The following is a 72,089-nucleotide window of genomic DNA, read 5'->3' on the forward strand; positions in this document are numbered from 1 at the left end:
TTTTATAAAAATAATATAGATTGGTTGAGAGCATGATGCAAGTGTACAAGGAGGCCATTGATAGAATCTCACTTGGCAGCAATATTAATTTAGTTATCATCAAGTTGTTACCCAAAGAAGGTGATAAATCTCTTATAAAAAATTGGAGACCCATCACCTTGCTTAATGTATCATAAAAAATCATTTCTAAGATTTTACCTAGACACTAGTGAGTATAGTTTGCTCCTTTATTAGTAGCACACAAATTGGATTTGTAGAAGGTAAACTTGTGCTTTAGAGAACCTCCCAACTAGTTGGGGGCTATGGAATGGGCAACACATACGACTCAAAACTCAAGCATGCTCCTAGACTTTGAAAAAGTGTATGATAGAGTGGAATTGTCTTTTCTCAAGATGAACCTTGAGGCCTTCGTGTAGCATCATAAAATTGCACCCTTTGCAATTTTGACCACATTTGGGGCCCTCATCTTAGTGCTTCTCATCCCTATGCCTAACTGGGACCCATTTAGACTTGCACCATGCAATAATGGTCATATTTTCATATTTCACCTTGTTGGGACCCTTAATCCTAACTCAAAATAGGGTAGGACCAGGGAGCAGCGCCTTGGTCCTCACTGGGACTAAGGTGCCACTCCTTGGTCCTCTCTAATGGGGCCCCAATTTGAACACTCTGCCCTGTCCAAATTTTGAGTGAGAAACCTTGCGTCATGTTAGCCTATGTTGGAAAATTAACATAATTGATTACAGGAAAGTATATAAGGAGGTCTTCCCCTCTCAATTTTCATATGGGAGAATATACAAGACACTCATATAGGTGGACATTCAAGAAATCAAGCATTCAAGCATTGAAGTATTCATCATCAAGTGCTTCTAGAGGTCTTCAAGGTTGCACATTCTTCATCTATCAATTGTGGAACAAATTTACATATCCATTTGCAAGCATGTGTGTGTGATTAGGGTTTTGTCATATTCATGCCATTTTCATACAACACATGTGATTGCATTCAAGAAGCAAAGCATCATTATCATTCATTGCAGATCTGAGGTATAGATTTCCATCATTTATTTCAAGTATTTGCAATATTTCATTCAAGGTTGATTCTTAAACCGGGGTTTGACTTAAGAAAACCCCTATTCCCAACCTATTTCCCCTTCTTTCTATGTACAAGAAACAAGTACGGAGTTGCGATCTTCAGAATAAGCATTATTTGCAGAGACGAATCAACCCTTTTTGGTGTGCGAAAAAGTAGGAGGACCAAGGTGCCCACCTCCTCAATCCTGACATTTTTGGAGCTTTTTCGGGGATCAAGTATGAATCTGCATATATTGCTCAAATCCAGGTGCGTGCGAAAATCTCGCGTCCGTAGCTCACTGTTTTCTCGGTTTTTCCTTCAATTTTCAATATTTTACCTTAATTCAACATTTCAATTTACAAAAGAGGAAATCAAAATTAATTCAATCCATTTAGTATTCAGCCCTTATCCGATTTGTGATTGAATCTAGTGGATTCCCTTCCTCTTTTGAATGTAATGGTCCTAAGTGAAAATATTTAGTGGTTTTCATCCCTCCAATGGTGAAAACCCTAAATCAATTATCCACATTACATTTCAATTTCCTTGATAGGTTTTGTGAAATTGTGAACACTCTTTTGAAAAATGCAGTTGCCCAAGTTGATGTTAATGGCCCATTTCCAGAGCAATTCTCACTAGAGAGATCAATAAGATAGGGATACCCTCTTTCCCTTGTCCTATTTGTAATTACACCAAATGTTATCTTTTATATATTAAGAGACACATCATTCAATCCTAAGATAAGGCATCTATCCCTTCTTAAAAAAGATAATATCTTAACCATTTAATTTACTTATGATACTAAACATTGTTTGTTGAGCTTGAAGAAATTATTTTCATAATTTATTACAGAGATTAAACCTCTTTTGTATAGCCCTACGAGGAAAAATGTCTACTACTAAATCTATAATGCTAAGTTAGAAAGACACCCCTCTTGAATGGTTTTCTATATATGACTTAACACTAGGAGGTCCAAAGAAGTGAATTTGATATTTGGGAATTCCATTTGCAGTATATCCATTCTTAAAAGATGTGTGGGTTTGTATTAAAAGAAAATTTGATTAAAAAAATTTAGATAACTGAAACAATAAATATTTATCATTGGTAGGTAGAATCCAAATATGCCAAAAGATCTTATCGTCATACAGTATATATTACTCCTCTATTTGGCTATTTAACAATTATCAAGTTAATGAAATTCAAAAGAGAATTTACGTAATTTTTGTCGTTAGATGGGAAAAAACAAGAAGAATCACTCAGTCAGATGGGAATGGTGTTGTCTTGATAAGATTTGAGGTGGTCTAGGATTGAAATACCTTAAGAAACATTGCATAACATTAGTTGTAAAATGTATAATCAAATCCTTAAAGGGTAATGAACCATGGAAGATTCTTGTTAGAAAAAAATTATTTTTCATTGTACTCAAGCATGCTAAAGCATGGAGACAACTCCCTTTGTGACCTATTGATTAACAAATTCTCTATAACCCCTATAAGATCTAGTGTTTTTAAACGACTGTAAAAAGAATGGGAGATAGTTAGAAGAAAGTTCAAAATTTGTGATTTTTTAGATGTGACAGTAAAAAAATATGCCTTTCTAGATCAATTTGCTGGAAGCTAGAGCATAAGGGTAGATTTTTTTCTTAATACAAGGTTGTTCTGCAATCTATTTTGGTACATGAAGGGTATCAAGCATTTCGCTGACATTATTTGTAATGGCCACTTGAAAACATGGGCTTCTTTGAGTACTTAATATGACTTGCCTCCTTATAATTGGAGGACATATTCTATACTCAAGGAGGCATGCAATATCATTTTGTTTCCTATGTGTGCTCCTAAAATTATTTGTTTGTTTTTTTATTTACTTAAATGGGCTGATGGGTTTGACCTTCAAAATGTGAAAAACTAAAAATGTGTATAAAATTTAAGTGATACCATTTGTATGATTTCCTATCTTAATAATAGTTACAATATTGATTTTCCTAATAAACTATGGAATAATATCTTCAATTATTTGTGGTATAATGATCTAGAGCCAAAGGCCTCTCAAATTGTTGTTTATACTTGAAAAATTACCTTGCAATGTGATATATTCAAGAGTAGATGTATGTAATATTTGCAAGAAACTTGAAACTATTAGACACAAAAAAAATTATTATCTTTTTGCTAAATTAATTTGGTATATGTTTTGTATTGATCTAGGGGGATGGGGTGATAAAGGTGGTGTTCATTGGAAAGAATTTTTTGTTGATCATGTTAAAGATCTGGATAAAAACTTGCAATATATTTTGGCTTCTTTTGTCTACTGAAACTTTATGGGTTTTGGAAATCAAGAAATAAGGAAAAAAATCCAAGGCGCAAGGAGGGCAATTACTGAGTCCTTTAAAAGACTCATGTTTCCTTATATTTTTACACAGGTCAACCTAACAATGGAGGTATCCAAGGACAAGTATGTCAAATTGTTGAAGGAAGGTACAATGGATATTAACAAAGTTGAAATCAAATATGGACAACACTAGTTGTTTAACAATTGTGACAATATCACTTTTTTGAGAGGTTATTTGGAGTTACAGATGAAATAAAATGGGAAGTACTCAGTAGAAAGACCTAGGTTTCCATAAATGAACTAGATGCCACATTAACAATGGGGATGACTTCATAGTTGAGGTTGTGAGGTCCAATGATAACATTTCAAAAATCAATCCACCTCTTAGATAGAGGGACCATGATGAATACAGTGATAGTACAAATTTTTGAGAGCTTTATTTGACTAATATGCATATAACTTGTTAATATGAATTGTTCTAACAATATGTTACAATATATATAGTCATAGTATGTGGGCAACACTATGATTTTGGTCTATTTTTGTTATGACCATGTATGGTCTCGTTTACTAGTGATAGTTTTTGTCATGTACTCTATTTGGATATACTATCTTTAATCATAAAAAAAATTAGTGTATTAAATCCTCTTTCAAATTTACTATTCGCAAAAAATCTTAAAAACATTGAAAATTTCCAAAATTCAAAGATACTAAAAAAATTTGAAAACAAAAAAAAACTCTCAAAAAAAAAGAATCCAACATATTTGGTTTAGTTAAAGCCCCTTTTCATGTTAAATATATTATTGTAATTTTATTGGGATGTATCATTCCCAACCCAAGCTCCTTGCATAAATTGTTTCTTAGGGCAAAGTGTCACTATCATTTTCATTAAATATCAAGTTTTAACCTAGTCATAGACAAACATTTGACTTTCTTTTGTTATCATTTTTATTTCTAGTTTATAGTTATTCTAGTCATGTTCTTAAATGTTTTCTTATTTTATTTTGTTTGCATTTGTGTTTAAGTATTTTGTTTGCATTAGTTTGTTTCTTATGTCATTTGCAATTTGTGTATTAATCTTTGGGGCCTTTCATCGTCTTCCATATCGTAGTGCATCTTATTATGTGCTATTATAAAGTAGGTTGCTCAAACATTTAACATTTTGTTGAAGATCTCCTAGTGCCCAACCAGGTTTGCAGTCTGACCCTACGACTCCCTTGTTCCCGGACGCTACTGGTATCTCACTTGATGCAACTCATATCCAATCTTCTGTGGCCTCCTTGCAGCCTACGAAGACTCCTATTGGCCTGCCTTCTGTTAATCCCCTTCCGACTAATCTACAACTTGTGGACCCTAATGACTCCATCGCTTGGACGGTGGTTTGTCGATGGCGGAAGGGGAAATACTCTCTTCCCCCCCCCCCCCCCCCCCACTCTTTCCCCCAAACCGTCCCCCCTTGATTGGGGTTGGGTTTGTGTAGTTTCTGCAGGCCTTCTTCGCCTACCTGGTTAGTTTTGAACTTTTGGTTTTGTGGATAGTCCTGGACTATGTAAAGGGTCGGTGCCCTAGTAAACCCTACTTTTTAATCAAAAACATTTTGTTGAATATTTTCAACATTCCATATCATAGTGCATCTTATTATGTGTTATTATAAACTAGGTTGCTCAAACATTTAAGATTTTGAGCAAGATTCTCAACATTCCATATCATAGTGCATCTTCTTATGTGCTAAATATATTAGGTTGCCCAAACATTTAACATTGTGCAAGATACTCAACATTGATCATCATCCATTTTGTTCAATCATCATTTTTTTCATCTCAATTGTTCATTCATATTTTTCATGGTTATGTTTGTTGAAATAGTAGCTAGCTCGGATACCTATTGTATTTTAATGTTGTCAATGACAATTAAAATACACTTGTATTATCTTTTATGTAAATGTGTCATTGGGCTAGAACCAAAATGTAACGCTAAAGTCAACTCGATGTGTTATTGGGCTGGACGCAAATGTAGCGTGGAAAGGCAATACAATGTGTCATTGGGCTGGGCCCAAAATGTAACATGCAAAGGCAATTCAATAACTATTGGGTTGGACCCAAATGTCCAACGTGGGAAATATACAATAACAATATAACATTATTCATGCAAGCCAACTTGAGGATGATTAGCACCTAAGGTTGATATATAACTACTCCAAGATGAAGTCATTTGCACACACAATCATTTTATATTCTCCTATCTGCTCTCCTAGCAGCGATCCTTCCTAATGCGAACTTGTGCAAGACGATTATGCAAACTCTACAAGGTTGATTGTAGCGAAGTTGTCAAAGTTCATCTCAAGGTCTCTTGTGCAAATCAGATCCAAACATTTGTTGCTCCTCCTAACCATCTGCTATTGATAAGGGTTGCAATCAAGTTGTCAAAGATCCTCATGTATTTGTTGTTGATAAGGGTTGCATTCAAGTGATCAAAGATCCTCATGTGAACTTAGATAAGGACTCCTACTGTGCGCATCTGATCTTAGACATCTGTTGTTGATCCTCCTTGTTATTCGTTGTTGATAAGGGCTGCAGTCTTCATTGATATATTGAACAGCAATCTAAGATAGTGTATAGCCTTGTAATTGCCTACATTTGAGATAAAACATGTTGTATTTTGAGGCTGGATTTTTCACCTCCAAGAGGGAGGTTTCCCAAGGTATTTGTGTCTTTTGCCGTGTGTTTTATTACTGTTACTATTCATTCACAGTCTGAGTATAATCTAATTGCTTAAATTAATATCTGATTGCCTAAAATTAACAATGTCCTCTTAAGAGATCCTCTCTTTATCATCATGCCACTTAAAGCATCATCCTCTTCCATCTATTTATTTGTCTACTTCTACTTACTTTGAAAAGCCACTACTTTGAGTCATAGCACCTTTCAAAGGGGCAAATTCAGATGCCTAAGTTTCACCACCTTCTATTGTCAATTTTGCATTCATCCTAGGCAATTCCCTATCGCATCACCACGTTGATAAATTAATTAGTTGCACATATCATCACATTCTATTCAGCAATTAATTATCATTAATTAGTCATTTAATTTCTTCTTTATCGATTTGATTAATTCTGATCTTTGTTCATTAACATCATTCCATAATTAATTAACAACTTATTGTTAATAATTAATTAATTAATTTTCAAACAAATTCATGCACACATAATTAATAATTATGTAGGTTACTAATTATTCATCATCTCACAAATTAGATAAATAAACTTCACACATGATTAATTATGTAACCTCTCACATGTTATTTTCAAAAGTCAATTTATTTCATTCATGTAAAAAATTTAATTCCTTAAGTTATGCATATACATCAAATGATGCAAATCTATTCTAAATTGATCTCAACCATTCATCTTCTCATCCAAAATTTATAATCCACTCTACTTTCTTAATCCATCATATAAGAAAAATTACAAGAAATATTGTTATGCTACAAAAATCTTGTAACAAACATCCAAGCATTCACACTCCATCACAACATAAGCAAATCCATTGCAATGCTCTATTTGGCATTTGCATGGTTTTAAAATAACCAATTTCAATTATTTTTTTTAATTTTCAATTTTGTTCTAAACCATTGTGTACATGAACCATGAAATTTAGGGACTTCATTTGTCATTAGAGATAATGAAAATTAAACCTTGGCGTAAAAATTTAAGAATGACCATAGATAATAAATCCTAGCCTCCATAAAGTTCAAGATAGAAAAGCAACTAGGTCAATGTGATGGTGATTAATACCAAAAAGGATGATCACATCTGCATGTGTAAGAATTGGCATGATACATGAAGCTTGTGTTATTTATCCCTTTCCAACACCATTCATTGGAAATGCATGTGTAAGAATTGGCATGATAAATGAAGCTTGTGTTATTTATCCCTTTCCAACACCATTCATTGGAAAATCATACGTGTTATTGGATATGATATTTACAGTCACAAATGAGTTCTTAAGATATTGTCAACTTCAAATGGCTCAAATGGGCAAATCTAAAACCACTTTTTCTACAGAATGGCAATCACGTCGTTCACACATAATGCCATGCTTGGTTTCAAAAATGTGCCACTCTATAAAGTCAAACTCGTCTATTTTGTACATTGAGACTGAGGAGCTTTTGCCTAATGTCTTCGTAAGTTGAGACTTCAACCACCTCATGCTTTATGGAAGGACTCGTAATTTTAACACTACCTTTGAAACTGGTATATTAAGATTACTTGTAAAATTGTTTGCCAATGGAATTTTATTCTATCCCCCAAAGCTAGCTTTTGAAACTTAAAAGGATATTGCAATCCAATTTGGAGCCTAAAATTGATCAATACAAAACTTGAGACTTTCAAGCATCATTTTTTAAGCTACCTACAGGCACAAAATAGTTAAAATTAAGTTCAAACGCATTTTTAGCCCTTTCATTTTAGGTCCTTTTCTTGGATAAATTATCTATTTGTGTATACAAACCCTTGTTCAACTTATATTGCAGCTTTTGAATTTATTTAGAGCTTTTGTTCTTTCTCAACTCTACAAATCATAAATATTGTTATTATTTACGCAAAAGTTTATTGCTGTTTTCTTTTCTCTAATGAGAGTTTATGTTCTCACCTTTGCTTATTACTTTTAATCCAAGAGCAAGCCCAAAAAGTGGCATTGGAATTTGGGTACCTCTAAGACCTAGACAAACACTGGTTTAGTATCCCTTGCATCACAAGCAAAACTCCTCTCGACAATTCACCTCAAGGACGACCACCACCCACTCCCAAATGGAGTTGTTCGTGCAGGAATCATTTCTTGCTATCTCCTCAACAGAGGAATTGGACTCCTTCGCCACACAAGAAAACTATTGAATTTTCTAGCTAGCCTTCTACTACTCAGGGTGTTGTGGATGTTGACACTACATAATATTGCTTCCTAGTTGAGAAGTGTTTATGCTTCATCATCCAGTCCCTCCCTCCAGTGAACCCTTTTACTAAGTTGGTCCTCACCTATGGGTGGTATAACATGCCTTGGGATTGGCCTCCGTTTGTGTTCCACTGGTTGAGGGGCTGCTAAATCCTCAATTTATGAAGCAAAAAAAAAAATAGAACCGTATAAAGCGCATGTATTCTGTGCCTCAGGATTGGGCTTCCTTGGATTGTCCCATTGGCTTAAACACACAAATTATGATTAGACATCTGTGTTCCACTGACCGAGGAGAGCTATTAAACCCTCACTTTACCGAGCAAGCAAAAACAAGATAGGTGAGCAGGGTTTTCAGTATTGTTAAAGTCTCTCTCTACTCCCCTGTGATTTTGATTTTGTTTCCCTTTTGCCAAAAAACAATTTATGCTAAACCCACAATTTACCACCAACATGCATCACCTATCCAACACATCAATCCAAGCACATGGTCAAATAAACGTGGAACAACTAGTACATGTCATTATGTACTGTATCTAAGTGGAGCAACTACAAAGGAAATGAAGTCATAACCATCTGCTATCATTGTAAAAATACTTCTGCAGCTGTTCTCTAACTGTAGCTTAAAATAAAGATCAAACATGTTTAAGTAAAAGCATGGATATGTCTAAACATTGTGTATTTATAACAGAGGAAAGAAAAAGATAGAAGATAGTTATTTCTAATCCAGATGAAGAAAACAAAGAAACAGAAAGAACTAGTAAATTACAGTACCTGAAAGCACAAGTTCAGGTTTTGGTCAAATATGTTTTAAAGTATTAATGCAACAAGATCTGTTAATCAACTGTACCACCCTACTTTGTGGTCTCTATATACCAAATCACATATAACATCTACAAGTCATAGAAGTAATATTCCAAATACTCAAATAACTCATTCCATATCACACAATGTTGTGATGCTGTTCTGAATTTGTTATGACATAAAACATAACAGCCTATATTTCAAGCTATTGACCTGCCTCCACTAAGAAAGGAGAATCCAATCGCTTAGTCAGTCAACATAAGAGTTACTGAAGTTAAGTTACCAGCATTTACTTTACACCAGTGAAATGCTGCTTTCCCCTCCTGGTGGCTTTCTGACACCACCTAAACAATCTCTATTTTCTGCCTTTCCATCAGCAAATATATCACTTCCACTCATCTCTCTCAACTTCGCTCTACTCAGGGGCTTCTCGGCAGAGTTTTGTGGAGGATCTCCATTGAAAATGTTGTTACCAGTCAATTCTGCAACCTTCTGGCCATGCACTTTTTTAATGGTCTTTGGTGTAGTCTCCTGACCAAATATAATTCTGCTATGACCTCCAGCAGGCTGCACATGTAATTCAAATATAAGGGCAAAATGTAAAATATGATTTGGCTTGCACCAATAGATACATCCTTGAAAAATGCAACACTTATTTGCATCACAAGTGAAAACATATGAATGCTTACATTAGAAACCTTTACAGAAGTGCGGACATTTCGTTGTGCTGGTTCATTGCTTTCGTTTGGTTCTTCCTTACGCTCCCTATTGCGATTTAAGGATCTAGGTAGCACCTCTGATGGGGGGCCAAAAATATCATGACCACTTAGTTCCTTTGATTTGGCCTCAGAGATCTGTCTCCTGACATGCATGTCAGAAGCTGTCTCTAGATTTCCACTCAGCTCTTTTTGTTTTGCCACTTCTGTCAAAGATGCTGGCTTCTTGGGTGAGATGCTTTCATCCGAACCAAAAGATATTTGACTTATTATTGCTGCAGCTTGCTGCACAACATTTATACAAAGTAACTATATAAGAAGAGAATGCGGGTCTTTAGAGGTCTTCACTTTTCTCAATTCTAATCTCAAATAAGTCTACAAAGGAAGAAAAAGAAATAAACATTTTAGATAAATCAGATCACCTGGTAATGTTTTAAAGCAGCCTGGTCCGGGGTAGACTTGTCATTCACAGAATCAGATGCATCATTTGGATTCTCACTATTAAATATTCCACTCCCAGTCAGTTCTCTCCACTTTGAATCCGAGCATAGTCTTCTGAAAATATGCAATCAGCAGCATGCTTTAAGAGATATTGGGAGTAGATATACTACATGATAATCAGAAACAAAGTAATCTGTTCTTTAAACTTAAGTCAGCCCTGATTGCCCCAATTTCTAAAAGGTAAATCAAAACTCGACCCAAATAGCTTCAAAAAATTTCGAAGTAACATAAACCAGCAGTAATAAACAATAGCTGACAGAATTAAAATGTTCAAAACGCCAAAGAAACACATCCAACATTATAGAAAAAAATTAAATTGCATACTGCACCTGTACATTTGCTTCTCCAGGACAACATATAGCAGCAAACCAAAAAGGCAATTGAAAAGGAATCATCCTTACAAAATATAATTCAATTTGCAACCGAAACATTTTCTCAAGCAAAATGCAATTGGTAACCTATCGAAAATAAGATGAACACAATGAAGAGATTAGTTAGCTTACGCACACATTACAAAGCCAACTGCTTGAAAAATAAGGTTAAGATGTGGCCCCTTTTCCAACCAGCCACAGGCAGTTTGTACTCATTTAGCACAAATTATTAGCAATGAATTGCAATGACATTATTGCAAAGCAACATGAAACCATGTTGAGATTTTAAATTTTATTCTTGCATCCATTGCAATACAAGTTCTGTATGCTCGACAACAGTTTAAGGTGCAAGAAATTGCAATAATTGACAGAATTCCACTGCTACCCCCAAAAAAACCTCTTAATCTTGGATAGAATTTTTTTATGCTTATTCAACACAATGCTTCCATATGGACTGAGACAGAAATTCTCAGAGAGAAATTTGTTTTTTCTTTCTACTTTAAGAGGGCAAGTTGTCAAATAGAACATAGAAATAATTTAGAATTGCATCTTAAATGTTTGCCACCTTAATTCAAAATTGTCATCTTTAACCGGACAAGGTAGACTTTGTTTTACTTGTACAAGTTGCAATGCTGCTTCTAGGTATGATTGCAGGGCCGCAAGACAATATGGGCAAACATTTAAGATCTAAAATGCTAATGGAGCAGAAAGGTTTTTCTCTATGATTCAAATAGTGCTGCTATCTTTCAGTTGTTACAACTATAGACAACGAAATACTAAAATACTACCAAAAGAATGGCTATACAAGCTACAATGAGTGCCATTTCCATTTATCTCATCATCAAATTTTCAAATTGCCCTCTCGCCTTACTGTTCTCACCACCATACTTTGACAATTACTGATTCAAACTGATCTAACCTATTTTCCAGTTTACCATCATTCGTTCCACTTTTATGGTGCTTCAAACTAGATGGGAGTTGGAGAAAAGCAATGTTACTTTATTTTAACATCTTTCATGCCGCACTTGTTACTGCTATCTTTAAATTGCTAACACCTTAGGAAACAAAATACTGCTCAAAGGTAGCTTTACAAGCTGCAACCAGTGCCATTTTGACTTCAGTTTATCTCACCTTTAAAGTTTCAAATTTCCATCTGTATTTAGCAATTCTCTCCACCACAATTTGGCAATCAGCAATTATCATGTTGCTTGTATCCATGTATTTGCAGTTTGTTTACTCTTCTCTCTGATAAAATGAATACTTGAAAATTGAAATAATGAACAGAATTAATAATGCATACCAAATAGAGGAGTAAAAATATATCTTTATTCACACGTTAAGTGTTGTGATTTCCAATATCATAAAGCAAAAATCAGAAATGAAGTTCCACAAATTACATGCACATAAGAAGTCAAATGATATTATCAAGAGATAAATGATATGTACATAGAAGGCTTGCATATATAGGCAAGAATGGAGGTAGGATGGTAAGAAACAAGAAGTGACTAATCATCCAATAATGGAACACTTGTGAGCACACTTGACAAGTGTGTGAGCAAGTGGCAAGTGTGTATGAACTAGGTGTCTCACTAAGTGAGTACACATGTCTCAAAAAGATTAAATGGAACAAGATACTAAAAGTTCCTAAGTAAACTTAATCAAGTGCGAATAGGTCATTCTAGAAAGTGATAACAATTAACTAGTTAGACAATGACTCTATTTACACTAACACCCCCCCTAAGTGTAACTTAGGGAGTAACGTATGCAAAGATGATGATGACGATGATGGGTCCTGGCTTCTAGCCATGCTAGGTACCCATGTACAATGAAACTCTCCCATAAAATGGAGAAAGGTAGAAAAACCCTATGGGAAAAAAATACCCTCCAAAAGAGAGATGGTGCAAAATCTAAGATACCAGATTCTTCTGTATTAGTCCAGGTCCTGGTACGGGTACAATTCGGGTTCGGGTTCTCTATGGGTTCTTCTTGGGTGCCTGGGTTCTCTATGGGTTCTTCTGTGAAGGACCCACAAAGAACCCAAGCCCCCAAGAAGTACCAAGGGCCATACCCAAGCTTAATTTCATAAATTAAAACCTTAGTTTCACTCTCATAACTTTGTGACAGCATTTTTTATCAGAATATGCCAGCAAGCAAGCAATTAAATATCATTTCAGTTGCATTTGTGAGCTATACCTATGAAGATGGGGTTAATAAACTTTATATCAGCATTACTGAGATTGATTTCAATTGATTTACATTATCCATATGTAGCAGTTGTTTGCTTATGTTTTTTGAAATCACTTTCCTCGTGTTGTTACTGATTTGGCATTTTGCCAAATGTTTGAAAAATGAAATTGAACCAGCTTCTACACTTGGCACAACTAGTAGTAATGGCAATCCAATTGATTGTGATTGACCTTGATGCTTTTGCTGAAGAAAATGGATATTAAAATCGATTATAATTTGAATTTGCATTGTGTAATGACATTTTCATTTTGAGACGAGTATTTTCATTTTTGCAAATTATGAATGAGTATCAAAATATTCTATTTATTAGCAATTATGGATTTATGAGTATCACTCTTCTTATAGTTCTACATTGATACAGTTTATTTTTTTTTAATTTTGATGTTTGAACATATATATATATATACTTGTACATACCCGTATACCCGTACCCAAGGAAAAAAAAATTTGCTGATTCCACGATTTCGTACTCGATTCTGTATCCGTACCCATACCTAAATCGGTAACTTAGTGCAAAATATGAAAGAAATGTTCACCCCATAGGAGAGACAAAAGTGAGAATATGTAGCCCCCCTAAGATGATGCTCAAATGCTCCACGTGCTTTCCAATTGGAAAGAACCTTTGGATGCACTTGGTGAAGTGTCTTTGAATTCTAATGCAACAATTGATGGTGGAGATGAACAATCCATAAAAGCTACGAGTGCATGACCCTTAGATTTATCCATTGCCTTAGAAGATTCTGAACTTGATGAAGATTCTATGCAAGATTCAGAAATTCCATGTAGTTCAAGAAGATGCCTTAGGTGATGAATCCTTTTATGCATGCATATGTTCTCATTATGTCCTAATTTCTCGCATAATGCACATTTAATTTTTTTTGTCTTGGTTTTCCCTTGATTTGAAAAAGTGACAATTTGATTGGTGGATTTCTTGTCTTCCTTACTTTCCTTATCCTGTTGATATTTTTGTTTCTTCCCTTTGTTTGAAGCCTTTTGTTTACCTTTTCTTGAAATGAGGGCTTGAGATTTAGTAATCTTCAAGGTGTCCATCTGGATTAACTTATCTTGCTCCCTTATTAAATCTGCAATGAAACTATCCAAAGATGGCATTTCCCATGTGGCTCCAAGATCTCTCTTAATGGAATAAAAGGTGGATACAAAAACAAAATATTCAAGGCTTGTCTTGAAAGAATGGAAAGGATGATCTGATCCTCTTTCTTGTCTATGCCACATTCTTGAGTTGCAACTTTAATGTCGATGACTTAAACTTAAAGAGTTCATTTTCTAGTCGATGACTCCTTATTCATCAACCCTCTCAAAGAGTTGTTCAAGGGCTAGCCAAACTTCATTGAATGTTTTCAAGGCTTCTACATGGAATAAAAGTTCTGGAGATAGATTTAGACATATCAACCCAAAGGCTTGATCACATTTATCATTATCTTTTGCTGCATTGGGCTCTTTTTCTATACCCACAGTTACCTAGTATAACCCTTGATTCTTTAACATAAGCGAAATGGCCAATTTCCATTCATGATAGATGAAGGGTGTTAAAGGCTTAATGGTTTTGTTGAGCTCCATGCTTAGCAGATTTGGTTGCAAAACTTGATGCGCAAAAGGAAATGCTGAAGGGAAATGTCGAAGTGTTTCAATGACACTACTTACGAAAGTGCACAATGGCACAACTCAAGACACCCCCCTCTTGAGTTTGGCACTTCTTTTAGTGCATGTACAATCTGAAAGGGACGAAAAGGCACTTAGAATTTAGTGTGATACCGTTGCCAATGAAATGGACGAAAAGGCATTTTATAACTTAGTGTGATATCGTTGCCCATGAAATGGACAAAAATTATTTTCTTTTACAAAGGCCTTTTACGTTGAGTAGGTATACAAAAATAATTTTGCCTAATTTCTTTAATTTCGGTTGCACAAAAAATTAAAAAAAAAACTTAAAGGATGCCCGCTAATTACATATGTCCACAATAATGAAAACCAACACAAGCAATAGATTGTAGGAATTCTTAAAGCCCATGTGGAGGGATCATGGAGAAAAATCTTAATGCATAGCCACTTAGAAGTCCAAGTGAAGCGGCCTAAGTGCAAATGGTAACAAACTTAGTTGTGACTACTAGACACCACTATACTGATACACGTCTGTCTGAAAAAAAGACTGTGATTTCATGTGAAATCGTACCTAAATTAATACTGAATTGTACAAGCAAAATGAAATGTTTGCCACCTCTACCAGCTTGGACGTTTTACCTGCAATAAAAATTAGACCATGACTTTGGAAAATGGCTGCTATTTACCAAGCCAAACGAGTGGTGATTGCAGGTCAAATAACTTCACTGACAAAAGAAAGTCTTGAGCACCAATTACATGCACAATTTTAACAGCAGCTTCAAAAAATTAAGTCATCATTGAAGAGGCATCTTTGTAATGTCTACAACAAAATCGCCTTTACAAATAAATTTAATGCCTACACAATCAAAACAAATAAACGCTGCAATGCCATTTATGCACAGACAAACATGGGACTGCACACTCAAATTTGGGCTTGATGATTGTTTCACAATTCTTGCATGCTTTTGCAAACCTCAACACACAACACTCCTTAGAAACACTTCATTCTCTGCAGCATTGACTTATAGAGTGGAGGTTGCAGCTTGATAGCAGAGAGTATCACATCAAGTATGACAGCAATGTTGTAGTGCTCTTTATGAGTCTATCACAACGTTTTCACAGCTCAAGTGCCTCCTTGCATGCCTCTCATCACTTGCTCCTTCAATCAGGCCTCACTTGCACAAAGTACAAAACACAATCTATTTTTGTACAGGGCCAAAGAATGGCAGATCTCATGCCAGTCTAATCCCACACACCAAGCCAATATGCCAGAACTAAGATTCGCAACCTTCTTTAGGGAGACGTAATGTGCAGGGACAAGCAAGTCACACATACACAAAAGCTAAAAAGGAACTCGTGCCTATGCTTTCAACAAAGTGACTTGGAGACTCATACCTTTAATGGTTTCACCTTTTCTCCACTATAGAGATCTGCAACGTTTTGGAACCAGTGATAAGATTAACTAGCATGGCAAACTACACGAGATAAAGTGGAGTCACTCATGCCGAGATTTATGAACTCCTGATTAGGCTAAGTGCCAGATTTGGGAGGGATTTCACTACACAAGCTCTGATACCATGTTGCGATTTCCAAGATCATGAAGTAAAAACCAGAAATGAACTTCCACAAATTGCATGCACGTAAGAAGCCAAATGATATTATCAAGAGATGAATATATGTACACAGTAGGCTTGCATACATAGCCAAGCTAATGGAGGTAGGATGGTAGGAAACAACAAGTGACTAATCCTCCAATAATAGAACACTTGTGAGCACACTTGACAAGTGTGTGAGCAAGTGGCAAGTTTGTATGGACTAGGTGTCTCACTAAGTACACATGTCTCAACTAGATTAGGTGAGACAAAATACTAAGAGTCCCTAAGTAAACTTAATCAAGTGTAAATAAGTCATCCTAAAAAGTGATAACAATTAACTAGTTAGACAATGACTCTATTTACACTAACATTAAGTTATTACAGATGTAGGCCAAACATGGTCAGCCAAGGATCGGAGTCCATCCAACTAGATCATATTGTTTTCCTTGACAATACAAAATCTATTTAAAGGACCCGAGAGTTGCCAAGAGGAACAAAAGCATCAACTAGCTTATTCTTGTAACTACCCAAAGCCAACAAACAATTAAAACATAGTTAGATAAACCATATATTGAAACATAATAATAGGCATTGTACACTAACTACACAATTGTTAATTACTATTGATTCAAACTGATGTAGCCTATGTTCCAGTTTATAAACCATCATTCCTTCCATTTTTATGGTGCTTCAAACCAAATGGGAGTTGAAGAAAAGCAGCATTGCTGTACTTTGCCATCTTCCATCCTGCTCTAATTGCTACTATCTTTAAATTGCGAACACCTTAGGAAACAAAATATAACTCAAAGGACGGTTTTACAAGCTACAACCAATGCCATTTTGATTTCAGTTTATCTTACCTCTAAAGTTTCAAATTTCATTCTATCTTTAGCAATTCTCACCAAAATACTTCAGCAATTAGCAATTATCATGTTACATATATCCATGTATTTTCAGTTGCTAATTATTACTGATTCAAATTGATGTAGGCTATGTTCAAGTTAGAAATCGTCAACTCTTCCCACTGTTTAGAGTGCTTGAAACCAAATGGGGGTTAAAGAAAATACTTTACTCTATTTTGTTGTCTTTCATGCTACATTAATCCCATGCTTGGACACTTTATCTACATAAAGATTTTCTCTAAACATCTCACGGTCAAGATCAATACCTCAAAAAAGAGTTACTGGGCTCTACTGACAATCAAGCCTGTTAGGTCTACATGATTGCTTACACTGGAAAAAAAGGACAACTTTAATAGGGAGTGTAACCAACTTTCTGATACAGATTTGAACTTAGCAATCTTATACTACACTGATGCAGAGATATCATCGTGAATTATGGCAAGGGAAATGAATAGACATTGGAGATGGTGGAGCAGTTTAATAGAAGATGTCGAAGGAAAAAGAAGGCAATGCAGAATAGAGACATTAATTGAGGAGGCTGGGATGCAGAGTCTGGGTATTTCAAAATTTCTGAGGGAGGATTCTCCTGTGTCATAGCAAAAAACAGGTCATTTCTTCCTCGGCACAGTAGTGTCAACAGCTCTAGGAATGTGCTACCCGCTTCCTGTCTGGCTACTGGTGTTACAGAATTTCTGTTGGGCTTGGAGAGTCCAGTATGTGTCAGGTGACTGATTTCCAGTGCAGAGAATTGTTTCAGGGAGTATCTTGATGTACATTTGTCTGAGGAAATTCTGGCGGCAGAGACATCTTCGCTTTCTGAGCTGGTGGTAGAATGCTCTTGTTCATCTCAGATTTATTCAGTAAAAGGGAGTCTACCATCAACTAAGGATGTTTGGAAAGATTTGTTTATGGTAACTTTTAAGTTTTCTTCCAAAAGAGAATTTTGCAGTAAGGCTTGCTACTCATTCTATGCAAGAAAAAATTCTGAAATATTCACCAGTAGCTCTCAAAGGAACAAAAATAGATTTGAAATACTGGCAGTTGAATCTGGTGTGTGGTACTCCTCTGTAAGCTCTCTTGGAGTTATGGGTTAAATTATATGATCTACCTTTAGAATTCTGGAGTTTGGTGGTTTTGAAAAATAAAAGAAAATGTCTTAGTGAACTAGTTGAAGTAGATCCTTTTTCTCTGAAATCATCTCATGCTGTCTATGCACAGATCAAGAATAGGCAGGACTTGGACATCTTTCAGGAGTTAGAATATGAACCTCTCCCTTTCCAACGTTATTTTTGTCACAAGATTAGCCTCCTGGCTCATTTTGGCTCCAATAAGGTCCTTCCCTCAGGGTCCAAATCTGTGCAGCCTCTACCTCAAGGCTTTGCTTGGAGTGTGAAAGAGCTTTCATAGATCAGAAAGAACTAATGGAGGATGTAGAAGCCCCCAAATGGCAAATATTTAAGTCTTCTGAATTGGTTTCTGATGCAGGTCCTTGAGGTCTTCCATGTTCTGCTCCATGTTGGCTCCTCCAGAGAAAGAAAAAGTTCTCATTTTCAAGTATTAGAAGCTCCTTTGGATCAGTCAATTGTGGAGATGGTAGCTCCCTGAGTGGATTCAGCTATGGTTTTGGACAGAGTAGCCGGAAACTCCTTTGTCCTACCTTGAGCACACATATCCCCGTATCCGTTCCTGTAGCTGAAATGGATATGTATCCGATACAGCCCGGATACACATCAAATACTGTACCCCCACACGTGCCCAAAAAACCTTGATTTCCAACCATGATAGATACTATGTGATTTGATTTTTAAAAAAATTTGACGTAAATCTTCCTAAATTTAGTTTTAAAAAACAACATTCATGCATTTTTAAATAAAACCTACACCAAATGAGAAAGACAAATGAAATGTTTTTCTATTTCAGTGACCCATTTTTTGGGTTATCTTCCAATGCAACTCTACAATTTTTGCATATTGTAAAATGTTAAATCAACTTATAATTATTTATGTAGCAATTATGTGTCTACATTGCTTTTGAAGTAATGAAAATTTCCTTGAATAACTTAGAAAATTGTGTTAAATATATGTGTACGTGTTTTTTATGAATGACGTATCCAACCGTATCCATATTGAGGGTCTTAAAAAATGGCTGTATCCGTATCCGATACCGTATCCGTATTTGTATCCATATCCGTATCCATGCAACTTTGGTTTTGGAGGATCTGGAAGAGGATGATGGTCTTAAAGTCAATTAGGAAATCTTTTTATCCCTAGGATGCAATGAAACTGAAGTTGAAGAAATTTTGGAGAGTTTGAGAGGATTGAAGGAGTCAATTCTTCCTCTGGATTCAGTACAGTCAGATGGTTAAATAAAAGCATGGAAAAACTGTAAGTTTAGAAAATATAAAGAAAGCCTTAATGCTGGCTCCAAGCAATCCATTGATGGATCTCTCACAGAGAGGAAAGATCCCACCAGTGGAAATATGAAGGTATTTATCATGGAATGTTGGAGGATTTAACACCCCTAAAAAGAGATGTTTACTTAAGCATCAGTTGAAATAAAGTTATGCTTATCTGTTTTTTATGCAGAAGAACAAGCTCTCAGCCAATAAACTTATGGCCTTTATTTCTTGTCCTTGGCCAAGGTAGAAGTGCTTAGCAGTTGATTCTGAGGGTGAGTTTAGTGGTTTCTGTGTGCTTTGGAACCCGCTATTTTAAATATTCAGCTTATAGCTTCTTCTCTTAACTGGATTGAAACTGAGTTTAAATATTGTCAAAGAATATGTAAGACTTATGTTTAAATGCGTATTGCCCTAATTCCCAGTAAAAAATAATGAGAGTATAAAAGCAGGTATCAATCCTTTAAGTTCTTGGATTGGTCATACTTTCTTGCTAGGTGGAGGCTTCAATGTGATCTCTAGACATATGGATAAAATAAGTGATTGTAGCAAGACCAGAAAATAAGAATCAGATTTTAGAACTTTTATAGACCAGCATTATCTTTTTTATTTGATTCTGAAGTCTAGTCGTTCTTGTGAAAAATAAGAGGAGGATTTTGTAACATTGCCGAACAGCTTGACTGAGTTCTTGTTTACCTGGAATGGCTCATCGAACAGTGACTCTCTCAATCGTCTATTCTTAATCTCTAGTTCAGACAATTTCCCCATCTTGCTTAAAATTTAGTTGGATTCTTTGCCAGATCACTGCCCCTTCAACTTTAAATCTGCCCTCAAGCCCCGTCCCTGTTCCCTATAACATCTTGGGTACAGCAGGTGGCAGCTCCCAAAACCTTCAAATCTTTGAAATGTTTACAAAACATGTTGCAAAAAGACGAAACACCATTGGGACAATTGGCTGTCCCAACGACAGCCAGAGGCATCTGAGACATCCCTCAACTGTCCCAGGGAAAAACTAAACATCCCCAATAGCAAGGCAAGTTTTTACATTTTCAATATTTAAATTCATGACATTAAAAAACACTATTAAATCTATCAAGGCAGCATTGTAATGCAGCAACAGATATATCATGACAGCAGTATAAAGATTATTTGAATTTTTTATTTCATTGCTCAAACTTAAAAACTCAATGTATCAAACTTTAAAATTTTCAATATCGTATTAGAGTCAGTTATTTATTTACATTTTTAAAAGAGACTAAAGGTGCATTAGCCATGGTCTGGTACAGTGTGGTATTGTGTAACAAGTGCAGATGAAAAAAATATTTGGAATGTGAGAGTGCAAGTCAAACAAATAATCCAAATTCAATCATTAATTTTATGGGACAGCCAGAGTACGGGTTTCCAAAAGTTTCCGAGTTTCCAGGACGTCCCTGTTTTTGGGACGGGTCAAATTATGCCGGAAACGCATCCCCGGGTAACACTGATTATATATATATTTCTGTCCCCCAAAAATGGCCCTCAGACTGCTGTCCCCATCCCCAAACACTGGAAAATAGGTTTAAATACATGTCATTGCTCAACCCAGATTTGAATGGTCTGATGGAGACGTGAAATAGTTGCTCAGTCTGATGGATTTTTCATGTCTCTCTTTGCACACAAGCTGGAACATATTAAATCCTGCCTCAAAAATTGGAAAAGCAAGTGTTTGGAGATGTTTTTGCTGAAAAGGCCTCTTTTGAAAAACAGCTTGTACATATATATTTGGAAATTCAATCTGAAGCTACATTGGATGATCTTTTGGCCACAAAAGCAAAAGCTCTTCTCCTCAAATCTTACTATGAAAAAGAGAAGACTTTCTAAAGACAAAAATCTAGAGAGAAGGTGATCAAATCTTTTCATCGGATTATGGTTGCTGGGAGATCTATCAATAGAATTAGCTCTATTTCAGATTCTTTGGGACCTTCATCAATGAACCTTCAAAGATGAGAATTGAGGCAGCTCACCTTCGTTTGTCATCTTTTGATCTCCCCTGATGACCAAGGTGTGAAAGACTTGTCTGACTAGTGAATGCAAAAATAAACTGCATTTTGAACCTTTCAAGAAAGAACTAATAAAATATTAAGAACGGTGGTTTTAACCTTTTATGCTCAAAAAAGACAAAGCTCCTGGTTTTGATGAATTCCAAGCTGATTTTTTTCAAGCTCTCTGAGACATTTTAGGGAAAGATTTATGGCAGTTGTTTATGAATCCAGATATTCCAGTAAAGTGATTAAGGATTTCAAATTTAGCTTCCTGGGAATCATCCTGAAGAAGCACAGACCTTCTTCTTTAGTGGATTTTAGATCTATAGTGCTATGCAACACCATTCAAAAATTCATTTCAAAGGTGATAGCTGAAAGGCTAGAGCTGCTTCTTTCATCCCTGATTTCTCCAAAACAAGGTGGCTTCATCCATGCCAAACAAGTCATAGCTAGGTCATTTTTGGGATCATTCTTGCCCATTAAACCCTTCATTCTTTAAAAAATTATGTTACCCCGAGTTTCCAGGATGGGGACGGCAAGGGATGGGGGTACGTGTTTCCAAGATGGTGATATTTTTTGCCAATTTTGGGGATGGCTAGGGGACGGCTATATAAATATAGAAAAAATTAAAATATATAGGGAAATTTAAAATATTCATATGAAAAAATGGACAAAACATGCACATATACATTATAGAACCTTAAAATATAAGAACTAATAGAGTTCTTATGACAAATTTGAAATTTGTGTTAAATTGAGAGTCGAAGTCAAATTGCTTATAGAATTCATTGTCAAAATTCATTGTCTATATGCAAAATTTATGGGGACATCCCCTAGGAGTCCCCTATCCACGAGATGGGGACGCCTGAAAAAAGAAACCTGGGATGCATCCCTAGGTAACGTAGTTAAAAAATGAAGAAAAATTTGTGGTACGTCAATAAAGTTGGATCTTGCTAAGGCATGTGGAAGTGTTGACAGGTGTTTCTTGAAAGTGATTCTCAAGCCATTTTGTTTCTCCATTCACTGGACTAGGTGAGTGCTCAGTATGATTTTGTTCCCTTAGTTACTTGCCCTTTTTAATGCCCATCCAGGTACCATTAGGCAAAGTGATCCCCTTTCTCCACACTTTTTTATTCTTATGGTAGAGGCATTTGGCCAACTTCTTAGTTCTTTGTGAATCAGTCTCTTCTCAATGTTATTAACGGCTTGGAGGACATGGACTCCCTCACTCATTGACAATTTGTAGATGACACCTAAATTAGGAGGTCTTGAAAGATTATGAATTGGTTTGTAGGCAATCCCTCCTAGGTAATCCATCAATAGAAAGAAACCTAAAGTTTTTTCTCCAATACAAACCCAAGAATTCAAATCAATTTTGTTTTCAGCTTGGAACTTTATTGACGTACCACAAATTTCTTATTAAATATAAAGGGTAAATGTTGGCTATAAAATTTTGTGGAATGGAAATTTCCTTCCTCTTATTGATTGGAGGATTGAATTGATTTGGAAGTAGGGTAGTGTTCCACGACCATTGGGGACGTGGGGATGCTGGGACGGGTTTCAGGGACGAGTAGACAACGGGCCTAAGTTTGGGGACGGCAGGGGGGTGGCAGGGTAGTAGTGTTGATATACATATAGTAGTAATTTGAATCATATAGGATCAGCCCCATGGTCATCCCCCTCAACCTCAGGTTCATAATTTGAATCATTTCCACTATGAGAATGGATTTCCATCTCATCTTCACTCATGTCATGAGAGCTCATTGTGATAGTGACACTACATTTCACAGAATAAAAAATAAAAATAAATTCAATAAGCATGTAGTTCCAGCCTAGTTTAACAAAATTTAAAATTTGATGTTGAATCTTGAGGGCAAAATGATGAATGATTCATTCATCATTTTGCCCTCAAGATTCAACATCAAATCTGATTTTGAAATAAATTTTTTTTTTAAAAAGTTTAAACAACAAAAGAAATTGAAAATCAAAAAATGAAACAAACAAAAAACAAGAAATAACCTACATTGTGCTTGAAAAATCTCTCCAAAATGTCGTAGAATCCTCTTCCTCCTCTTCTTCTTGCTCCTTGTCACTCCTCTTACACTTGCACTCACTCTTTGAATCACTCTTTTCTGAGTTTTTTCTCCTCTTCACCTAGCTGATAAAAAAAATCAGAAATACAAATGTGAGCGAAATCAATAATTTTAAGAAGTTTTGTAATGCATAGGGAGCATGGGTGGGGCCCACATCAAATTAGGGTTACCCCCAAACCCCAAAAATCACACAAAATATTTTTTTTTATAAATTTTAAATGTTCTAAAACGCTTTCGGACGGGAGACTTTTTCGCGTCTCCCTGCCCCTCAAGAGACGCCTGGACGTCTCCAAGACTCCTCCAAAATGTGATGCACTGATCAAGTAAGTAAGTCTTGATAGGATTCTCACTGATGAAAACCTAAGAAAAAGAGGTTTTTATGGTCCTTCTCAATGTGTTTTGTGTCTTTGTGCCAGAAAGATGGTCATTAGTTATCGAAATGTTGAGTCTTTAAACAGATCTGGAGCTCTGTGTTGCTTCAACTCGAATATTGTTTGAGTTCTTCTAGAGAGCTTTGGATGGCATTTATGGGGTTAGCCAATTGACTCCGAATTTGAAACTTATGTTGCATATTGCTTTCAGCTGTACTATTTGGGAATTGAGATACATGGCTGGAGCGTAAGCAATAGATTTTCAGAGATAAAGCTATCTCTTGGAATGTGCAGGATTAAAATCTCAGCAGCTATTTTAGCTTATGCTCAACTCCCTTTGGCATGAATGAAACCCAATCTCTCTACTCTTGAAATTGAAATAGCTCCCTTCTGCCGAAATCAGTGTTCTTGTAAAGGATTGGGGTTTGGAAACACTACTTTTGAAGGGTTCCTCTTTTAGTAAAGGAAATATTAATCCAGATTTCAGAACCCCTCATGTTATCACTCAGCATTGATTTTGATCCTTGTGTTTGAGCTTTGGGGTAACAAGTGCTCTGTCTCACCTGTTTTGGAAAAGAAATGCAAGGGTGCTTGATCATGTTGCCCATCAGTTCTGCAATTCAAGCAGCAGAGGTCCAGCTTTCACAAGAGAAAAGGTTTGAGAAAATGGATATATGTTTTTGTTGCTACTTCATTCTTCTGATTGTTCTCAGCTATTTTAATTTCAAGAGTTGACAGGCTTGCTAGGTTCTGGAATTGGTTTGAGGGAAGGACTGGAGCTAAGTAGAAGATTGTAAAATTGTCCTTCATCTCTTTTTTAAAGAAAAAGTTATGTTGTGATGTGCAAGAGAAACGGAGAGTCGTGTGCTTTGGAAGGAGACCTCAGAGTTGTCGATATCCTTAACCCCTCCAGCAGTGTAGTGATTTTCATATGATGTTTATAGTTGTTCCCAAAACTTTGATAAAGTTTTTATTCTTTTGCTTATTGGTCTGCCTTTTCTCAAATCAGAATCTGTGATGCACAGATTCTTGGAGTTGATCCAAATCACCTAGTTGTCTTTCTTGTTCTCTCCAACCCTCTAACCCCTCAAGCCCATCCAATGGTACTTGGTAAGGGTTCTGCTAGTTAGACCTCCAAGGCCTAATCCACTTTGGCTTGCCTCCAAGGTATAGCCACAAGTGTTTTACAACAACACTTCCTATTGAGGATTCCACCTCAATCTCTATCACAACTTCCCAATGCTCCAACAACCTCTGCAAAGGATCTTTAATCACAAATTTGTTCCATGAGTGGAAATGATGTTGACACAATGTTTTTGGTGTTTTCCAAGGGTTTGATTACCTTTACACCCATGGTCAAGCCTTCCCAAGGTCACCTTGGCTATACCGGCTCCAAACAGGCCTAATTCAATTAGCCCTCCTACTACGGTTTTTAGGGCTTAGTTTCAAATCTTCCCACACAAGGCCCTAAACCAATTACATTTTTGAGTACCCTTTTCAGAGTTACATACAATATTGCAAAATGGCATCTGGGTTCTTCGTAAACATGGGGTTTCTAGAACTGTCCTATTTGTAAGGGTTTTAGGCCTACCCGAGTGACTTGCAAACATGGCTTTGGAAAGCTTCACTAGTCAAAACCTCTGCAAAAACCAATCAAGGATTCTTTAAGGGCATTCAAAGGGGTCTCCAACCATGTGTCAACTTTGGCTCTACCAATCCATGTGTGCTCTGAAAACGCACATCTTTTGTTGTCCTAGTCTCACCAACTCCTAGTTGTGAGCCTAGGGTATCATTGTAAAATCTCCACAAAGGTCTGCAAAGTTACAAAACTCACACTAAACTTATTTACAGACCCTAACCAAGCATTCCACATGATTTCAACAGATGCCATCAGTGGATGCTCAGGTTAGAGCCATTTATTGCTTAAACCCTAGTCTACAAGGGTTTTGTACCTAGTTCACAGAGAATGGTTTGAATCTCTACAACCAGACACAATCAAACCTTGAAATCTACCTTGTTGGAAAGTAGATTCATCAATCCCTCATGCCCTACAAGTAGAATACTCTGACAAGTCCATATTGGACCGTACAACACATCAAAAACAAGGAAAAATAGTGAAAACGGTGTAAAACAAGGTTTTTTCCTTACAACCAAAACTTGCTTTGCATTCCAAATCTTCCAACCTATACAATGACATTGTCTTTGGCTTTTAACAACATGATTCAGTTGGTTAGAACCAACTTCTTCACCGCTAACAACATAAAGTTGTTGCAAAAGTTGCTTAGCATTTTTACATCTTTTTCATTTTTAGGATGCAACCTTGCACTCAAGTGCACTCCAAGGCTCAAAAAGGCTCTCTATGCATCCTAGGAGACCTAAAACAATTCATTACACCCTTATTACATGATGACTCTGTTTTAGAGTAGTGCATCTGTAAACAACATCAGCATTACATCTTTTTTGGATATCAACATCCTGAACACAACAAAAGCTTGGACAACTCAACCATGACTTCATGGAATCCCAAATGGTTGGTCCACTTATTACAACATAAAAGACTTAAGAACAAACCAAAAACATTGCATGGAGTGATAGGTGCCCTGCACCAATCTGTCAGACTTTTATTTCTAGTTGGTTGTTGAACAGCACTTACATTTTGGCTATTGATGTGTTTATGGATTTTTTTTGGCTTTTCTTGGTTTGGCAAATTCATAATCACTTGTCCCTTTGAAAGAGTATAACCCTTCATAATTTCTTCCCTTTGAAAGAGTCACTTCCTTATTTTCTTCCCATTCCTTTCCCCTTCCATTAATCCATTCGTATCCTCCATTCTTTCTTCCTTCCTCCATATCCCCTTTGAAATGAACTCTTCTCTTGTTTATATCTCATATTTGAGGGAGTCACAACTCTTCATTTCATGCCTTTTGCCCATTCATTATAATTAATTAAATTTTAATTGTATTAAATTTTTTTATTCTTTTATATTTTTATTTTATTATTATTATTTATTAATTAATCCTATTTCAAAAAAGCGGACATTACATTGGAGCACATATTCTTTCATCCACTTTCTAAAATATAATACATTGCACTCAAAAAGAGCGCAGAACTTAGCGTATGTTGAACTTGATGAAAATGATATTAAGGTTAATGATGATAATGATATTTAATGATTAAAGTAATTTTCAAACTTGATGTAGTTATTTCAATATTAAATTTAAAGTTTGAACAATGAATATTTTATAATATAATCATTTGTGCTTTGAGTAGAATTCAAATTATTGTATTTTTTATGTTTATATGATGCTATGTGATATTCTAATATTAATTCATACAATTAAGCTATATATATATATATCATAGTTTTAAAACTCGTGGACTCGCCACGGACTCATGAGTCCATTGGCAGGCCGAGTCGACTCGCCAAGGACTCGCGAGCCGAGTCCTAGCGAGTCCTTCCTAAGAACTCGCGAGTCTTTCGCCTGGACTTGTGCAACCCAGAAAACACGCCCAACAAGCTATTAAAGTGTTTTTTTTTACTGTTTTCATTCATTTGGCATTGTTTCTTGGTGAAAACGGGTTTGTAGGGTTTCAAGTCAGTCTCATTCTCTTCATCAGAATATATACGTGAAATATAACAATTAAGTATAAGTCTGACTTATACTTTAAGTTATATTTCATGTATATATTGGCAGGATGTTTGAGAGTGGTTTCAGATCTCTAGGAGTTATAATGCAAATTCTAGGTTTTAAAAGATCTTTTAAATTTTCAAACTTAGTCAAATTTCAGTAATCAATAGGCTCCTATTAGCATTCTCTCGCTCTCTCTATCTCACTCACTTTATCTGCCCCGAAATTTTAGACCTATCTATTGTTGGTGTCTGTTTTATCATCTACCAAACATTAGAATAGGATACCCAAAGGTATTCTATCCTCTCCTGAAAAATCGCTACTGATTCCAAGGTCTATATGTGCGAACAAACAACTTTAGTAGAATAGCTTCTTGGGTAGTATATGCTGAAAATCTCAAGGGGGACTTACGTTAACAAGTGTCTTTTGAACTGCTGGACTTAGATGGATTCAACAATTTTAGGCTCTCTTTTTTTGGGGGATTTTCTAGGATTTAGACTTTTAAAAAGGAGAAAAGAGATAGGGTTTAGGAAAGCTAATCTAATCCTACGAATTCCGGAGACAATATCAATTGGATGCTCTCAAGAAACCAAACCTTGTTTCGCCACACTAGGGACAACTACACAAAGCCGATGCAATCTTCAGTGGATTGTGCTTATGATTAAGAATTTGGGATGCACAGAGGATGGGCTCAGACTAACTTTGCACGGTAAAATGGAAATCATCCATTCACCAAAAGTATGAGCGGAGATACACCATTGATTGACACTTATCAAATCCTTCATTCAAATTAACAACAATGAAAGCAAATCTAAATTAACTTTAACTAAGTGTTGAGGAAATTGAAACCATGCAAATCATTCAAACAATAGGGATTACAAAGCCTTAAGAGAAAGCGCACATGCAATATACTATCTGGAAATGACCTTACGCAACAATACATCAAAAACCTCACACTCTCCAAATGAGAGGAGGTAGCCTTATATAGTTTTTCAAGAATAAATGAACTGCCGAGATCAAACTGTGATCAAGGGCCCAGATTGAAAGCTACAAACCCTAATTAGGGTTTCCCAAAACTAACTACCCTCGACCAATGAGAAAATTACATTAGGGACACTTGTCCTTCCTACTAAATATGAACCATCAAATGAAAATAGAAGGTTGTTGCATTGTGAAGTGTGCCCTTCTAGAAGCTTCTAGATAAGTCAAGTTCATCGAACCTGGACATGCTGACTTGGAGCGATCTGATTGGTTGGAAGATGACGAGGCGCCACCTCAACATGTTGGATGTCTTCCTTGAATTCTCCAATTTGTGTCAAGAAATCGCCTAAATATGGAAATTTGATTCCTTCTTGTTGCCATTTGATTCTGCTTGGGAGCTTGTCTTTTTTAATTCCTTCAAGAGATGAAATCCTTCAAGAAGTTGGAAGTTTATTTAACTTTTCCATATTTTCACCAAGTCTAAGAACTTTTCTTTCTTAATACCTTGAGATTTTTTCAAGTGCCTCAAATTTGGAGAAGAAATCTCTTCGCGAAGTATTTCTCATACTTAGCCAAATTTTGGCCCTCTCTATGCTCGGCCGAACCTTGCTTGTGGTCGTGTCTTCAATTCTGAATTTGGCTTGAAACTCCATTTGTGTTTTCTGTGACAATCCTGCCTTTAGCTGCCAATTTATGTTGCGCGGGAGGAGGGTAAAAGCTCTAGATAACCTCTTGCAAATATGAAATGATGGGATCAAGTTGTTCAGACATTCCCTATGATCATGCCCTCCCTCTCAATACCCTGAAATTTGGAGAAGAATTTCTCCATGCCTTCATCATAATTGAGGAAATTGGAATTTTCTTTGTGAAACATTTCCCATACTTAGCCAAATTTTGGCTATCTTCACGCCCGGATGAACCTTGCCTATGAACTTGTCCTCAATCTTTCGTTTGGCTTGAAACTCGAGTTGTGATCTCTATGATGATCCTGCTTCTATTTCCTCCTGCAACCTATAAAACCAAAGGAAAATAAGTTAGAAATCTATCTTGGATTAAAGAAAATCGAGGCTGCGAACGGCTAAGTGTTTGGAGATTTTATTTCATTATCATACTTAGCCATAAAAAATGGATTTTCACATGTAAACTCTCCAATCCTAAGGATAATCGCAATCCAACACCAAGTGTTATAACTTCAAAACTCTCTTACTTAGTCAATAAAATGATTCTCTTTTACTAAGAATTCGAATTAATCCACCCAAAATTATTTTCAATGACTTTGAAAAACTTAGAAAATGCACAAATCTGCGTTGTAAATTCAACTTCACCTTCGAATAGACTGAAATAAGGCTAGAAGTTTCTCAGAAAACTCAGAAAGAATTAGCAATTCTTCCTTATACCAGCTGGCTTAACTCAAAAATCCGTGAATCCTTTGTCCAACTGCAAGCAATATCGCAATTTTCTCTAGATGAACTCCAATCTATAGACACTTCTTTATGCTCTCCTCAGCTAAAGAAGTTCGAACTTCTTGATGTGTAAAAATGAAGTTACAAATGAAGTATTTGTAAATGAAGTTGAATTCCCAATTAGAAACATGCAAAATCATCCAGCTCATGCTTCTAATTCTAACTCAAATCTTGGGAAAGTGTTGTCATCTTCGTTAGTTCAAAAATCCTTTACTTGTGCAAGTTTCTAAATTGTTTTTAGTTGATTGATTCGAACTAGGCTCATAAAATAGCATCTTCCAAAAAGTTTCTAATCTGGGACTCAGTCTGAAAATCCTCTTGATTTGCAAAATATCTTCTTTCCAATTTTAATTTTGAGTTTCCATTTTAACTTTTCAACTCCATGATCTTTGAAAATCTCTTTTTCCAACTTTCTAATTTGATTAGGAGTTTGATTTTTTTGGGGGAGGATTTGATGACATCACTCACATTCTTGTTGACCTTATTTGACTTCCAAGAGTAGGGCAGAGTTTTGAATGTTCAACTTCATACTTGGGCGGACTTTTGGAGGGACTCCAACATGTTTGTTTGTCTTCAATTCCAAGTTTGGGCGGCCTTTTGGAGGCTCTCTTCATGGGTGGCCTTTAACATGTCCATCATGTGGGCAAACTTTTTATGACTCCACCATCTTCTTTATCAAACTTGGGCAAACTTTTGGAAGGTCTCCTCTTAAGCACCTCTCCAACATGGCGGACTTCGTGTGACCTCAACAAGGCCTAGAGCGGAGTTTTGAAGGTCTTCCTTGGGCGGACTTTGATGCTCTTCCTTTGCATGGTGGAGTTTTAGTGTTGGTCATCAACATAAGGTGGAGTTTTAGAAGGTTGGATACTTGCTTGGAAGGCGGAGTTTTGGGCTACCTCCTTAAGCATGGCGGAGTTTTAAGGGCGGATTTTCTACTACCCCTACATGGCGGACTTTGGACATTCCCCATGATAGGGCGGACTTTTGGACTTACTATCCAAGGCGGAGTTTAGGAACTACCCCTACATGGCAGACTTTTGGAGGTCTCCATCGGGCGGAGTTTGAAGGCATCAAGGAGGCTTATACACCATCATGAGCGGACTTTAGACATCCCTCTACATGGCGGACTTTTGGGAGATCACCATCATCTTGCTTGGATAGGGCGGACTTTGGAAGCATGACTACCAAGGCGGAGTTTGGAGATAGCTCAACCAAGGCGGAGTTTAGACATTCCCCATGATAGGGCGGACTTTTGAGTGTTGGCCATCAACATAGGGCGGAGTTTTGACTACCTCCAATGCATGGCGGACTATGACTGTTTCTCCATGGGGCAGAGCTTATGGCTCTCTCTTCAAGGCGAACTTTTGGAGGCTCTCTCTCAAGATGTTTGAGAGTAGTTTCAGATCTCTAGGACTTATAATGCAAAATCTAGATTTTGAAGGATTCTCCAATTTTCCAGACTTAGTCAAATTTCAGGATCAGTATGACATTCCAGACTTAGCCAAATTTCAAGACATTTGAGGATCAAGATGACATTCCAGACTTAGATGATTTTTTGAGCTGATTACCCTTTGAATGCGCCATGACCCCCTAAAATATAGGAACTTAGCTTTTTGGGTCAAAACTTGAAAATTTTCGATCACGATCGGAGCAAGCCAATGCCAACAGTGCAAACCCTAGGTCCCCATTCTGAAAAAGCAAAAAGCAGACATCCCTAAAAAATAGGGAAAACTTTCTAAAAATAGCCATATCGGGGATCGGGCTAAAAATGCCAAAAACGAAACTTCCTAAAAAAATAGGAAAAAGCAAAAAAGCAAACTTTCTAAAAATAGAAAGTTGTTCAAATTCGTTCAAATCAATTGCGATCTTCGTCCTTTGGCCTTTCTAGGCACTTTGACGGTATCCGGACTTTGTTATCACTTGGCTTGCAAAAACTAGCTTTCAATCTTTTGGACTTGATCTGTTCAAAACTGAGCAAGGCTTAACAAAATTGAAGCGGAAGGCCACGGGACACTAACAAAACCCTAGAAAGCAGGAAAAGAGAGGGTCCCCATTTGCAATGGGGCAATGTGTGAAAAAGGTCACAACATCTATCTCCCTATCACTCTTCCTTTATCCCCTCTCTCTACCACTCTCTATCTCAGTCTCTCCTCTCTCCCCCAAGATCTAGACCTATCATCATATGTAATTTTGTAAACATTTATAAATAATAAACTTATGCTGCTATTATACATTTTAAAGTTTGAAACTATGAGTATGAATCAGAGTTCCCAGACTCGCCGCGAGTCAGGCGAGTTCGCCGAGTTGGTGAGTCAGGCCAAGCTCGGCGAGTTTTGTTGACTCGGGACTCGGACTCGGCAAGTTTTGATGCGAGTCAGGCGAGTTATGGCAAAACTTGCCGAGTCCGAGCTCCAAGACTCGGCCACGACTAGTCAATGTTTTGACTTGCAAAAAAAAAGAAAAAACATGAAGTTGTTTGACAAGTTAGTCTCTCCGTCAGGATTCATATATGGAATATAACATTTAAGCTAGGTTACCGGGTTCGCCTCTGGGCCCCCCTAGTACGGGTCCGGGTTCGACTGGGTTCGAAAAATCCAAAGTGGGTTCGACCGAGGCGAACCCAGTCGAACCCAGGCAGACCCAGTCGAACCCAGGCGGCTGGGCGGCCGGTAAAGTCAAAAAACAATGCAAATTTTTTTTTTTTTTCAATTCCGCCTTGTAAAAAGTGAAAGTCATAACCTAAAATTGACTTCTAAAACATTTTATTGACTCATTTCACCTCATTTGTGTTGCAAACAAAAGTTTTATGAGAGCAGGTTGAAGAAAGGGTGAACAAAATTTGGCTTCCAAGATCAAAGAGGAGTTGAAGACTGATTTTTGAAGCTTCAACAAGTGTTGCAGCATCATTTCCATACATTTTCAAGCTTCCATTGGCTACAAGAGGTAGGTTTTTAAACATTTTTTCCAACTATTTTTGTTTCACAAATTGTCAAACATGAAACTTGAATTTTTTTTTCATTATTTAGTTTTTGTTTTTTAATATGTTTATATTATTTCTTGCCATAGGAACTAGAATGGCATCTACATCTTCCTCCTTTGGCAATGAACAAATAATTGCAAAACAAAGAAATGATCCAAATTCTCCCTTATGGAAATATGTGGACATTATAAAACAACTTCCAGGAGGTGGGGGATTCCGTTGGAAATGCCATGGATGTGACATTGAACGTAATAGTTCATATTATCGGGTGGTAGGCCATTTGTGTGGAATAAAAGGAAGAGGCATCAAAAAATGCCCTGGAAAAAATGGTAAACCTATACCAGATGAGACAGTGATGAAATATATTAGGGAGCATGAGGCGGCAGAAGAGAGGGAAGCCCGTCGATTGAACCAAACCGCATCAAAGAAAACAAAGGGAATGCAAGGCCCTTCTAATCCCAGTATTGTAGTAGAAGACCACCCCTTCTTTGCCACAAATGAACCTCAAAGTGAACCACCCTTGACACATAAAAGAACAAAGGGGCCTTTAGAAACCGCATTCCAAAATGAGAGTAGAGACAATGCTGACCAAGATATAGTAAGGTGCATTTATACAAATGGGTTGTCATTCAATGTTGTTCGCTCCCCATATTGGAAGCAAATGATAAAAAGTGTTAATGAGGCACCAAGAGGGTATAAGGGCCCCGTTTATGAGAAGGTACGTGGAACATTATTGGAGAAAGAGGTGAAGAGGGTTGAAAATGCATTGAAACCCATAAGGGATTCATGGGTTGAGACAGGTGTAACAATTGTTTCAAATGGGTGGAAAGATGCTAAAAACCGTCCCTTGATCAATGTCATAGCGGTGTCCCCTAAAGGGGCAATGTTTTTGAGAGCTATGGATTGTGAGGGCCAAATAAAAGATGGCCAATTTATTGCAGAAATTCTCATCTCTGCCATTGAGTCTGTGGGACCCCGCAATGTTGTCCAAGTCATAACGGACAATGCAAAAAATTGTAGAGCTGCTGGTTTGTTGGTTGAGCAACGCTATGATCACATCTTTTGGACACCTTGTGTGGTACATTCACTCAATCTTATGCTACAAAGAATTGGGCAAAAAATAAAATGGATCAAAGATGTGTATGCAGAGGCTGAGGACATCCAGATGTTCATCACAAACCACCACATGTCTCAAGGGATTTTTAGAACCCATTTGAATTTGGAGCTATTGAAGGTAAGTGAAATAGTAATTTAATTTTACATTTTCTGATTTTTTTTAATTTTCAATGTTCATAATATCATTGTGTAAGCTATATTGTGTATTCTTCTTTAAAGTTTGGCTTTATTTTTTAATCATTTGGCATTAATTTGTGTTATAGGTTGTTGAGACCCGTTTTGCATCAAACACAATCGTCTTAAGACGACTTGTGAAAGTTAGAGTGGCACTATGCAATATGGTGATCAGCACCAATTGGGTTGTATGGAAGCAAAGTAGCACTGAGAGGGCAGAAAAAATTAGAGATAGAATATTGAATGAGAAATGGTGGGATCTTGTTACATATCTCCTAAGTATCACTGAGCCCATCATGAGCATGATTCGCTATACAAACATGGATAGGCCTTGCATAGGTGAGATTTATGATGGCATTGACTCAATGCTTGAAAAAGAGAATGATCCTCAGGAGAAATTCTTCAAAGAATTGGAAGTAATTATTGTAGAAAGGTGGAATAAGATGACCACTCCTTTGCACCTTCTTGCCTATGCCTTGACACCTAGGTACTATAGCAATCAGTTTCTTGATAAACTGGGAAGGATTCCACCATGGAGAGATCTAGAAGTATCTGATGGGTACAAGGGAGCATTTCTTAGACTATATCTCGATGATGATTTGCGAGATGTTGTTACAAATGAGTTCATAGAATTCGCAAATGGGAATGGTCTAAGTGTTGATGCACTTAGTCATAGATCCAAGAAGGATGCTCATAGATGGTGGTACTTCCATGGCACATGCTTCCAACACCTACAACCCCTCGCTATAAAAGTTTTATCACAAGTAAGTTTAATTAATTAAAATTTTAAATTTACAAGTTTTAGTTTATTTATAGTTTACTTTGTCTTCATAAGTTGCTAGTAATTTTATTTTTATTAATGTATAACTTTAATTGTTTACTTTGTCTTCATAGGTTGCTAGTTCATCTGCTTCAGAAAGAAATTGGAGCACATACTCTTTCATGCACTCAGTAAAGCGCAATAGGCTGCTATCAAAAAGAGCGAAGAATTTAGTATATGTGCATTCCAACCTACGTCTTCTTTCACACAAACAACATGACTACACACAAGGGGAAACAAAGATGTGGGATATAGAGCCAGAGCATACTAATTTGGATGCTCCTTCTTTTCAGCTTCTTGCATTGACACTTGATGACTCGGAAATTGAGCCAACTTATAGTGCAAGTGCAAGTGGCATTGGCTCATCTAATGTCAATGTCAATGTCAATGAGGAGGAGGAGGAGGAGGAGGAGAAGGATGAATTAGATGATCCATTTGATAATTAAACTTTAAGTTTATATTGTTGAAAGTTGAAACAATGATACTTGAATATTTTGTCATTTTGATATTAAACTTGATGTATATGATGCTATTATGGTATGATCATGATGCTATGATTACAAGTTTATGTTTGTTTTGTTGTTTATATGATGCTATGTGACATGCAAATTTTAATTATGCTTATAGGCTTCATAATTATCAAAATATATATATATATATATATATATAAAATTTACATGTTTTTGTACTAACGAACCCAAACGAACCCAAACCCCTTTTCAAAATTTTGCCGTACCGGCGTACCGGGTTCTTCGAACCCAAACCGGTGCCCGAACCCAAATCGGTAACCTAGCATTTTAGTATAAGTGACATTTCCTTATGTCTTTTCTCTTTCTTATACTTTAAGTTATATTCCATATATATTGTCAGGATGTTTGAGAATGGTTTCAAACCTCCATGAGTTATAATGCAAAATCTAGTTTTTGGAGGATCCTTCAAATTTCCAGACAATCAAATTTCAGGCCATTTCAGGATCAGGATGACATTCCAGAGTTTTAAGGCGAATTCACTCTGACCTTGATGTAAGGGACGGGACCTAGGAGGACACTATGCATTGAACCAAGGTTTGATTTAGCAACTTGAAGTGTGACCGGATAGTACACAAAAACCCTAGGAATGATCTAAATAACCCCTAATCACTCAACTGACCTAACCTCCTTCACTTCACCTTTAGGAGATCCACCTAACTTGATGACCTTTGAGAAACTCAATCCCTTCAATGCAAAGGCTAAGACACTAAAACGACCAACAACAAAACTAAAAGAGCTAACCCTAGAAAGCAAAAAGTGGGGGTCTTCATTTGCAATGGGGCGATGTGTGAGTACCTCACAACAAGGATGTTTCTTAAAATTTTGAAAAAAGGGGGTGAGTTGGGGACATTTCCTACCTATCCCCACATCCCAAAAAATCCCCCCATGGGGCACAAGGTTATTTTTGGCAAGGGACAGGTCTCTGAGGAGCATATTTTCAAACCCTTGTGGCCTCACAATTCCCCCTTCCATCCAACATATATATAGCCTAAAAACTAAGAGGTCCAAGAAAGACCAAGGTCAACTATAGTCCCAAGGTAAAACCTAAGTTCAACAAGCACACTATTTAATGCTACCATACACAAGCACTCCTTACAATTTCCAAGTGAAGATGTTCATGATGTCTCATGTTGGTGCTCCCAAAATTTCAATTTGGCCAAAGAAAATACTAAACAGAAGCCCCAAACAAGTAGATACTCTACCAGCATGCCTTTCATGGCATAACAAGCTAGCACACATTATAATTGGGCTTTATTCAATAATGGGTGCATGAAACAAGTTTTAAATCATTAAAAATCTCTTAATTTCAAGGGTTTTTTATTTTGCCGAGTCATAGCCGAGTCACGAGTCGAGTCGGCCTTGCCGAGTCCGAGCGGAGTCCGAGTCTGAGAACTATGGTATGAATGATGAAATTTCAAATATTGAGTGTTTGGAGATCATATGACATGTGTAATGTTTCAATTATGGCTCTTATGTTCTCTAAATGCATTAATTTCTTTATGGTTTTTTTTTTGCCGAGTCTTTCGCGAGCCTTTCATGAGTCCAAGTCTGAGTCCAATTTTTTGGTTTGTCAAGTCCGAGTTTTAAAACTTATATATTTATATAGATGACTTATACATATTTTTGTATGGACAAACCCAAAACAAACACAACCCCAAAACCAAATTTCCCAAATCCACAAACCCAAACCAAAATTCATACCAAAAATGGTAACATAGTATTAATTTTAGAAAAGAGCATTCTGTCTATAATAAACTGTTGGACATACCTTTTGACTAGAGACCCAAACAAGGTGACTATCAACTAATAACACACATGTTGAACTACAAACAAAGAAACCAAACATACAAGAAGAGACAAATTTGTCTCCATTACTCTACTTCTAAACAAAACATAAGTGAAGAACATCTTACAAGAACAATGAAGAAAATACTTCCCGTCCACATTATGCAGATCACAATTTATTTTGCATCCAACAAAACCAGCAAGATGAACCAATGGAGGAATGACAGCAACACTTTGAAAATCGGAAGAGTTCAGCTACAAGATATGCAGAATTTTATGCTTTAGACCTGCCCACTTTTTTCTAGTACTGAAATCATTTACATACAACAAATCAACCAAGGAAAAGATGCACAAAATCATTAGACAATTTTAAACCCAAGTTGCCAGATTCTTCCCTGGCAGCCCAGGGTCCCGGTCTGGTCTTGCCCAAATACTAGTCCGGATGCAGTCCGGCATAAATACGGCCAGGGTCCCACGTTTGGACTGTGGGTTCACTGTGAAGGACCTGGGGAGAATTTGAAAGAATTTGCAGTGAATTTTGATTTCAGTGGCAGAACCCAGGCAGAATTTGACCAGTTTTACATTTTTATTTTTATTTTTAAATTCTTTTTTGGTATATTTTGGTCAACTCGACCCTCCAACCCTAAAATAGACCACTAAAAAGGCCAAAAAGGTGAAACAAATCTCATTTGTGCATTTGTGAATGAAAAAGAAAACTTCTTGGTTCCATTGTTGCATATATGTATATATTTTTTATTTTTTATTTTTATATGTTTTTGTATGGACGAACCCAAAGTGAACCCGAACACACCCAAAAAAAATTTTGAACGAACCCGCAAACCCGAATCCGAATCCAAACTGGGGCCTTTAAACTAACAATTCAATATTTTCTGTAATTAGATAATCCGATTCCACACAGATGTCCTTTTAAGGTCATCTCTTAACCAATAAAAAATGCAATCAGAGTGTTAGGACTAAATAGCTCTAATACTGAGGAGAAAAGGAAAAAGAGGCAAGTTAATACAAGCGAGCAACAGTAGAAGATAATTTAAACTAATATATAGATGCATGTTTGAGAACTATATGTAGGGCACAACAGCCAAAAAATGTCCAACACGTGTATAAAAAGCATGCATACAAAACTTAACTTGCAAAGATATGTCTTGTACGATAAATTATAATCATAAAATGCCAGTTCAACTCATGGAATTGAAATAGTTTCAGTACAAATTTTGAGTTTCTGTGAAATGAAACTATGGATTAGACTCAAGAGCAAGAGAAAATAAAATTAAGCAATAAATATTCCAAGTTTCTTATAATTCACCTACAGGTTGATTTACAACAGCTTTAGCTCTTTTGAGATTCTACAAATTTGCCAAAGAAACTTATGACACCAAGCAAGGATCGGATTCCAGGATTTATAATTACATCAGATATACAGAATCTTTTCAATCTTTATCCTTCATATTATATAAAACAGGACTTAAGAAAAAAGCCTAAAGGCAATAATACATCAAACATGAAAGTCCCTGTTATGACAAAATTATTCTGGAATCTAATGTACTAGCCTTCACTAAAACGAAAAGTCCCATGAGATTCATGAATGTCTTTAAAAATTGTGCAAATAAAGCTAGAAAACCAGTCATCCAAAAAAGTGACCTTTTGACAATGCAAATGGAAAACTACAAAAACATATGGAATGTTTGGAACTTTCTATCTTGCAGAAACTAAAAGGATCGGTAACCCTAACCTCCACGAAATGCTAACAGCTCAGGTACAAAAAAACATATACTGTATATACTCCATCTGGGATGTAATGTTGAAAAATCCTGCATTGGCTTATCAAGAGATAACCTACAGACAGTCAATGTATTTTAATGATAGTCGTAGTGAAAACATAGGGATCAGTTCTGACCACACCTGACGTGGGGATGCAAAAGAAAACTGAAGTAGACTGGTAGAGAGCTGTGCTTCTACAAGACTAAATCCGAAAAAGGATGTAAACTTGTAATTGTTTGGGAAGTAGATTTAATGTAAACTGGCAAAACTTACTAATGGAATCTATCTCTTTTTATATATTCTTTTTGAAATATTCCGGATATTTCCTGCATTGCACAGGTCATGCTGGAACCCTTACTAATGGAATCTATCTCTTTTTGTATATTCTTTTTGAATATTCCGGATATTTCCTGCATTGCACAGGTCATGCTGGAACCCAATGTTTTGGGATTGGTTGAACACATTCATATCAAATGGAAACCAGATGCTCATTTTTAAGGCAAAATGCATATATTATTAAAAACATTGTTCAAGTAATAGTAAAGCTTATGAAATAGCTGAAAGGCCTGAAGCTTGCCATAGCATTTAAAAGCAACAAAACTGATGGTAAAGGCTGCTGTAAAAGGTTTTGAACTAAAAGAATTTCAACTTTAGAACATCAAGGGCTAGTGGCACTCCAACAATGTATTTTGGAAGGTAATTACCTTGTTACTCGTGAAGATGTACCTTTTTTTACGGATCTTCAACTGGACATAGTGTAATGCTAAGGCATTAACTAAACTCGTGGTGATGACTCTGATTCATGACATTATTACATGTACATCACCGGGACATATTCAGAGGTGATTAAACAAAGGTGGATATCCAATAGATGAAAAGAAATTATTTTAATTCCACCCACAAAACCCAATAGTCAATGGAACAAACAAATGCCATGGCTGTCTGCCCAGCGAAGGGGGCTGAAGTTTGAAATCATTGTTGCTTCTTTGGGAAGGTTAGACCACCTTCTGTTAACAGTTACTTGACAAAAAAAGAAAAATAATCTTAGAGCAAGTAAAAATTACCAGGCAAGTAATGTAAATGACCTAAAGTGCAAACGCACCACAAACATGCGATAAAGAAATGGCATTGTTTCCTATTGTGCATTATGTACCCTGAATTTCATATATCCTTATTTACATTCTGAAACATTCTATAATAATATTTTTTCCAAATCTCCTTCCTCTAGAACCAATAAAGCTGTTTGAAACATGGTGATTATGCTCTGAAGTCCAAAAGAGCCCAACTCTCGAAAATAAATTGCTCTATTAAACCCAAAGATGCATATAAAAATGACCGTCGACTTCCGCTTAAAGATTTCAATATTCAAATTTTGAAAATGCTTTATTTAAATAATTTCATAAATATGACAACTCCAAAGCATGGCACGGGTTCAAATCCTGGGCTCTACCATTGACAGATATATCTATATAACATGTAATAAAACGTTGTGGTGTAACAATCATGTAAAAATTTGGAGTGAACAGCTACAAATTAAGACAGGCATCATAAAATCGTCCCAGATTTACCAGCTGAAAAACAAGATACAAATTAAAATCAACAAATAAAGCGAAAGATTAACAACGACGTAGAACATAAAATCGTACCTCTTGAGAAATTCTTCTTCTTGCTCAGGAGTTACTTGCTCATTGAATGAAATTGAGCTGATTCCACCTGCAGGCTGTACAGAAAAGACTTGAAAATAAAAATATTACCTCCTGAGACTTTCATTTGGGTTCCTGTTCTAAAATGGGTTAGTACATTTGGGGTTAAAAAGAAGGCATACCTGACGGTTGTGAGAGTGAGGAGATCCCCCGAGAGATTTAGCAGAGGACGAAGGGAAAGGAGATGAAGAAGGGGGAGAGGCATCAGACCAGCTGAAGAGATCCAGCGTAGTGGGACCCCCTGGCGGTGTTACATTTCTTCGCGCGGGCGTTTCCGGGTTTCTGTTGTTTACTCCCTGCATTTTCTTTTACCTTCACACCAGATTTGCAAATGCTCGCTGTTTTCCTGTGCTGTGTGCGACCAAAAGAAAGATAAAACTGAAAAAGTTTACCCACAAGTACAAGTTCGAATTCAACAACCTGCATTCTGCGATGGCGTGGCATGCCAAGTCATCGTTCTGCGGATTTCCAGGGCGTTGAGTGGGGGCGTACGCACGAAGAGAGGAGAGCAGTTCACGTGCTACCCACTGTGCAGCGGTGGAAAGGGATTTTTGAGCGCTCAAATATCAGTTTCAAAATTCCGCTTTCGACGCCGCATTTTTCCATTGTTTATTGTTGTCGACGCTACTGCTAGTAGTAAAATTCCGTTACGGGCTACTTTTGAGGTAAAACATAATTTACAGTCGGCGTCAATGATAACATCGACCCAAGACCCTTTCGCACAAGTGTCGCCATGTGTACAAAGCATCAACTACCCATGATAGTTCCAAAAACGTTTCGTTGTCGATAACTTTCATGTTATATTATAGTGAGGGACAGCAGTCACAGCGTTTCTGTTGAGTCTTACAATCATTCGTGTCTATTTTATAGTTTTTGTGTCCTCATAACATGAAAGTTATCGGTTATAAGATATCACGGTTTTGGAGCAGTGATATTGGGAGAATGAATAATCACTAAACAAATTCAATCTTTGAATGAATGGAGGAAGGAATTTTAATGACCTTCACAGGATCAAGTTAAGAGATCAAGTTACAAAATAACACAATTTAAAATATTCTTTTTGATGTGAGTTTTTTTGTTATGAATCTTGATCAAGAAGTTTGTTATCTTGTCAAGTCTTAACTCATCTAACAACTCTTTTGTTTTAGACAAAATAAAATTTAAATATGATATTCTAGGGTTCTTTTTCTTTTTTTTTTGGCTAATGGGACATTATTAGATGAGTTTTTTATTAGTTTGTTAGTATATTACTATGAATATTTCATTATAAAAAAACATTCTCTTTTATTTGTATCATCTGAATGTTATTACACATTATTGTGGTATGCATAGATGCATTCAATGTTAATTAATTTTATCCTATTTGTAATAAAAAATATGCATGTTTTGGAAATTTTAGTAAGCGGGACTGGTGTAGGTAAGGTTGGTGGTTGTTTTAGGACTAGGTATTCATAGTTGAGCCTATAATCAATGGAAAACTAATCCAATTCGCTCTAGTGTTTCTCATTGGATTTTATCCAAATAATAATGTTACTTTATGTTGGTTGTATCATTGGCTATGAACATGTGGTTTTCTACTAGTTTGTTGTTTAATGAGTGTCTTGGTGAGCTCTATTATGTTACCTCTAGCTTCAACTTATACATTTGTGTTTGATGATTATACTCCCATTTAGTGTTCAATTCTAGTTGAATATTTGTTGACATGTGTGGAGATGAGATCCTAGCCTACAAATGCAAACTCTAAGATCTCAATTGTTCATACATAACCATTGGTAACATAAATAGGTTCAGCTACAGTCCTAATAGGAGACTTAAACACTTTCAATTATGTTCCTTTTGTAGGGTGCAGTGGAATTGAGATTGATATATGTGTAATCTAGGTTAATTATAGCAAAAATGATAGATTTCAGCAATAATAGTAAATTACAAAACAAAAAAGCAAACATAGTAAGATAGATCTGGAAATAAGATGTAGAGAGGAACTTGAATTTGCAAACTGGAGTTGAAAGTGCCAGACTCAAGTGTTGGGTGCCTTATTCTAAGATGCATGTGACTGATAGAAAGGAGCTTAGAGTTAAAGTCGATATGTCCTGTAGGTTTATCTCCCAAAAGTCTGGCCAAAGATATTTAAATTGTTAAACATACCCCAAGACTGAGAGGGAGGGTGAATACCCCAAGATTGAGAGGGAGGGTGAATCAGTCTTGAACAAAACTTAAAGCTTATATAACACAATTCAAATGCCACAATCCTTAATTTGATCAATAGCAATGAATGCACATGCACAAGAGAACACCAAATTAAATACGTGGAAAACCTAAGAAGGGAAAAACCATGGTGAGAGATAACACACACTATATGAACAAGTGTTACAATATTTGTTTTAGGGCTCACTGCCCAAGGAATCTCATTGCTCCTAGAAAGGACTTGTGGGCTAAGGTTCACTACCTTAGGGAAAGATATAAAGGACGTGTAGGCTAAGGCTCACTACCTCAAGCAAGATATAGAAGGACTTGCACGCTAAGGCTCACTACCTCAAAGAAAGATACAGAAGGATTTGTTGAGAAGATTCACTATCTCCAAGCAAGATACATGAGAAATATGGAATTATACAGCATGGATAAGCCTTCAACATACACCCTCCAACAATCTCCCAAGCATGAAGTTGTCCTTGAATCTCTATCTCAAGTGACCAACTTCAAAACATCCACCACACAATTTCTCTGCCTCGACTTTGCATGACATACTCTTTAATTGATATGATATTGTAAGCATGCCACCCACATCATTGCAACTAAAATGATCTTCCATATATATCCTCCAAAAACATTAATTAGGTTGGCTAGAGCAATAAGCCCAATAGGTTGGCCACCAAAACATAATTGTAGTGAATATGGTCCAATCTAGGAGATAGAGTGGACCTAAAAACATCTTAATGCATCTTCTAATGCATCCCCAAACATCATACATGTTAGCGCACATCCTCCAAAGTCAGCAAGAGGGTAATGTGTAGACAAAATGTATAACCCTTAACTAGTCAGCTCAAAACACATCTTCCAATTGAAATTACTCAATATGGATTCCCACAACCAATAGTACGACCCAAATATCACTCAACGCAACCTCCAATGTTGGCATGGGACCCAAAGACATTGCACAAGCAAAAGAATGATCCTTGTTGGCCAAATAACTATAAATTGCCTTGAAAACTAACACCAAACACAATGGGACACCAAAGAGATCAACCAACATCATGTGGACCACATCGAGACATTCCTAGAACATCCATCAAAAATTCTACATACATCTTTCATACTATCAAGCTAAGATATGCTAGCAAAACTAATCTAATATAGAGTTCTTCATTTTCAGAAGGCTAGAAAACATAGTCACGAGACAAGACATTGCCAAACATACTTACAATAAACTTCATCACCTAAAATTTGAACTGAGACACTGCACAAAAATTATAAGGACGTCCTCTAATCCGCAATAATGGAAACATTAATGCGAAGCATTATCTAGACCAGTCTTAACCATCCATTAAATTGTCAACATACTACCTTCACTAGAGTCATCTACTACAACAGCAGGGACTGAAAACTATAAAAATGCAATGTCCATAGAGTAGACATGTTATATCCAAAACTGCAAGACTATAGTTTCAAATTGGGAGGAATGAAAAGAATTCTTCTAGATTGATTTCAACACACTTTCTTGCATTCACACACTTCATCGAATTTTGGAGACCAAAACACCTTGTAGTGTCATTTGCTCACTCAAGAGAGAGAAAAGAGATAAACTATCATCCTGTAGCATACACGAGATTGTTAGCCACACATCCACTTTATTGACATGCTTGTAATCCTCATCTTAATACTTCTAATTCTAATATTAATATATCAATGCTTCTAATCTTCAACTCAATGTATCTAATCCTCATCTCAATATAATATCATCTTGATAACATGTCTAACGACAACCAAGAGCATCAACATCATTATTTTTCTTCAACATAGCCCATCATCATTAGCAACATCATACTAGGTATAGACATAAACACCAAGAAGGTGGACATCCAACCATGAACATCTTTGCACATCTGCACACACCAACCATAACAACACCTAGCACCATCACAACATATCTTTGCACACAATTGCACCATGTGACATCAATGACAACACTACATTAGCAGTTGACATTAATGACAAAAATGCCAACACAAACACAACTGCTAAGTGTCCTAGTCTAGGTGTTTTCTTCTATTCAAAATTCATTGCAATCTATCATAGTCTACTTTGCACTCCTATGCCACTTTCACTATCAAATCTAAATCTACAGACATGAAAAATAGGGAAAAGAGTTATGTTGTATAGGGTCTTGCCTAAGTCAAACTTCTTGTTGGTGTTCCCACATACACAACAACTAATGATGATATTTTTGGCATTGAGCTCTAACATCATCCAGATCATCAAGAGCATTTCTAAGTTCACATTTAAGATCTATCTCTCCATCAATAGGATCAACATCCCATCCGTCAGGTTCAATGGCATCAAAATTTGTTGGTGAACCTAAAATTTTATTCAGGCTTGCCTTGGACCCCATGTGTTCAAATACAAGATCTAGCTAAGTTGTTAGATTGTTGCTTCATGAACATTGCTCTGATACCAATTGTTGAACAAACTCCATATGCTAAGAGGAGAGGGGGTGAATCAACATAAACTAAAATTCATCCAAGCATTAACACTTAAAACATTAATTTCATATCTATATATACAAAGAATGTAACAGAGTATTCATCACAAAAGGACATTGATATTTTTACATGGAAAACACAATGAGGAAAAAACCATGGTGAGGATCAACTCACAATATATAAAACAAGTATTACAGTGTTTGTTTTAGGCACATTGCCTATTGAGAAATAAACAAGTTCAATGACAAAGATTGTGAAGATCAATCTCTATCAAATAAACTAATCAAAGGATGAGATTCAAGGCTTGAATAGTAACAACATGAAAATATTAAACTCATATGCAAATCTGAAAATTAAGTTGCCTTAATCATGGAAAACCCATGATCAGATCCTTCTTTATGATGCCAAAAATCAACTTGTTAACCATGATTAATGAATCTATCTTACGTGAACTTATAACAAAAATAAATAATGATTAACATTAGCATAAGATAGCAACAATAAGATATAAAACAACAACATAACAACCACACATAACATAGTATTTACATGGAGAAACCCTTGCGGGAAATACCTCCACCGAGAAGGGAGGACAAGCTGGTATTAACAACCATAATTGTGCTTGCAATACAATCACTTTAACTCTCCAATTTTCCTCCACCATAGAAGCACCTATGTACATGCGAACAACCTCCTTATGCCTCCCATCCATCCTTCGTTCATGCAAAGAAATATACATTCAATTATTCTGCATAATTTACACCCAAAAGGTTGTATTTATAAAATGATAAGAGCTCCAAAACCACCAATAAAGGTTCCCAAAGAAGGCTCTTCATTTCTCATGACCACAACCCTTGAGATGCCTTCACAAAACTCAAAAAGACATTAATTTAGCTTCCAATACCTTCCCTCCAATATGTACACCTATACTTGCAAGATAAATATTGCATTAAATGTAATAAATGACTGAAAACCAAGAGACACCTATTGCCAATCTTCCATTCTCCCACTTGGAGAATCCCATAGGTCACTCCCTTTCTAGTTTCTTAAGTCATTAAATATTGTGTTCTAGACATCCATAAGTTGGGAAAACAATATTAAATAATTGTGTTCACAACCCACTTTAACCACTACTAGTGGAACCCATCACCACTTATGAATGTATTACAACTAATGGTGAGAATTAAATATTACAAATTATTTTTCCAATACATCCTAAGTTACTTAGGATACTTTCCAAGGATGTTGGAACCATTTCGTAGGATTTACAATGTAGATGGCACCTTAATCCTAACATTCTCCCACTTGACATCATACATTGTAAATACGCCCATAGGAACAATAAAAAAGGGAAAACCATCCCATAGCCATCCATGTACCATTTGAATCTTCACCATGCTCTCATTCTCCAACAAGATACCTACAAATGCAACCATGATAACTATCATCAAGGAAAAATATCCTCACATCCTCCAACATGCCACATATGGAAGAAAAGGAAATGCCAAGGTGAACCGTGCCAATTGTCACTAAAACTTGTACCAATCTCTACATGAACATAAGCATAAAATTCAGATGATAACAAAGGCTTTGATTAACCACTTACTCAAACCACTTGGAATAACAACCACAATAAATTGCAGTTCATCCAAGCTAACCATACCTTAAAATAAGGTATATCAACATAGATAAAATTTCATGTCATCAACATATGAACTCTAAATCTACAATCAAGTCGTTGTATATCCATCCTCCTATCTCAAAGCAACATACTAATGCACAAATGACCATAAACAAAGTTTACATTACCAATTTAAAGCAATCTTGTGGATAAAGATAGTTCACATCCAAGTCATCTCACTGCAAGAAAATGGGTAGCTAATCCATGACCTGCATAAACTCATAGATCCAAATCCAATGAAACATGCAAACTCATCATCGAATTAGTAATAAACAAACCAAGATATCACTGAGGATAATCAGACATATATCCATAAGCTCCCACTGCACAAGCAATGTCAAATTTGAAAATAGATCAAATCATATAAAGTCTATCTATAATACTTCACATAGAAGATGTGGGTAACTCCTCTATCACATAGTGTCAAGGGAACATACATTGATCTACAAATCTTGCAACCAAAAAAAATGTCTTAATACCTTTCATCATCAGTCTGCATAGCTCTCCCAAGTTCTTCAAACTCAACCATGTGTATACAAACATCTATGAAGAAAAACAAGTCCAAAGAGAGAACTCATAAATAAAACCATATCATTGTCCCACACTAACATGCACCAAGTTGTGTAATGTAAGATCTCCTCCATCATTCCCATACTAAAAGGATATCAACATCTAACATTCAATCAAATGAAAGATGGCAAAAATAAATGTAAGCCTCTCATACCAAAGGTAGATCTAACAAACTATTCCCACAACAAAGGGAATATGTCAAAAGCCATAAACCATTTCTTGTACCTCTCCAAATAAGTCCTCAAAACTATATCCATATAAGCTTAAGACCAACAAGAAGGAGAACAATGAAAATCGTGCATCTTCTTCTATATTTAAGACTTATTCACATGATAAAATAAGATACAAAATAAAGAATGCATCTGATATCTAGGTGGGCAATACCTCTCAGATCATTCACCTATCAAGTATACCAAGAGTGGGAAACACGATTGTTATGTGCTCACTATTGGTTGAAAATTTCCAGACTAGAAGAGTTTACAAAATTGTGGTTTCAACCACATCAACACGAGATTAAATCTCTCCTAATTATCAAGGGAAGGCTCCCCCTGTGATTCACTACTCTATTCTAACATGGGTAGTACATCATCCTATCCTCTTTTTTCAAGATAGATGTTATTCTTTTCCTCTCTTTTCAAGAAATAATTTATATAGAGAGCAGCAATAATTCTTACAATTTCTTTGTTACAAATTAACTTGGAAAGAAAGAATAATACAATATAGATAAGAAAAGAAGCAAAGTGTCCATAAAGGAACAAGGTCCTTCGTTGCTTCTTCGGGACTAGAAAGAGTGCTTAAGCTCAAAATCTTAAATTCACTGTTGTCCTATCAACCTTTTTTACAAATTCTTTTGTAACCCAAAGAGTTAACTAAGAAAATCAAAACAAAGCTCAAAGTCTTTAAAATGATTCCTAGCTTCACTTTTGATAATGCTTTTGCGAAATGGTAATATGAAGCTCAAAGTCTTCAAGTCACTATTTCCTTTTCCAAGATGATACAGTCAAGCACAAAGTCTTCAAAGTGTAATCTAAATATATATATCAACTAACTTTAACTTGAAAATACCAAAATGAATCTCAAAGTCTTCAAAATGATATTACGATCACCAATTCCTAATTCTAAGAACAACAATCAAGATATGACACAAAGTTCACAAGTTAACAATTGCCTTTACACTTTAATGGTATTCTCTCGACACACCTTTACTTGAGTAAATAAGAATTTATAACGAAAATTATATACTTGAACACTCTCACCATAAACACAAATGAATCCAACATAAAGTTTGGATGCCAAGAGCTTTCTTCTTATTTCATCAAGTTTGTAAAATCACAAGAGGAACACAAAGTTTCACTTTTGTACTTCATTTCGGTAGAGTTTTGGAGTATAGATTAAAGTTAATAGATAGAAATTACAAAGAGCAACCTCACATATATAGGAGAAAGGTGCAGCATGAAACTAGGAAAAAACTATGACTAATTCAAGGAAGAGTCCTAATTGACTTTGGACTCGTGCAAATTGCCTAAGTGAAAAAACTAAATACAAAATTGACACTTGAAGTGTCAATGTCTTACCCAAAAATACATCTACTATGAAAATTACTAGGTGTCACCAGATCCTCCATTTTGATCCTGCTTCAAGAATTCCTTGAACTTTTGCAGAACTACTTTCATTTGTTCCTGGTCAGGTCCTTTAGTATGACTTGTGATGACCTTGACCCGAGTGATAGAATCTTTGAGGCTCATGTAGCATTTCTTGTGCTTCTTTAGAAGCAAGGCTAGATCATCCAAATTTACTTGGATATCCACCAATTTATCTATAGAGGATAATGAGAAATCTTTCTTATCAAACTCTTCACCAATTAGCAAATTGAACTCTTTGACGATGATGTCTTCATGAAGGGGCTTCTGGTTCTCATCGAGGAAAGTGCAAGGAAGAGCTGATATATTTTCGATGATGTCTTTCCCTTTATCATTGCATTCTTTATGTGCTTTCCTTGGATCTTTTATAAACACCTCTATTGTGTTCATTTGAGGTTCCAGAATTTCTCTTTGTTCAATGTACATATCCCTTGAAGGGATCACTCCATTATCAACTAGAACATCCAATTGGAAATCTTCTAACTTCAACCAAGAGTCGAATTCCTTCTCACGTGCTTCCAATTCATTAGAAAACAAACTCAAAGTTTTATCAATTTCAACATTTATCTCCTCCAAATTGTTAACAAGAGTAACTGCTAAACATAGGAGATGTGTTCCTTGGCTTAGCGGTCTATCCATCCATTCACCAACTATTCTCCCATGAGAATTCACCTGTTCAATTTGCTTAACAATTTTCTCATCCATTGAAGAAGTGACCAGCTCGAATACCTTTGATGATTTGGTTATCTTGATCAGGACCTTAGTGAGCTGATCAACTTGTTTCTTCAAGTTATCTTTCTTGACTTTTTCTTCATTGAACATTGCCACAAGATGTTGGAAAGAGGTTTGAGCATCTTCAATTGTACCCTTGTGTGTTTGTTTTCCCAAATCAATTCTTTTAATGATATAATCGGTATCTCGTACTTTATCCAAGTCTGTGTTCGAAGGAGGAATTGCCATTTCTATATACTTGTTCTTGGATGGGTCTATTCTCAACCTGTACAAAGTTTTGGCCTTCTTTGCGACCTTGGGCTTAACTAGTACCAATTGACTAAAATCAAAGTCATCATGAGATATGGTTTTCTTCTTTCTCTTTGGAGTGTTAGACACTAGCCATGGTGGCAAAGAAGCATCCTCATCCACTCCAGTAGCCAAAACTTTTGTTGCCAACTCCTAAGACTGAATACTGGTAGTAACAATGGGTGGAGTTGAGGTAACAATGGTGGGTGGATTTGGAGTAGTATAAACTTGAGGAGAAACTTGGGTTTCTGACATGAATTTATCAAAATCTTCTAACATGAAAGAAGTAACCTTAGACAAATTAAAAAGGAAAACAATATCTAGGTTGTCATGAGGTGTATCAAGGGTAGACTCACTTATGGAAGTGGAAGGGATGACATGTATTTACGGAGCTTGGGATGTAAATGACACAACAAAACCTAAGAGAATAGCATCAATAACAAAGACTAAAATAGTACCTGAGATATCACATGATGCAGGAGGAATACCTCCGTGTGACTCTTGAGACTGGGAAGTACTTGGGATTTCAGGTAATCCCTCCTCATTAAATTTTCCTTCTTGTTCTTGTTATTTTAAAAGACCGTCATACTCTTGTTGTTCATCTTCATTTTCTTCTTCCCCTTCATCAACTTATTCTTGAGCTCGAGTCTCTTGAATTTATGACTCGCCTTGAGTTTTACCCTTTCCAACAGTGAACTTGGTTTTAGGACCTTTAAAAGCCACAAAACCTTCCCTATTTTTGGTCCTTAATTCATAAGTCTTTCCTTTGGGGCCTGCAATCTCATCTTCAAATGACTTAGTATGGAAAGGCTTCAACTGAACACCATGTAGATTTAACCAAGCATTGGTATTATCAAGAATCCTTTGGAACCTGACCCTTATATAAGTATTCTCCTTTTGAGACCATTGAATGAGAGGAAAAGGTAATCCAACAACTTTATTTCTTTCATATGCAGGATCCAAGATGTTACCATCTTCTTCAAGATCTTCAGGAACATTAGCTAGATCAAGGTTTTCAATTTTCTCTACTGTCAAATGACAGTAGTCCAATCTTCAAACATCCAGATCAGTCCAGAAATCCACCCATACATCCTCATTCCAATGGATATGGGTATAGTTCTTTTTAATCTTATTCTTCATGCCCCTATAGTTAAAAAACTTTTTGGCCTTGAAGAATCTTATGGTCACCCTTCTCATTGTTGTCAATTGAAACTCATCCGATCGATATTGATGCTTGATTATTGGTTTAAGGGTTGTCATTGATGGAAACTCTTCATGGAATTCTATCCAATAATCACGAATCTTGATAACTGGAAGTGGATGTGAACCAATAACCAATTAACCGGTATTTCAAGTTGAGCAAAGCAGTCTTGGTCCTGAAGCTTTTCAGTGATTGCGGTGTTATGAATCATGCATGGGATGATAGGGTCGACATAGAGACATCATTTTATCATATTTTTGGTGATCCACTTTTATTTTTGGTGATCTACTTTTATTTTTGGTGATCTGGTCAAGCAGACTCAATTTTACACGTTACACTACAAGCCAACTTGATAATTGTCTATTTGGTGATTGCAGATATATAAGACCAGTGGAGAAGATCTTTATGGTGCATGATATGAGAGTATGCGAGTGAGTGGTGATCGAGAATCACTTTTGGTGTAGTTTCATGTGTGCATTCTTGATCCGGTAGCTGATTGAGATAGTAAACAAAGAGCAAAGGTGGTACAGTCAAAGTTTTGCACTTAACTGGAACTCATCCAAGCATTGTTAGATGCTATTTTGGAGTTCATTCATTTTGGTTCATCACTGTAGATGATTTGTAAGGCAGTGAGACTTTCGGGGTTGTAGCCCTTATTGTAATTGAGTTGTAAGCTCTAGGCAGTGTGCTTGAATGCTTGTGCATTCCCCTTCATGTAATATTGTTTTGTTACTGGCCATAGTAGAATAATATTGTGGGTTCAAATCCCACCATAGTTTTTCCCATTTATGTTTCCACGTAAAAATCTTGGTGTTATAATTTTGTGGTTGATTGTTTTGTGTTTTTGTATTTCAATTTCATGCTTATGCTTCTGATTGTTCAAGGTTAAGTCAGAAAATTTAATAACCGGTAGAACACTGATTCACCCCCCCTCTCAATGTTCCTTGATTCCAATAATTGGTATCAGAGCCTAGTTCCTCTAAGGAATCCTAACCGCTTGAGGAAGGTCCAAGAGATTGAATCAATGGATTTCGGTTATCAGAGACAACTTTGTGTGGCACTTGAGGATCTTGATGCAACAAGGAATGAAATCAGTACCTTAAAGAGAAACCTAAATGCAGCTAAAGACTTCATCAATTATTTGAAAGATCAGGTCAACACTTCAAGAGACAAGATGAAGGAGAAAGAAGATTAATGCATGGAGAATCAGGACAAAGTTGACAAGCTTGAGAGAGAGAATATTGCATTGAAGAATGAGATGCAATCCATTATGATGAAGCTGACTAAGGAGATTGAAGACTAGAAGAAGAATGAAGAGAATTTGAATCAATCATTGAAGGACAGAGCAGATGAATGCTTTAGGATTACCTATGAGAATGATCAGTTGAAGCTTGAGTTGACACAATCAAGGAATAATGGTCAAGAACTTGAGAGACATATTGTTTCCCTAAGAGATGAACTTGCTACTGCAAATGAATACAAAGACAAATTCAATGATAGCTCACCAAGGCTTGATGAGATGCTGGAAAGTTAGAGACATGGAAAGGACATGCGAGGACTTGGATTTGAGAAAGGTGAATCCTTCGAATCTGAATAAAGCAATGCAAAACCTAATCATAAGAAGAGCAATAATCCTCTGGTAAGACAACCTAATGCTCATAAATTCAATGGTAGATTCTTTACTTGCAATAAATTTGGTCATATGGCGAACCAATGCAGAAGTAGGATGAATAATGGAATGAATAATGTGAACAATGGTCTTACTTTTACTGGTCAATGTTTCATATGCAATAATTTTGGTCACAAGTCAAACATGTGCAGAGCAGTAATGGATAATTTTCAAAACAAGAGATACATGCTTGTGGGATTTTTGGACATATCTCTAACCAATGCAGGATGAGACCAAATCAGATGAAATTCAGACCTATGTAGAGAAATATTGTTTGTTGTGCATGCAATAAAACCGGTCACATTGCAAAGTACTGCAGAAGCAAGAATAATTCTCTGGTAAACAAAGACAAATCAGACAAGAAAGGCAAGGCAAAGGTAGAGGAGATTAGAGACAAGCATGAGAAGATGTGGGTCAAAAAAGATGAATCCAAACCAGACAATGGATCTACACCTGATTTTGGTGCAGGATCTTCATCTGATAACTAAGGCTTTTGGCCTTAGGGGGTGGCATCTTCATGCAAAATCTTACAGAAACCCATTGGAGAGATCTATGATTGATCATGGTTTATTGCAGATGTTTTGAGACGATTATTCAGATCTCTAGATCATCTGGTGAGTTGATTGATGCTGGACAGGGCATCCGGGTGAACCTTATCAGTGCATTTATGTCAACTTGAAATTGGGGTTTGCAAGTTTAAAAAGGGAAAATGCGATTCATTTCTCACATTGTGAACAAAGAGAAGAAGCAGAAGAGCTAGGTGAACTAGTTTCTAAGGAGATCTAAAGCTTTGAGGTGATATGATAAAAGTTATTGTGCATCTGTCAGGAACAAGAGGTATTTACAGAAGAACACTCTTAACCCTAAATTTCTCAGAATGGCATCATCTTCTATTAATAATCTATTGGTAGTTGAGATTTCGAAGAGAGTAAAGTCACAATTCAAGAATCACCCATTTAAGTCTATGGAAGATGATCCAAATGGTGCCTTCTCGTCTATGCCCTATGGTGTTCTGCATGTTGACGATGTAAGAGCCTATATTCACTGCAACATTGAAGAAACCGATAATGAGGTGATCTTATCACTTTACAACAAACACCTATGAGACAGGGATGGAAGCCTTAAACCAAAATATGCACAATTGCAGAGGAAGGGTTTCACATGGTTCGTACATTTCCCCGTGTTCGATGAAGATGAGTGGGTAAGATATATCCTAAGTCGTGTGCATGATGAATTTATCTGGTTAGACAAGCCATACAAAATCATCAAGAAAGCCATTCATGTAGTCACATGTCTACATAAAACTGACGACAAGATGAATCTGAGGAAGGTAGGTAACACAACTGTGAAAAAGGCAACCAGTGCACAATTTGACAATAGGTCCATGACTATTGATGAAATCTGAGAGCATGATGTGAGATTTGCATCTATGATCATTGGGTACAAGGTCTACCAGTCTAGCAAACTGAATTCTATCTTTGAAACATCCATTTATGCAACTTACCAAATGGTGAAGGAAGATATGCAGTATGATATTTGTCCAGTCCTTCTTGAGGAGCTACTAAGCAATTGGAAGAAGATAAAATTAGATAAGAAGAATGTATTTAAGTTTGGTTCTCTAGTTGTTTGTCTGGCACGGTACTTCATGAACTAAATCCCCGATACAGGCAGAGTGCAATGGGAATTTGATTTACCGATGACCACCCAAATCAAAAAAGCATTACAAAGATTGGGAAACAGAGAAAATCATACAACATCTTTCTGGAGTTTCTTTAAGACTTTCCAAGGCCGAATGAAAGATGAGAAAGGATTCCCAAAAAGATTGTTGAGAAATATGAGAGCACTATCTGCTTCATGGTGGACAAAGACCAATGACACATGGAAGTTGTGGAGCCGAGGACAGTCTGGACTTTGCTGATGGGTTATGAGGTGGATGGTCAGACCCTTGAAGTTTATGTTCAACAACTTTTGAGCAAATTGGTGGAGCTCAATGAATCCAGGTTTGGCACCTTCAAGGAGAAGGATATGGAGTTGCACAAGCAGTTCACCGCATCTGCAAGGAAGAGAAAAGTATCTAAGATGGTTGAAGAGGTGGCTATGCAGATGGGATTTACCAGAGAGGTTGTGAAGCAAGCAAGGGAGAAGCATGCTCAGATGCAAGATAAGGAGGAATCCAAGAAGCCTAAGGCTAAACCGATTCCCTCCAAAGCAAAACCAAAGGAGACCAAGTCCTCCCCTACTTCGGTAATACCTTCAACAGGACAGAGCTCATCTAGAAAGGGAAATTTGAAGCAAAAGGAGAAACCCAAACAAACCTATGTTGCAGTATCTCCGGTGGCATCTGAGACTGAATCAAATAAAGAAGCAAAAAAGGCCAAAAAGAAAGGAGAATTTCTAAGGGTTGTGAGGAAACGACAATCTAGTGGTGCAGTGCAGAGCAAGAAGGCCAAATCTGAACCTACCCTTACCGGAAGACCCAAGAGGGGAAGGAAGCTCATAACTCAACTTGATGATGATCTCGAAACCAACAACGTGCAAGGTAAACATACATTTGTTCCTCCCATGACAACAAATCAATTGATTGATGAGATAATTGTTGATGGGAATTTGAAGAATCTTGGAGCATACTATGAAAATCTAGTTGAGGCAAATCAAAGGAAAGTAGAGGAAGTTGTTGTTTTGTACTTACCCAATTTTAGTAAAACTTTGATTTAACTGGATCATAGCATTCCTAAGAATCTGTTTAATATTATTGATGCACAAAGGATGATAGCTAGTAAAACAGATAAAGAAATAAAAGAGAGAGAATTAATAAATGCTTGCACCTATATCTCCCAAGATGAAGCCAAAAGGCTCATTGACGAAGCAAATAAGAAAGAATTCAAAAGAAGGAATAGGGTGAATAGGTTAATGATTGGCAAAGTTGAAGAAGTGAGGAAGGAAATTGAGGAAATTTGGAGAAGAATCATACAGAACAATCCTTTATATAGTGATGTAGTTTAGACTTCTCATCTAAAAGTGAAGGAAGGTGTCTCCGGTGATCAGAAGTATGAAACTCAGACCGAGGGACATCTCGAAGATCAAGGCCAGCTTATCCTTGATGCTAAGATTAGTGTGAATCCTCTGGTGGTAGAGAACATTGGAGTAGTCCTTGAGATCCTAAAGTATGACACTGCACCATGTGGTAACACTAGTGCACAGGATAAAGGAGATGGTGCTGAAGAAAAGGAACCAGAGAAGACAGAAGTGTGGGGTGTTGAGGTAGATAAAGGGAAGAAAGTTGTCGATGCTCTGACAATTGACACTCCTCTAGTCAAAGGGACAAGGGCCCTACCCTAAATATCAATCAATCTTGATGGACCTCTTGATATCAGACAAATATCACCAACTGAGAAGTTGATGCTTGCAACAGCCGTAGAAGCTCGGGGCAACCAAGTTCTGGTCAAGTCTGGAAGTGAAGACAAAAAGCTTACTTTGATGTTGGTTGATGTGGTGTAGAAGGTGGTACCGGATTTACTACTAGATCCTACTTCTAGCCCCTCCAATAAATTATTGCAATTGATTCATAATGCAAATACCAATTTTGATTATTTGGAGAAGTCTACCACTAAGTGGGTATAAGATAGATTCAAAGAGGTTCGTATGCAAACATTTCAAAAAATGATAGAGGATGACAGTGTCAGATTAAATAAAGGTTTGCAGACAATATCTGATACACTAACTGAAGGCAGTAAAATATATGTCTTGTCTAATTTTGCCAAAGTTCATAGTAGACACAGACAAGCAGATTGGTATTTATCAGGGTAAACTAGCTGGTATTTCACAATATTTTGATTCTAATGTATCCCTAACCAATAATATAGAAGGACAGGTAATGGCTCTCAACGATCAGATCTCGAGACTTAATGCGAAGAAGGACAAAATTTTGAGGAGAGTTTGTGAACTCCAGAATCTAATTGCCCCCCGGATGGACACCATGTTGAGTAATAAGGTAGATTTTACGAAGGCTATGGGACAACCCGTTCCATCTAAATTTAAGGATGTTGAGATTCATGCCTATATTTTGAGTGCATTCATCATAATTTTAGATAACTTGAAGAGTGGGTGGGACACTCACCTAGGATTTTTGAAGACCATTTTTGTTGATATCTTCAAGTATATGTAGAGTTTTCGATAAATATCCCTATACATAAGTTTTGGACAATACCCCATCTTTGGCATTGTTGTCGAAGGGGGAGAGTAAAGGTGAAAAATGTACAAAGAATGTTATAGGTTTTTGAGTTCTTGATCTAAGGGGGAGCCTTAGAAATTTTGATAGCAATTTTGATCCGGTATCTAGGTTGTTTCAACACTTAGTCAAATTTCATGAGTGTTTCCATCAATGCCAAAGGGGGAGAGTGTTGGCAATTGACACTCATCTAGTGGATACTGATGCTTGATTATTGGTTTAAGGGTTGTCATTGATGAAAACTCTTCATGGAATTCTATTCGGTAATCACAGATCTTGATAATCGGAAGTGGATGTGAACCGGTAACCAGTTAACCGATATTTCAGGTTGAGCAGAGCAATTTGGTCCGGAAGCTTTCCGGTGATTGCGGTGTTATGAATCATGCATAGGATGATAGGGCTGACATAGGGACATCATTTTATCATCTTTTTGGTGATCTACATTTGTTTTTGGTGATTCGGTCAAGTCGACTCAATTCTACACGTTACACTACAAGCCGACTTGATAATTGTCTATTTGGTGATTGCAGATATATAAGACTAGTGGAGAAGATCTTTTTGGTGTGTAATATGATAGTATGTGAGTGAGTGGTGATTGAGAATCACTTTTGACGCAGTTTCACGTGTGCATTCTTGATCCAGTAGCTGACTGAGACAGTAACAAAGCAGAGTAGCAGAGGTGGTATAGTCAGAGTTTTGCACTTAACCAGAACTCATCCAAGCATTGTTAGATGCTATTTTGGAGTTCATTCATTGTAGTTCATCACTGTAGATGATTTGTAAGGTAGTGAGCCTTCTGGGGTTGTATCGCTTATTGTAATTGAGTTGTAAGCTATAGGCAGTGTGCCAGAATGCTTGTGCATTCCCCTTCATGTAATATTATTTTGCTACTGGCCATAGTAGAATAATATTGTGAGTTCAAATCCCACCATGGTTTTTCCCATTTGGGTTTCCTAGTAAAAATCCTGGTGTTATGATTTTGTGGTTGATTGTTTTGTGGTTTTGCATTTTAGTTTCATTCTCATGCTTCCGGTGGTTCAAGGTTAAGTAAAAAAATTTAATAACTGGTAGAACATTGATTCACCCCCCCTCTCAGTGTTCCTTGATTCCAACACTCATCTCTTCCTCCATAGCACAAGCCTTGTAGATGGAATTGATGGAGTATCTCCCTATGGCAATGGAGAACTTGAGACCTGTTTTATGAGCTCCCGATTGATGCTCATGGATAGATATCATATGACGAGCCATCTCCATAAGAATAATTTTATCAAATGGATACCTCGGGAACATGAATGGTTCTCTATCAAAATATCCAATTCTGATATATGTGAATGTGGAGATTTGCAAGAAAATATAACCATATTCACTCACCACCTTCCATGTGTCATCTGATACTATTTTGTTTTCAAGATCATTATCAAATAAGCAAATATAATGAGCAAAGAAGGCATCATTAACTCTCCTGAAATGGTGCAAACTCTCCTTGAGAGTTAATTGAGTGAAATACTTGTAAACAAGAACTTGACTCTTGTCACCTATAGTAGAAAGACATAGAAAATGCCTCATCGAGGCAATTGCATGGACAAGATAAGAAGTTGTGTAGAATTTCAAGGTGGTGGGCACCTTGTTCAACTGTTCACAAAGAGCATTTGCAATTTGCTTGCCCCAAAAAATATGCCTCTTGTTTTGCTTGATAACATGAATGTGTTGATACATCCACTTGGATATGTGTTGGAGGTCGGGAGACCTTTTACTCTGCTAAGAAGAGTAATGAGATCATTTACCTCTTCAATGAAATCACTGGGAGGAAGAGTCTCAAGCTATCTTGAAATTGTAGGCCTAGGTGTTTTTAGCCAATTATCATTCATATTCCTTGCGGACTTCTCTGAATTATTGTCAAAATAAGTAATAGTTGATTGCATGTCAATATTTGCATATTGATCTATAGATGAACACTTGAAAAATTGTATTGATCAAAGAAGTCCTCATCAAGCTTGATGAGCATATTCTTTCCATCAACATCTCTGACTGACCTGGTAGTAGGATCATACATGTTGGCAAGAGCCAACACAAATTCTAGATTTTGTCCACACATGGGAAAGATCACCACCAAATGAATTCCACTATTGATTGTGGGCTCCATTTTGTAGGATACTGGTGGTGCTTTCACTCTCTTCAAGAACTCATCAAGATCCACATGGCCAATATTTGTATGTCTGATATTATCAATATTAGAGGGCATAGATGAAGGAGAAAAAGTTGGATGAATCTCTTGCTTCTTGAACTTCATTGTTCTTTTACTTGGTGAGGGTTATGTCATTTGCAATATATGCACTGCAACATGAATAGATCATAATTTTAAGTGATTAGTCTTCATAGCAATCTCCATTTGAGAGGATAAAACCATTGGTAAATCACAAATTGGTAAAAAATCACTAATTTGCAAGTGTGTGTATTAAATGTAAATCAAACTTATAAGTCTGATTTACACTTAAAATAAGTGTAAAATCAAGATCAAGTGCACATCAGACTTATGAGTCCAATTTGCATTTCATAGAAAGCAAAAAACCAAAAAGAGTGTATATCGGGTTTACAAACCCAAAATACACAATGGAAAAACTCATACAGTGGTGTAACTTGGAGTTATACCACCCATTTACACCTATTTTGATGCATAACCAAAATATGGATTAAGTGCATATCAGAGTTATAACTCCGATTTACACTTGGTAAAGGAAAATGCCAAAGATAGATGTCGGGCGGGCTTACAAACCTGATCAACACTTATGCAAAATAATATTGATTCGTGTAGGTCGGGGTTATACCCCCGAACGACACTTTAAAAAATTACAACGAAAAATATGATGAAGGTGTCAAGCGGGGTTATAGACCCGAACGACACTTTGCAAAAGGAAATAAAAACATGGTGTTAGGCAGCCTTAAACCCCACTCGACACTTATCTCTTGAAAAACAACAGTGAATAACATTGGTGATGGTCAAGCTTGTAACCCCGACCACCACCAAACACTTCAAAGAAAGTGGTGGGGATTGGGGTTACAGACCTGATCACCACCAAACACTTATAAAAATAATGGTAGGATATGGTGGGTTGGGGATATGACCCCAATTACCACCACATTCAAAGACTGTGGTGCAAAATCAGGTTAATATCCCCGCCCAATACTACTGCTAATACCCAAACCTAGTGAGAATGGTGGGGTGTGTGCCCGCCATACACCATAAAGCACATGTTATGGTGTGTGATGGACATACAGTCCCACCATCCACCATAAAAGCATAAAATTTAAAAGGGCACGAGGGCACATGTGGCATAAATACAAAGCTTTGCAAGAAAATTCAAAGAGATAGGGCGAACAATACATACCACAAATTAAGCAAATTGGGCTTCAAAGAAATCGAGCTCTTCCTTCCATGAAAATGATAATGAATTATTAGGGCACAAATCGCTAAATAAATGGGTAGAGAAAGCCAATTTAAAATGAACTCTTAGAATCAATAAATGCAAACTCGTGTTTTATTAAGATGTAAACCGGACTTAAAGGTTCGATTTGCACTTAAAAGACCAAAAAGGTGTAAATCAGAGTTATAAGTTTGATTTACACTAAAACTGATATCATAGTGTTAAGTTGGGGATAAAACCCAATTTGACACCAAGTGATAAAGATGGTGCAAAATCGGAGATAAAAATCGAAAGTTCACTTCTAAGTTAGAATTTTGAGATTTTAACTTTATGAGGGAAATTTAACATTGAATAGCACATATTCGAAGATGAATGAGACAACCAAAATCCCTCATTTACTTGACTTGAAAGAAAAGAGGACGAATTATGAAAAAGTTTGTAGGGGTCATCCTGTTTTCACACAAAACGAAAAACAAGGACAACACTCACAACACCAAGCAATAAATGTTGTAATAAATGAGAATCTTCTCTTTAGATTTATAATGGATTCACATCCATAACCAGGTGTAAGCTCCTTGGTCTTTCTACTAAAATCTTCATCAAAGAGTAACCATCTCAACACAATCACCTAAAACCATGATATCTCATAGCCTCACCCAAGTCTCTCTAGTCTCCATGAGCATGTACTAATCAATTCATGCTAACTTCCAATGCAATCCTTCAAAATCATGAAGCTTCAAGCATATGATTCATAATCAAAACCAAAGAGAAACAACACCACCTCACCAAAAAACTCAAGAGTCCTCCATGACACCAAGATTCTACCATAACCATTCATCATCAAGAGTCCTAAAGATGTGCTAAAGCTCCCACTGAACCATGCAACCAATCTCTCCAAGCATCATGACAACCATCTCTTAATTGAAGATCCTCCATGGGCCTAACATGATTAAAAAATTCAACCAAGAGCTTCAAACCATGATCTCTAAACCAAGAAGATACAATTGCACATCCTTTGTCAATAGAACCAAAGATGTCTAAACTTGGAAAACTTGGGTCTTTCTTTCCTTTTTCTTCTATCTCTATCTATTCCATTTTCTCCTCCTTTGAAAAATATCATCAAAAGTAACACAATTTCTAAAATTACATCTTCATCTAATAGTACCTCATGAGTAACACCTATACTTTTCAATATTTTCCTTTTGACATGCTTAATGTGACCCTTAGGGTCACATAATATTTGTAGGCCCAATCTCAAAGAGTAGTTTGGTTTTAGATATCCTTTCAACTCCTCAAGGAAATTTGATCCAATGGAGAATCCAACATATTTAGCAACATAGGGTAGAAAGGTCCCCTTTTTCTGCCTCTCCATTGTCTCCTTCTCCATCCACATTATCTTCCACATAAACTTTAGGAATGCAACTCTACCAGATACAAACAATGGTAATTGATGAGAAGCCTACAAACATCTGTATACCATGATCAAGGTGTACTCAGCCATGTAGAAGCAATCACTAAAGTTATGAGTATGCTCTGCTTCAAGCTTCATATCTAAGAGCCTTATCAATTCCATGATTTCAGGTGACAGTCTATTAACTTGGTGATTTAAAGAGTGCATCACTGAAACTACAAACACATCATGAAAAGTTTTGTAATAATTATTTTTGCATTTCTTATCCCACATAAAACACCATGTAGCTGCATTGGCATTTCATTTCCCATGTTGTCAACAATTTCCAACTTCAACTTCTTCTCCATAGGTTACCTATTTTGATATAATATCAAGTGACACAACAATGAGTAATGTCGGAAGTCACAGGATCCCCTGTTCTCTTTCAAAGCAACAAGCTGGTCATGAATTCTTTTCTCAATCTCTAGGGCAAAATTAATTTTAAGGTTCAATTCTGAAGTTTGTATTCTCATAGCCATGTACATTAAAACAATTGACATTTTGAATCTTGCATCCTCTCCCAATATTTGGCATAGGGAAAAATATGTCCTTTGGAAATATACTCGAAATTCATCTACAACAAAAGGCTCATTCCATGTGATTTCCATAGTTATGTTATCAAAACCTCATTTTTTGTATAGTGGGAGTTCATCCTTCCCGTATGTTTTTTCAACCTAACACAATCCTCTTCAAGAATTGCCAATTCAACCTTTGTTATGGCATGCTTATTCAACATAAAACAATCCACAATAGCTAACCTATTTATTACTAACAAAAGATTTCTACTAGGCATTCTCATAGTTCTAGTGACATGATGATAATGCTCAGACAACATGAATCCACACATCCCATGCCATACTCCACAAGTGCAATCCTCCAAAGGACTTAATACAATGACAACCTCAACCACCAACCAACCTTGACCACTAAACATGTGCTTGCTTTTATAGACAAAAACTCACACAAAAACAACTAGTGGTAAAATAAAACCATGTGCTCATAAAATATAATATTACAAAGTTACAATACAATACTACAATGGCCCTAAGAATATTACAATGTATATATATAGACATATACACATACATACACACACATATACATACATACATGCATGCATGCATGTATATGTATATGCATATGTATCTATATATGTAATATGTATATGTATATGTATATGTATCTATATATTACATATATAGATACATATACATATACCTATACATATACATGCATGCATGCATGTATGTATGTATATGTGTGTGTATGTATGTGTATATTTCTATACATATACATATACATATACATATGTATGTATGTATGTATGTATGTATGTATGCATGTATGTATGTATGTATCTATGTGTATATGTATATGTGTGTATATATATATATATATATGTATGTATGTATACACACACATATGTCTACACACACACATATACATATACATATACATGTGCATATATATATATATATATATATACATACATATGCATATATATATATACATATACATATGCATATATATGTATATATGGACATATATGTATATATATATGTATATATGCATATATATATATATGTGTGTGTGTGTGTGTGTGTGTGTGTGTGTGTGTGTGTGTATACATGTATATACATACATATACATACATACATACATACGCATGTACATATATGCATATATGTATATGTATGTATTGTTGTGCCTCGCACTTACACCCCTCTTTGTCACTTGGCAAGATGTGGACCCCCTCTTGTTTTCTTTTGTTCATCTAAGGGTTCTACCCCTTAGCATTTTCTTTTGTTTCCCTCCCCGTTTTCTTGTTTTTGGTTTTTTTGAAGCTCGAGCTTTGGGCCTTCATTATTCCCTTCACCCTAGGGATAATGTACCCTCAACTCTCGATCTTTGTTATCTTCCCTTTGTTTTTACTTGCTTGTCAGTGTTGGGCTTCAAACTACTAGTGTTCACTTTTGTCAATGTTGTAAAACAAGGTGAAGAAATCTTTCAATATAAACTTAAACTCAAAGTTATTGCAAATCCGAAACTAAAGATTACATTTAACACAATGAAATTGTAGAATAAAAAGAAGAACAATGAAACCATTGCACATGAAACACCAAATTTATGTGGATAAAATCTTTCAGGAAAAAAAGTCACCACAGAAAGAGAGGCAAGTATATTACTAATCTAATAAAGAATACAAAAACAATAAACTTCTCTATAGACCTCTGTATAAATTGACAAAACTCCATTATTCTACAAACTGAACAAGATTGAATGAAAAACTATAGCTCAAGGCACCAATTTATAGGAGTTTGTGAGGATGAATACCAATATAGTATCACCAAACAATGGGTAGTAAAATCACTTGGAAAAACTCACACCCACCTCCCATAATAGCCTCTTGCAAATGTTGTTACAGTTGTCATAAGGGATCTCTCATGCATGTGCACCTGTGCAAGGATTTTGTCATTAATATTGTCATAGATATTGTCATAGCATTAATAATTGTCATAATAATCATATATTCTCTTAAAACTCCTGACGAGCATCCAAGCACCTCAAAATAAAAAATTATAAGAGGGGTCCCCTAGCTATTTTGTTCTTTTCATAGAGGACAAACAATAAAAGTAACTTTGCCTTTACATGATCTTTTTCATCACCATTGGTTAAACGGTTTAACCTCTTATGGGTAGATTACAAAACAAATTAGGAAAACAATAAATTAAAGGATTGACAAGGTTGATGGCACCTAAATCCTAACAGTCAAGTGAACCTTGAAGTTCTAATCCCATTTTTCCTCTTTAATACATATGTGTAGTGGCGACTTGCACTTTATAACTTTTATTTAAATCTAAAATGATTTGATTTCAGTTAATTAATGGCTTACAATTAAATTAATTAATTCAAAGGAATTACTATTGTATGCAGGAAAAGCAGGTCGATAGAACTTAAAATGTGAAAAATGGAGTTCTAGGGAGCCTTGCTCACACACCCACAAGACTTCTTGGTGCAAGTTATGGAGTCATGAAGTATGTCTCAGCTTCCCAAGGTTGGTTCCATGGTTTTGTATCTCACAAGGTCCCTCAAACCAATGTATTTGCTCTCAGATCACTGAGCAAAGTGGTTTAGGGATGACAAATGCAAGAACGAGGGATGTTTTTGTTGATTTTAAGATGAAATGCATCCTAAGCTATGCATGATCCTATAAATGTAATAAACTAGTTTATAAGATGACAAGATCAGTAACAAGACTATCCTAGCATGCTATATTTAGTCTATGAAATAGCTAAATGATAAGGAAAATACTCTAAACATGCATATTTAGATTAATTCCTATTTTAAAAGAGAGGCCAAATGATGAGCACAAAATGATATATTAAAGCTTGGATGGATTTTAGTATAAGTGTGATGCTAAAGACTTGGATGATTAAAATGGAGGAATGAGAGCTCTATTTATAGCAAAAATAGGGCAATGGATGGTCAGGATTGAAAGAGTTAATCAAGGGCTAAGTTTGAAAGTGGGGTATCCATGTTTACAATTGGCACCAATGAAATGGTGACAACTGTCAACATAAGGTTGGTTGAGAGGAGATGTATGAGAGGAGATGTAAGAAGCATTAAATGCTTGAGAAGACCTCATGGTTACCCTAGGGGTTAAGGGTTAATGTTAAGTTAAGATTACCCATTGGATAAAGCTTTTATCCAAAGGATAAATTCTTGTGCAAAGGTTTAAGGATAACCATGGTCAAAGCAATAAATGCTTGATGAGACCCTTGGGTTACATGGAGGTTGAGTTTAGGGAAATTATTTAACCATGCTAGAGGGTTGAGTTAACCATTAATGGTTATGAAGACTTTGGGGACAAATTTGTAAGAGTCCTTCCAAATTTGGGGGTATTCAACAAGTTAGCTCGTTGAATGGATAAAGGCTTTAATGCTTTTAGAAGACTTTACTCCAACCTCCTCAAATTTAGGGAAAGGGGATAATGAATGGGTTTGGGTTAATTGATTAGGATTAGATGGATTCTAGAAGAAATTATGAAGAGGGTTAGGATGCAAGTGGGAGATGTAGGATTTTGCAAGTGGATGAAGGGATAATAGGATTTAATTGAATAAAATGAATTTAATTCAATTTGGTTGCAATTGGGGAAATTAAATAAATTAGATTTATTCAATTTAGGATAACTATTTTAATTAAATTTGAATTTAATTAAAAAGTGGATAGGGGATTTAATTGAATAAAATGATTTATTCTATTAAATGGTAAAAAGAGGCCTAGTGAATTTAATTGAGTAATTTACTTAATTAAATAGAGGAATGTGGGTTATTCAATTAAATTGGATTTAATTAAATAGAGAAATGAACATAAAATATTCATTTAAGAATATGGTCATTTTTATACGTCTACATTTTGCCCCTCTTTGAAGTGACGTGTGTGCACATGTTATTTCAAAGAAAATGATGTGTCGTTGCGATTTTATGATCAATGTTGTTTTTATGGATTTTCATGTCGTGCCCCAGATTTGATGTGTGATGCCCCAGGTTTGATAATCGATGGTGATAATGCCCCCTCAAGAGATGAATCAAAATTTTGGAAAATTTGATTTGATTTGATAATTGTGTTTGTTGTACAAAATTTTGGCTAGGTGGAATGTTTAAATTGATTCATCTCCCGATAATGGATGTGTGCGAGGGTATGAGGGAGACCACGAGCAAATTACATGCTCATTTCCCTAATCCTAATTTTATTTTACCCTATAAAAGGGGAAAAGGGCATTGTTTTGTCTCATTTGTGCTTGTTGACCTTGGAGAAAGAGACTTTTGGAGAGAAGACAAAATGCCTATTCCATATTCTACGCATCGATTCGAGTGCGTTCGGAGGTATCGGAGGCCTGCCGTGTATGGACCACTGGTAAGTCAACCTGTTTGACCCCTTTTTTATTTTTAATTTGGTCATTTTTGGTCAGTTTTTGAATTTTGAAATGCGGTTTTCACGTTTTGGCGCATAGGGGTCTTAGGTTAGCGCATACAAAAAATTTCGTAGCGCATAGGGTTGTAATTTAGGGTAGTGTCCGAAAGCATTTAGGGTAGTGCATGGAGTTTTTAGGTTAGCGCATGGCCTTATGTTAGCGCATGAGGGACACAAGGTAGCGCTTAGGGTTAAAAGGGTAGTGCATCGGGTAAACCTAGTGCATAGGGTCCATAGGGGGTCACATGGGCAGGGGGATGTAGCGTGTAGGTTAGACCTAGCGCATAAGGTTAAATAGGTAGCGCGGACGCGGGATAGGTTAGCGCATGGATCGAGTTTAGCGCTTAGGGTAGATTAGTTGGTGCATGGAGAAAAAAGTGTAGCGCGTAGATTTAGTCTAGCACATAGGATAGATAGGATAATGCGTGGAGAAAACAGGGTAGCGCATAGCCAAATTTAATTAGCGCATGCAGTAGGTTTTACAAGATAGGATGATTTGTGAATGTAGAAAATTACATAGGATAAGGTCTGTTTTGCCTGGAGAGGTAGATTTTTGTCATTTGTTGTGTCGGCTGTCATGTTTCTGATAGTTTGTCCAATATGAGTACTAATATAACTTGGTTTGATTTGCGATTTTTCAAGTTATTGATGTAGATATTAATGTGTTTGTGATCTAAACTTGATTTGATTTGCATTGTTTCAAGTTAATATGTGTGGAGCTTGAATTGTGTTACAAGTTGGTATGATTGGGGAACTTGAGTTGTGTTACAAGTTGATATGGGTTGGAAACTTGAGTTGTTTGACAAGTTGATATGGGTGGGAAACTTGAATTGTTTTACAAGTTTATGTGATGTGGAGACTTGAGTTGTGTTACAAGTTTTGATATGGTTTTTGAAAACTTGAGTTGTGTTACAAGTTGATATGGAATGATATGATGTGGAACTTGATTAGATTTACAAAATGTTTCAAGTTTTTTATGTGATTTTGATTTTGATATCTTTGTTTTGACGAGGAAATTGATATTGGACTTGTTTTGCTTTTTGACAGGAGTGATTGGGAGTGGTTCAGTTGTGCAAGCGGTTCCCCAGACCATGGGCATTGATACCACGGTTGGCACAGGCTGACTTAGATATTATTGAGAGATGTGGCCTATCGTCTTTATTAGATATGCCTCTATTTACTGTGAACCGGGGTTTACTTACAGCGCTTGCAGAGAGATGACATAGTGATATGAACACCTTCCACTTTGCCACAATTGAGATGACGGTGACTCCTGAGGACTGTTACAGGATATTGCGGATTCTCGTAGCAGGTGCATTATTGCCTTATGAGTAGACAGAGGAGGGTGGGACAGAGGCATTGCGTCGCATATTTCATGATGAGACAGTGTGTGGATATGAGATCCTTTGGCAGGAGTTCTTGGATTTGGACTATGCGCCTCTTCCATCAATACTAGTAGGTTTTATAGGTGGATTCCTATGTCCCAACCGTAGGTCGAAGGGATTTTCCGTAGGTTGGAGATTGGTGCTAGAGGAGATGGTGACACAGGGCCGCAGGTTTGCATGGGGATCGCCCATGTTAGCCCATTTGTATAGGGATTTACATGAGGTGGTATACCTGGGTTACGACAGTTTGTCAGTTGGCGTGACACTCCTACAGGTATGGTGTTGGGAGCACATTCTAGCAGCTAGGCCACTGGTGGATAGAGACAGGCCTGCTAGGCGGGCATATGCATATGGATACAGGGGGTTAGTTGTCCAGCGGAAGCTGGGCAAACTTGAGCACTGGAGAAGGGTATTGGATGACATTGATACGGTCGTCTGGCGACCGTATACAGATTGCGAGGTATGGGCTGAGGATGGGCTGGAGATGCCATATGTGTTTATGAGTCAATTTTTGATAGGGCGGATGCCCTTTGTGATTGAGAGTTTTGTGGCAGTATGGTCGGCAGCAGGGGATACCACAGGGGACCTGCTTGTATGCGCGTCGGATGCAAGATATACCAGATTGAGGTCCGACTATTGATAGTGGAGCAGCTGTAGAGGAGTTTTCCAGCTTAGTGGGCCAGATATGGGACTATGCTCCTGAGATATTAGATGCTGGGATGACACATGAGTTTGTTGGTTTGTTAGCAACTCGTGTCGTGGCTAGGATATCAGATCCTAAGGAGATGCGACCTGCCTTCGATGTTGACGAGGATGAGGTAGGGGGAGATGGTGATGAGGGAGATGATGGAGATGGAGGAGGATGATAAGGGAGAGGATATCGGGGGAGGAGAGGAGACATAGGTAGAGATGGGGGTGATAGGGGACTGCAGGTGGAGAGAGCAGTTCGACGAGCTGTGATGGACAGAGGGAGAGGAGGTTTGGTGATCGAAGCAAGGGAGGAGGGGAGAGTGGGAGAGGTGATAGCAGCGGTGGGAGGGACTGATGAGTGGAGACGGCCAGTGCAGAGGAGGAGGAATAATAAGTTACCTCCACCAGTACCGAGGACAGGTAGAGGGACAGGGGGTACCCCTTCACAGGTGCCCCTACGGGTCCGGATCCCGATGCATGTGGAGGACGCCCATATTAGGACTCTATAGTTGACAGTACAACAGCTGCAGGCACAACTATTGATAGAGCAGCGTCAGATTACCTAGCTGACCCTAGAGCGCAATACTGAGATAGAGCGGCGGGGTCGAGCGGAGGAGCTGGCAGGGAGTGTGCAGAGAGCAGCAGCAGGTGGTCCGATGAGGGACATCATGAGAGAGTTGTCCTTGAGAGTCAAGGAGGCAGAGTACTATCGACACCACTATGAGGATGTGGTGCCCAGGGAGCGCAGAGTGTAGATCTTTATGCAGTTGAGATCGAGTCGATCTCGAGAGACTGGGTCGCGGTCAGAGAGCAGAGGCGTGACGGGGCCTTCGAGACAGGATCCCCCTGGAGATCCAAGGGCTGGGACATCAGCGGCGAGACCATCCCCCTCAGGAGATAGTCATACTTGAGAGACGATGTCTCTATTATATTTTGGATCATTGTTTTTATTGTACGGGGCACAAACATGACATATACTTGTACATTTTAATCATTATATATATATATATATATATATATATATATATATATATATATATATATATATATATATATATATATATATATATATATATATATATCTTTGATCATGTGATGCGTTATGGATGCATGTTCTAGATGCTTTTACTTTATTTTATGATGATGCAATGCTTAGATAAATGATATGATGAAGGGAAATGCATGATGCAAATGTATGATGTTTATGAGATGTGAGATGTATCTTGAAAATGAGATGTATGATTTTATATGCAACTAATTGTAAAATGATATGCAACTACTTGTTTTTGGAGCATCCTCATTTTGCATTTGTCATCTGATATAACCACATGTTTATTTGCTTTCGATATATGTATCATCATTGAGCATTGATTTGTTTGGGATATGTTGAAAATTTATACAAGCATAATGGTATAATTGAACTATAATGACCTGAGAAAAATTTACATGATTTTTGATTTTGCAAGATAGCACAAGCATCAAGGTATAATTGAACCAGGACGACCAGAGTGCGGATTGCATATAAACAAACAAGATTAAACCATGTGTATGCGTAAAGTGGAATCATGTCTTCAGTGATATTTGTTGTATCAAGTCTCGAGACAAGTATTTACACAGTACAAATGATCGCCTCATAGACAGAAGACTAAGAAAATATTGGAGTTTCTCGATGATCTCTAGCTTGGAAGCATTGTTGAGAAAATGTAGAGAATCCAATAATTTAAAAGGTTCAAATGCAAAAATAGTCAAGACTTTATGCAAAATTTAACATTTAGTACTTCAGAAAATCATCCATCGTAGTGTTTTTGTGATTCTTGTTTTAGCGATTCAATGTTTTGTTCTGTGATTGAGTAAGTTTTTGGTTGCTGGATGTGGTGTTCTGAGTTTTGTAAATAGTCTTGATGGTTTGAACATGCTGCAAGTTTGGACGATTATTGCCCCTAGCTAAGTGTGTCTTTCGATGTGGATATGTACAGTGATTACCAAGCCATGGTAAAGTGTGGTGAAAGGATATATGGATAAATCAGGATAGTGACTATGTTAAGTATGTCCTAAACGGATATTTGCTAAGTGTCGGGCAATGGCCGATAGTGTTTTACTGCAGAGATAAGGATGTGGATATAGATAAAGGAGCTATCCTTTCACAATAGCGTCTATTACCAGGTTTTCACTAGTTGTTTTTATTTGTACCTTTTTATTTGCTTTTTCTTGATTTTTTGATTTTTTTGTTTTTGAATTTTTCCGTGCATTAGACTAAGTGTAGTATTTCTTCAGATGAACGCTGTTAGTTGGTTCGTCGAGCACATCTCCTTCTGAAGTTGTAAGCTGATAAGCACCTGATCCGTAGACTGATATGATGACATAGGGACCCAACCAGTTAGGTTCAAATTTCCCTTTCTTTTCTCGATCTTGCTGATTTCTTGGATTTGCTTTGAGGACTAGGTCACCAACTTTGAAGTTTCAAGGGATGACCTTGTGATTGTAGCTTTTGTACATGCGTTGTTGATATGCTTTGAGATGAGTGTAAGA

The 72,089-nt window shown here is 36.6% G+C and overlaps 1 protein-coding gene across 1 annotated transcript; it reads right to left on the reverse strand.

Annotated features, from left to right (window-relative positions):
- Positions 1–9,030: 9,030 nt before the first annotated feature.
- LOC131033306 (uncharacterized) lies at positions 9,031–41,584 on the reverse strand. The gene is made up of 5 exons (XM_057964492.2): positions 41,056–41,584; positions 40,877–40,950; positions 10,280–10,412; positions 9,831–10,142; positions 9,031–9,708 (listed from the first exon to the last, which is right to left on the reverse strand). The coding sequence occupies exons 1-5, from the start codon at positions 41,233–41,235 to the stop codon at positions 9,436–9,438; spliced, it is 972 nt and encodes a 323-aa protein (XP_057820475.1). The 5' UTR covers positions 41,236–41,584; the 3' UTR covers positions 9,031–9,435.
- Between the last annotated feature and the right edge of the window lie 30,505 nt (positions 41,585–72,089).

Source organism: Cryptomeria japonica, chromosome 10 (assembly GCF_030272615.1).
Source record: "Cryptomeria japonica chromosome 10, Sugi_1.0, whole genome shotgun sequence".
NCBI lineage: Eukaryota > Viridiplantae > Streptophyta > Pinopsida > Cupressales > Cupressaceae > Cryptomeria > Cryptomeria japonica.

Coding starts and splice junctions, on each gene's coding strand:
- LOC131033306 (XM_057964492.2), bottom strand. CDS start 41,235: ATGCAGGGAGTAAACAACAGAAACCCGGAAACGCCCGCGCGAAGAAAT. Junction 10,413..40,876: donor GAAGAAGAATTTCTCAAGAG/GTACGATTTTAT, acceptor GCATATTTTCAG/AAGACTATGCTCGGATTCAA. Junction 10,143..10,279: donor CTGCTTTAAAACATTACCAG/GTGATCTGATTT, acceptor AATGTTGTGCAG/CAAGCTGCAGCAATAATAAG.